General features: G+C 40.7%; 6 protein-coding genes across 6 annotated transcripts; 5 read left to right on the top strand and 1 right to left on the bottom strand.

The window, feature by feature from the left end:
- Positions 1 to 27,416: 27,416 nt before the first annotated feature.
- tmsb2 (thymosin beta 2) lies at positions 27,417 to 29,467 on the top strand. The gene is made up of 3 exons (XM_067598791.1): positions 27,417 to 27,572; positions 28,634 to 28,738; positions 29,000 to 29,467. Exons 2-3 carry the CDS (start codon positions 28,639 to 28,641, stop codon positions 29,035 to 29,037), a joined length of 138 nt encoding a protein of 45 aa, XP_067454892.1. The 5' UTR covers positions 27,417 to 27,572; positions 28,634 to 28,638; the 3' UTR covers positions 29,038 to 29,467.
- A 3,145-nt stretch (positions 29,468 to 32,612) lies between these two features.
- LOC137189118 (protein Wnt-8a-like) lies at positions 32,613 to 34,921 on the top strand. The gene is made up of 6 exons (XM_067598793.1): positions 32,613 to 33,026; positions 33,151 to 33,184; positions 33,317 to 33,455; positions 33,841 to 33,966; positions 34,074 to 34,216; positions 34,336 to 34,921. Exons 1-6 carry the CDS (start codon positions 32,956 to 32,958, stop codon positions 34,900 to 34,902), a joined length of 1,080 nt encoding a protein of 359 aa, XP_067454894.1. The 5' UTR covers positions 32,613 to 32,955; the 3' UTR covers positions 34,903 to 34,921.
- A 595-nt stretch (positions 34,922 to 35,516) lies between these two features.
- On the top strand, positions 35,517 to 37,700 carry LOC137189117 (protein Wnt-8-like). The gene is made up of 6 exons (XM_067598792.1): positions 35,517 to 35,578; positions 35,665 to 35,698; positions 35,803 to 35,932; positions 36,435 to 36,560; positions 36,737 to 36,879; positions 36,980 to 37,700. The coding sequence occupies exons 1-6, from the start codon at positions 35,517 to 35,519 to the stop codon at positions 37,535 to 37,537; spliced, it is 1,053 nt and encodes a 350-aa protein (XP_067454893.1). The 3' UTR covers positions 37,538 to 37,700.
- A 2,240-nt stretch (positions 37,701 to 39,940) lies between these two features.
- Positions 39,941 to 43,325, top strand: lcp2b (lymphocyte cytosolic protein 2b). The gene is made up of 12 exons (XM_067598794.1): positions 39,941 to 40,117; positions 40,343 to 40,405; positions 40,510 to 40,556; positions 40,720 to 40,840; positions 41,058 to 41,265; positions 41,368 to 41,469; positions 41,609 to 41,689; positions 41,795 to 41,879; positions 41,986 to 42,064; positions 42,404 to 42,478; positions 42,624 to 42,773; positions 42,954 to 43,325. Exons 1-12 carry the CDS (start codon positions 40,040 to 40,042, stop codon positions 43,077 to 43,079), a joined length of 1,215 nt encoding a protein of 404 aa, XP_067454895.1. The 5' UTR covers positions 39,941 to 40,039; the 3' UTR covers positions 43,080 to 43,325.
- A 1,598-nt stretch (positions 43,326 to 44,923) lies between these two features.
- syce3 (synaptonemal complex central element protein 3) lies at positions 44,924 to 46,129 on the bottom strand. Its single transcript, XM_067598796.1, has 3 exons — positions 46,032 to 46,129; positions 45,609 to 45,717; positions 44,924 to 45,445 (listed from the first exon to the last, which is right to left on the bottom strand). Exons 2-3 carry the CDS (start codon positions 45,715 to 45,717, stop codon positions 45,261 to 45,263), a joined length of 294 nt encoding a protein of 97 aa, XP_067454897.1. The 5' UTR covers positions 46,032 to 46,129; the 3' UTR covers positions 44,924 to 45,260.
- Positions 46,130 to 46,241: 112 nt separating this feature from the next.
- Positions 46,242 to 49,378, top strand: foxi3b (forkhead box I3b). The gene is made up of 2 exons (XM_067598795.1): positions 46,242 to 47,886; positions 48,063 to 49,378. Exons 1-2 carry the CDS (start codon positions 47,286 to 47,288, stop codon positions 48,638 to 48,640), a joined length of 1,179 nt encoding a protein of 392 aa, XP_067454896.1. The 5' UTR covers positions 46,242 to 47,285; the 3' UTR covers positions 48,641 to 49,378.
- The last annotated feature ends 11,379 nt before the right edge of the window (positions 49,379 to 60,757 follow it).

The following is a 60,757-nucleotide window of genomic DNA, read 5'->3' on the forward strand; positions in this document are numbered from 1 at the left end:
AAATGTAGGCAGAGGAGTCAGCAGTGAAAACAAACCTCTCACAGATGGCAGGGAACGAAGGAAGAAAAAATAGCTTTCAGGATGTTGCTGACAGAGCAGACATTAACACACGTTGTATCTTCTTTCTGTTCTCGTTTTTTTCCGCATACATTCAATCCATTGTGCAGCAGTGAATGATGGTATGTGCAAAGATCATTTTTCTTTGAACCCAGTGGTCAATTATTTTCAAACAATACAGCTTTCATTCCCAAAGAGAGGGAGGCCAGGCTTATTCGAGTTTCTATCTGTGTAATAGCTAAATTGCTATTTGGTTTGGTTTGTTTGTTGCTTAACAGAAACAAATAAGTTCCAAGAGCTCTTTGTTCAGTTTGTTTATATGATGAAGGCCACTGCATGGCTGCAACATGGTACTTTTAATATGTTCTTTTGAAACTGCAGTGGAATACAGACTTCTACATTTCTTTGCCTTAAGAGTGCCAAAGAATGCTGATAAGGCCAGGACATCCACTGGTGAATGAATGAATTAATAGAAAGGCCTTTATGTTTGTTCTGTTGCAAGGCATATATTTAAACTTGACAATGATGCGTACAGCTGTGGACTTACACGCGGAGAGCACGTTCACTTCTACATATTATCATTGATGGTCTAGTAAACAATATGGCAATCTCACAACAGCAAGAGGAAGAGCTCCTTTGTTTGTTGATTGGCTGAACAAAAAGAAAAAGTCAAAAAAGAACATGGCAAATGCTGTTTGTGTGTCTTTCTACTCCCTTAAAGACTAATTATAATTACATGTGGATAGCTTCGAAGCCTCTCTTGGAAACGAGCGTTTAGTTTGCTTGTGTAGCACATGCAGTCACAAGTTTTGGGTGGCACACAAACGTCCACATAGGGGTCCTTTTGCGGACATGGGCAGATGACAAAATGAACGTCACATGGACCCTCACAGCCATGTGGATGTGGCAGGCATGAATTGGGCTTAAGAGTCTCCAGCTGTTCTAGCAGCTCTGTGAGGCTGTAACTTAGGTACAGCAGCGCTTTGAGCTAAATACTAACATTAGCATCCTAACATGCTCACACTGACAATACTAACATGCTGATGTTAAGTGGTGGTTTTGGGTGGCCATCTTAGTTTAGTGTGTTAGCATGCTAACATTTGCTGATTAGCACAAACCATACAGATGGGGCTGATGGGAATGTCAATATTTAACTTTTCAGTCGTATATTGGACAAATGTTTGACCTCCTGGTGGTGCTAGATGAAAAGTCAGGGGATCACAAAGTCATTACAATTCATCCGGAGGGGGACTGGAGTGTCTGTACAAAATGTCATTGCAATCCAGTTGAGATTTCAGTCTAGACCAAAACAATGAACAGACAGAATAAAGGCTTTAAAGACCTGAGTATATATAATTATTTTATTATCAACTATTTTATCATTGAACATCTTCTGAATATAAATATGTTTTTCTACGCCAGAGAGAAAGCTAATTTGCATGCAACCTATCACACCACATTACTTTTTGATTGACATGCCACTCAAAACACTGACTGACATGACACAGCAAAATGACAGACATGACGCTGTGTAAGCATTACTGCGGTGTCAAGGATGCAGAGACAGGACTGATGCACAAATCAAATGGACCAAATGACAATCAAATCAAAACGCTGTGGTTAAGGCATGTGTCCACCACATATTCTAAGTGTGTTGTCATCAAAAAACTGTAGTTTCTGAACTTTCCGGTTTGCACCATCACTCTCACACCCCTCACTGCTTTTAATTCCCTGTTCACTCATTTAAAATGCACAAAACCCTGAGTTTTTATTACCCACAGAAGCTCACGCTTGCACATTTTCAGATTCTCTCGCTCCTTTCTGCTCCATCTCCGATCCCTCCGTCTGTTCCACCTCTGCTCTCTTACACTTTACCATCACTCCATCTACCCGCTTCCCCTCCCTCTATCTGTATGAAGCTGTTCCAGTGTGTGATCAAAGCACAGTGCACCAGAGTGCTTTCCTCCCTCTGTCAGAAGCAAAGAGACAAGGGAAACAAAGGCCCCACAGTAGTCTGCCACAAATAACCCCTTCACAGCACAACACTCGCACACAAACACGTACATACCCACTCAGCCTATGGCAGTGGTAAGAAAGTGAGTAAGGCAGATCTGTTTGAGAGCACCGAGTGTATGCTGCCACTTGTTGGGTCTCTATAGTGATCCCCAGTATAAAAGGATGCAGCCTCTAATTATCTCCTATTCATACCGAACCGACATGACACACAGAGAATGACTTGACTGATAGGGGAGTCGACTGCCTGCTTTGTGGTGCAGAACGGGAATTTAAAATGTGTCGCAGCTTAAATAATAGCATGAGCTGCAAGGAAGCAAAATCTGAATGCAAGGATATGCGTCTGTGTTCAGACTGGGAGGCTCGAAGTGAGGGGAGAGGAAGCAAACAATTATCATTGTCCTTGTCTTTTTTTTTTTTTTTTTTTTTTTTTCAAAAGTGCTACTGTCATTTGACCATCTATTCTGTGTTGCACACTTTTTTAGATAACCATTCAGGGTAAGTGTGAATTATATTCCAATTTCCTCCGGAGACAGGTCCCATAGAGCCTGTGGATAACGTCGTTGAAGCAGCTATGGTGCATGTCTACTGCGGTGTTAATGCAAATATTCCGGGAATATTTCTTTTCACACCCTGTTGTTCTGCACCCATTTTCTGCCTTTCCTCCCTCTGCACTCGCATCCATCTGCACTCCAGTTGCCCTCCAATGAAACTCTCCAAACTCCCCTTCACACTTCAGAATGCCTATATCCTACATTATGCAATGTTTTTGCATTAATCGGCAGCCAAATTCAGACTGACTGATGTTAGATCTGAACAGAGGGTAGGAGAGGAAGCGGCGGGTCTCACTTTGGTATCACTTGTTCCAATTTGGCTTCCAGGAGAGATGGAGCTTGATGAGGCCTATCTGTTGTTCTGTGTGGATGTTCATAGATGTAACGGTCAATAACGAGGGTTAGTTTGTTACCGCTGCAGATTTTTGGGAGGGTGATGCACGCACTCCACTAGTATGTGTAACTGCAGTTTCAAAAAGCTAATCTGTTACGACAATGAAAGTCCAAGTCAAGCGCTCAGAAGCAGACATATCATGAACTAGCAATTTACTCATGATGAAACACAGGTCACATCGGCAACAACTTCTTTTATGTTTTTTTTAATCCCCTGCTTTTGGTGGATTGTCTGGGATTGCGGTACTGTGGCTCTGTGGTTTCCAAGCCCCTGCTCGATGTCTGGTAGGCAGTGAGGAAAGTGTGTGGCTCATTATCCCCCATTAGGGTTTTTGGCTGAATCAGTGTGAAGGCAGCTCTGGGCCGTATAATGAGTGTGGCTGAAATCACAAAGGACAGGCTGAAGCTGACAGCCTCACAGAGCAGGTGCCGCTCAAACACAAACCACATTATTCTCTGTATCTGCAGCGTAAAGTTACACATATGCATATTTGCGCCCACTCATTCACATCTAGGTACGCACAAACTAATGCGCAGACAATAAAACGTAATGTTATGCTTGTGTATAAATCGATACAGTCATTCTAGGAAGAATAAAAGCAAAAAGACCTCCATCTGACAGTATTGAACAAAGCTGGGCACAATGTTATGAAGCTGATGCTACCTGACATATCCTGTGAGGACTGACTTTTTACGCTTTTCTCTTTTCTTTCAGGAAAAACACTGGCGCCACAAGGATCTCACTTACCCCCCCTAAACACTTGTGTCATATAATAAAGTTATCAAAAAGCTTTCTCTGCTATATAAAAGGACACCAGTTCATCTGTCTTGATTTCTGTCTCTTACTCTGTCTTGCTACACAGGCAGAGGTTGCACTGAGATTTTCCTTCAGGGGTACTCTGGTACGTCCATGCCAATTAGGTGATATTGATGTGCTTTTCATGCCTCCGGTTGATTTCTGTGTCACAAGGAAATAAATGTAAAAGCAGTTTTCTCACCGTCCTTCTCATTCTGCTTATTTCTCTCGACTCACAACAACAGATGGGCTTTTGTTTTGCCTCCAAATATACATTTTGCCAGAATGACAGTAGCTGTGAGTTCTGTCGCACATTATCGCACCTTCGACACTGGGGATTTAGCTCCATTAACCTTCTCAGATTTTTAAATGTTATCAGCAAATTGTTTCCATGCTGTGGATTAATCTCCTACTTTGTTCATAATTGGTGTCATCTCGCCCATATCTCTTTGAACAGCCATTTGGAAGCTACTGAGGATGTGCTGTGTACAGTGGTTGTTTGTTTGAATGAGACACTGCAGTTATAGTGTTTGAGGAACATAAAATTTTTAATTCTCTCGTCACAACAGGAAGAATGCCTTTTTCTTTCAGTCATTTAACAAAATGAACTAAGGTGTCAGTACGCAGGACTGAGCGCTTTACTGCCACAAGCACACGCCACGAGGCAGATATGTACAGTTCACATGATACGCAGAATATCTCATGACAAAGGATGCTACATCCTCTCGGCGACCAGTGGCCCAGCAGCCACCGACGCTCGTCGCCCCACAGCTCCTCCACTGTGGCAGAAAACCGATCATCCATTGCGATAACTCCCTCTCTTTGTTGCCTGCAGGCTTACAGACTGAGGCAGAGACTGAGGCACTCTGTGGAGGGCTTAGGCTGAGATCTGTTCACTAGCTCAGCCATCTAAGCGCTACAAATGACCCACAATATGCTAGAGTGCCCACAGGGGAAATAAAGCTTGCAGACATGAGACTCCATCACCACTGCGCTCAAGTGAGGGAAATGGAGGGGCAGAGAGCGTTTAACCATGCTTGCTTCACTGGCCTCCCGCGTCTTGTTAAAAGCCGATGGCCACTTATGACAGGAGGGATAGCTGAGATGATGAAATGTAATGGGCCAAGAGAAAAGGGGGCTTGGCTGAAGAGGTCTGAGGGGGAAGGGGGGAAGAGATACGAGAGCAGATGGGAGATTGGAATGGTCTTAATAGAAAGATGGGGAAAGTTATGCTGTGCCCACACGTAGCTTGTGTGTGTGTGGGTGTACGTGTGTGTGTGTGCGTAAAAAGTGCTGCTTGGAGCACTTTATGAGGACGAAAGAAAAGCGGCTTGTTTCAATCACAACACTTACTTTACCTGTTTTGCTGTTGTACAATATGTGATTCACCACTTAGATTGCTGCGGATAGTAAAGTACTTTCAACAACATTCACTTTCTACAAAAAAAAACTATTTGTTCACCAGCAACTTCCTCATATTCGTTGTTGCCTTTCTGTGAGTATGAAACCCTGCAAGGCAAGATTTAAAGAGAAAGTGCCTGTAGTAAAATGTATGTCCAAGATAATCACTTGTGCTTGGATGTACTTGTAAGTATGAGATAATATTTGTATGAAATAATAATTTACATATGAGATAAACTTTGCCTCATGAATTAATGCAAATACATTGTTTAGAGCTTGCTTTTCCAGAGTGCCAAATGCAATAGGTAATAGGTAGTACTAAAGATTTCGGTTAGCAGCAGTGACTCTACAGTTTACTTATCATTAAGATAAATCCCTGCAAAAAAAACCAAAGTAATGCTATAGGGCAGCAACTGATGATTACTTTAATTATTGATTAATCTGCTGATTATTTTCCTGGTTAAACATCTGTAAAATTGTCCACAGCCTAAGGTGATTTATTCAAATTGGTCGTTTTAGTTGACCAACAGTGTAAAACTCAAAGATATTCAGTTTGCTATCATATCAAAGAATATAATCAAATCTTCACATTTGAAAAGCTGGAATCAGGAAATGTTTGGTATTTTTGCTTGAATAATGTTTAATGATGAAACTATTATTAGACGAGTAGCCGATAATTTTTCTATTGATCGACTAATCGACTGATACTAGAATAGTTCAACATTTTGGGACATACGCTTGCTGCTTCCAAGAACAACATGAAAAGTTCAGTCCCACTCTCATGTCTGTGAATTAGTACGGAGCTGGAGCTGGGACATGGTTAGCCTAGCATAGCATAAGGCCTGCATGGAAGCAGGGGGGGAAACAACTAGCTTGGCTCTCTCTGAAGTGGAAGAACGCCCCTGAGAACACCTCTGAATCTCACCAAATAACACGTTATATCTCATTTGTTTAACTCCTACACCAACAAGAGATTTAAAATGTACTGTAACCATTTTTTTTCTCCTTAAAAGCGCTGCTAGTGAGCAAAAACTCATCAGGGTACCTTTAATGCGAAGAAATTAGGTGGATCTTCTTATCTCAGAAAAAAAGAAAGAAATTTTTGGACATTATTATCAAAAAACATGACTTTCATATTTTGTTTTGTTTTTTTAGGGTCTATAATGTCGCAAATATGTGCCCTGACATACCTCCTGTATGTGCAGAGCAAATATCACCGACCTTAAACAGAACTGGTTCCCATTGTGTTCCAAATGGGTTCCATGCAGATTGTCGTGTCTTGTCGGTCGCCACCCTGCTGTGAGAAGGTCAGCGCCCTGCTGTTCCAGAGAGCGCTGCAGCCTCCTCTGAAACTAGTCCCGCCCTTATCAACATGCCTGATAGATACAATTTGTGACAGGATGATTTGCCAATTGTGTCATGCTGGCCAATAAAATTTTGGCAGTGTGTGTCATTTGATATCTGAGTGTGTTCACTACCTGAGTGTTGCTTAGAGACTGAAGCGCTGCTAATCTTCATGAATAAGTAGTCATAATGAAGGATCAATTTAATGAATAAAGAATGAAGTTTTAGGTTTATGTTTAGTTTTGTTTCTCTCTTTCTCTTCACCCACAAGTTTCCTCACACTGCATCTCGTATTATTCTACTCCGTGTCCTCACTCATCCTCACTGTGACCACTGCTGTGGCATTAGAAAGAAAACTTACATTTAGGAATGGAAGACGTCCTCCGGTGAAACATCTCCTAGCCAGCCTTTGGCCTTTACTAGCCTTACAGGAGGAGATGAGACAGCCTTATCACTGTGTTTCTTCAGGGTAATGCTTGCAGGATATGTCCACAATTAGGAAGATAAAAAAATAGCCACTAGCTCCCATGTGACTTATTGCAGAGAAGGATATCTGTGACTAAAACTAGATTCAAGGCTTGAAGTTAATTCCACTATTCCTTTGATGAGATGTTCATTATTGTGAGAATAACAACAGACAGACAGATGGTTTCTTTGTCTCAGTCAATTAACTCTCAAGTCCTGCTGTAAGTTATCATGGAAATCTGTTCATTAAATATTGTATAATATTCAGCAGGTGCTGCACTGTAAAATTGGACATTTTATGTTCACATTTGATTGGTGACATATCAAAACTTTAGATATGATAAGTGATGGAGTGAAGGTTTCAATGAACAAGGCAACTTAAAACAGAATAATAAACCGAGTCCTTTATTTTTATAGATTAATATGGTTGAAAGGCGTATAACAGATCTGCATGATAAGCATGATAACTAAGTTACCCGTCCATCTCATTTTCTAGTCTGTTAAATCAAGTGTCACAACAAGCAGGTTTTTACTTTGCACAAATGTCCTCGAGGCCCTATGAGGACGCCATAAAATCCGTGTTTAGTGTATGATTTGCATAACGTGCTACAGGTGAAACGATGAATGTGTTTGTGTGTGTATGTGTGTATCTTTCTATGTGTCTTTAGGTCCTTACCTTGCCAGGCAGCTGGATTTGCGAGATCACGTCATCTTGAGATCACGCGAGAATCCATCTCATCAGGCTTCAAGTTATGAACTTGTGTCCGAACCACCGGTGGTTCAGACCAATCAGCGTCCTGTGAGGTTTCACGCGTGATCTCGCGAATCCAGCCGCCTCGCAAGGTAAGACGTTGAGAGACGGTGATACACAGATGCCTCATCCCGTCACCTGCCAAGTACTTTTTGAAAGTGCCTGCCCTTTTCCGAACAGTTTCCAAGGACGACTTCTCAAATGGTTCTGTTTCACAAACCATCTGGCACAGTTATTTGGGTCCCACCTGCCATCTGATTCTTACTCCTTTGTACTGTGTTTCTGTATTGTTGAAGAGTGTTGTATTTTTTGTACAGAGAAATTGTGCTATAGATTTTTTTTTTCATGGGACTGTGTTGACAACACTCAATGAAATAAGAAAATAAAGAAATATTGAAAATAAGCAGTGTTCTGGTAAATTCATTTTCTGTAGCCTGGTAAATTAAAGTGTGCAACAAAACAAAGTAATGCTTTAGGGCAGCAACTGATGATTACTTTCATTATTGATTTATCTGCTGATTATTTTCTTAGTTAAATGTCTGCAAAATTTTCCACAGCCTAAGGTGATTCAAAAAGCTTGTTTTACTTGACAGTCTAAAACTCAAAAAGATATTCAGTTTTCTATCATATATTACAAAGAAAATAATCAATTTCTCACATTTTAAAAGCTGGACTCAAGGAATATTTGGTATTTTTGCTTGAGTAATGCTAAATGATGAAACGATTATCAGAAGATGTGTTAAACTGATTAATCAACTAATTGTTGCAGCTCTAGAAAAGTTCAACATTTTGGGAAATCTGCTTATTCACTCTCTTTCCAAGAGCAACAAGAAAATGTCTTCTATTTTAAATGAAATCCACTGTTCTTTTGATGAGACGTTCATTATTGTGAGAATAGCAACAATCAGACAGAGACAAACCTTCACGCATACTGTGATCTTACATATATCAAAGTTAAAGTCTAACTGTCTGTTGTAAACATGTATTCAATTATGGAGACTACCTCTTAGATCACCACAGTCCTCTCACTTACCAAACCACATTTAGCTTTTAAAGCACATTTTAATTTGCCAGCCTTCAGAAAATGAATTTAGTGGAACACTCAACATTTCTTTACTATCTTATTTCATTGAGTGTACTTTCTGACAGTTCATTACAGATCAACAACTGCCCTTACCTATTATTTTAGATTCGCTAATGATTGTTAAATATATCATTGTGTCATGACTCTAACTGATTATAACAAAGCTGTACTGTATGGTTAGCTTAGAATCCACAGTAAGGTTTCATTACTGTGGGGGCTAGAGGTCTCTCGGTGACGTCAGTTTGCTGGAGGTGTTTGGAGGAGGCACAAGAGCGGTGAGAGGGGGTTCTGACCACATTCTGAGTAAGTGTTACTTGTGGCAGTGAAACAGAGGAACAGCAGGCGGGTATGATGTCAGCCCGCATAAAGAGATTCATTCTACTGTATTTCCACTGTATGCTCAGTGGCAGAGGGCTAGCAGTTCAATCAACACCTTTACGTTGTAATTACAATGCATTAATTCACAGCATTGGTTTACCCCAGCTGTTAAGAACCGGTCCATGATGGGCATTTATTCATATACTGTATGATTCATTGGTTGATTGAGTAGGTGCCTAATTTATTCCTGAGGTGTTAAACTTTATCACGAATAAGGCATTGATTCATACATTAAGTGTCACCAATTTATCTTTAGTGTTTCTTAAAATAAGAATTTGTGTTTGCTGTTGCCTGTACAGCTGTTACTTGTGCCAGTGCAACCTCCTCCTGTTACCCCTCAAGGGAATTTCAGACATCTTTCTGTTTGAGGAGAGAGCTCAGGGACTCATAATCTGTGTTCAGCTGTCAAAATGATTTATCCAAGCAGCTGAAAACATATGGGCGTGTGTGTGTGTGTGTGTGTGTTGTTGTTTGAACGTGAGTGTGTCCCATGTATGTGTGTGCAGTTATAAGTGTTGTGTGTTTGCCTGTAAGTGTGCATCAGCGCAAAAGGAGCAAGAAGAGTCTGGAGCCGGTGAATGCACTCATCCAAAATGTTTTCACTTCACATGAACATGATTGTAATTTCAAGCCTCTCGGGGAGTCATCATGTGGCGCATTGACTTGAGGGAGATAACTGGCCGAGGCGAAAACATACGTATCCCTACTCTATTCTATCTAGCCTTACAGCCCGCTGCTCCTATTTCTGTGTGTGTGTGTGTGTGTGTGTTGTGTTTGCATGTTCGGAGAGAACAAAACGGAGGCAAACATAAAAAGAAGAGCTTATTGCTGTGAATGTTTTATGCATTGCACATAATGACACGGTGTCATATCTCTCCCCCCCCTAGTGGATACCTGCTGTCACATCTTCAGTGAGTGTGCACACAGATATCTGCCATCCCCACAGCAAAGCCAGCTAAGCCAGGTGCCCTTGCTCCCAAAGATAAAAACCCTAAAGCTTGAATGACAGGTTGAGCACACACACACACACACACACTAATTTTTTCACTCTTTTTACTTGTCTTTTCACCCTCTCTCTCTCGCTCTTTCTATCTATTTATCTACCCATGACTCCCGTTTCTCTCACTTTGGGCTAAGCTGGGTCACTTTTGATTCCGTTAATACAACAGAAGCATAGATGTCACAGTGTCAAAGCATTTACATGCAGATTTTTTGCCATATTCATAACTAGCAGCTGGTATTTTCTCTGACATGTAAATGATTTAATAATCCTGAACAACAACAAAAAAAACCCCACAAATGCCGAAAAGTTTCCTTGTCAGAACTATTTAAACTTCTTTGTTTTGGCAGGACAGCGAGGATGTGAGATTGTCACTTGGTCTCTGAGGGGTGCGGTGAAATCGGAGGGAGCCGTGCTCAGAGTTAAGAAAACACACAGCTGACAGACTAGTGTGAGAGATACAGTAGCTGAGTAAATAGCAGCCAGGCTTGTGTTTGTTATCAGTGAGAGAGTTTAAATTGGGTTAAAAAAGGACACGAGCGTCTGGATGAATTCGGAAACATACAGTTATGTGTGGTTGAGTGATAGTATTGATCGCTGGATTTCATGTAACTGTTCTCTCTGCATCTTTTCTTGGATGAGCACCTGGGGGGGGAAGCAAAATTATGAAAACACTTCATGAAATGGGCCATCAGCTAGATACCATTTAGCAATTCTGAGCACATGCTACATACTGCATGTTATAGATCTTTGTTGTTAGATGATTTGGCTGATTTGTTACGTCTGTCATAAGCATTCACTCAAATATAAAAATGCTCTTTGGCAGATCTCTTTTATATCTCAACATAATCAAATCCACGATCAAAACAATTGTTTGGATGATGGAGCTATATGACCGCATATACCTGCAATGCTACAGACATTTTGCAGAATTATTACCATGATGCACTTCTGTGGGGTCAACAGTAAATGTTTGCCTTAACACCAATAGCAGACTGAGTTTAGAAGATCAACATTTGTCTCCCAGATGTAGAAAACTAAAGCAAACAGCAGTTGGTTGATGAGATGGGGACACAGCCTGTAGGAGTGAAAACAAAACTCCAAACAAGAGTATCTCCTATGTGATGCAGGAGCAACAAAACTAATGAGCATCACTTGCATCAACACGTGAATACAGTAACCTGGATATACTGTACGGATAAGCACGGCACGCCATAGATAAAATTAGAAATGCAATTGAAAAATGACATAATAAGGCTCTTCTGACATCTTTACCCTGGTGGTTTCACAACAATTCACACATCCAGTCATGTGAATCTGATGACTCTGTTACATGACTCCCATGTGACCTCAACGGCTCTCATGTGACACTGAGCAACAAATCACTCACATAGTTAAGATGATCAACCACCAATCAGTGGAACTGCCAGCCTCTTAATTGAGTGACACATCATCTCACTACTTAGCTTTCATAAGATATAAAGTATGTCTTAAAGGAAAGGCTCAAAATGTTTCAAGTCTGTCTTAAAATAACAGGTCAGGTATTAAAAGATCCCCTTCCAATGTGCTTTCAATGTAAGTGATGGAGACCAAAATCCACAGTGTGTCCACACAGTCATTTTGTGCAAAAATGCATTTAAATGTTGATCTGAAGCTCATATGAGGCTTCAGCAGTCTGAGTTAGTTATATCAAGAGGATATCTGACACATTTACAGTCTTTTTAGCATCAAATTCCCTCTTTGTGTTTCCTCAGACAGTGTTTCCCTGTTGAGCTGCGTATATAGTATAGTAACAAAAAGAGGAACTTTGGCACTAAAAAGACTGTAACATTGAAAGATATCTACTTGATTTGACTCATTTGGATGGCTGAAGCTTCATGTTAGTTTCAGATAAATTTAAATAAATTTTGCACATAAGGAGGCTTGTGGATTTTGTCCCCCATCAGTTAAATTGTAAGCGCATTTAAAGGAGATTTTCTAATGGCCAGTATGAACAGGAGGAATGATTACAGCAAGAAAAACCTATTTCAGTGTTCATTTGGGCACCTGACTATTGTTTTAAGACAGAGCTGAAAAACTGTGAACCCGTCATTTAATGTGTGACACTGCTCCAGATGTCATGCCACCTTGCCAATGTAATAAACGTGAATGCTCCTTCACTACGTAATGCAAAGTTTTGTAGTATTACTTGAATTAATTTGGAATGTAAAGCCTCCCTAGTTAGTATTGCACTCCTATAACATTGTCAGATTCGCAAGTTTTTGGGTTTTTTTTAAGGATACAAATCTATGCAGCAGAACCACAGTTTGACAGATATCGTCTTTGTTGTTCTTTGCATTCTTACTCCTAGTTAAAACCTAGCTGTATAACCACAATGCAACACTCGATTCACTCGACTGTACAGATTCCAGTGTCTTCATGCTAGTAATGGCTAATGTAGCCTCAAGCAGAAATGAGGAGCAGGCCTCAGAGGTCTGGTAGCCTCACTTCTCTCTAACTCAACCTCCCCAGAAAGTGTATTGAATGTGGATCTGTGACACCTTGGCCGATAACTGACTCGCTTAGTAAGATCAGCCAGTTGTAGAACAAGTATTGAGACCTTTTACTTAAAGGCATACTATGCAGGATTTGTCAGTTGGTGTTTGTAAACACAGAGCAGCGGTGGTCGAGTGACCTTGAGAGTGAAGCCCTCGGTCAAGCAGACACACAGACCTGCAGCTCTTTATACATCCATGACATGGAGAGAGACGGAGAGCAGAGCGGAGCAAAGGAGAGGGACAGAGACAGCGATGTAACCTGGTCGCTACATTATTATAGTGTCCCGACCTCACACCCTGCACACCGTTACTGGGTGGGGGCCACACACCCACTGCCAAAAGGCTGATACCCAGAGGCGTCCCGAACACAGCAAAATAATAAAAAATTAAGAAAATACCACACACTTCTAGTGGGTCATAAGTGATGTAGGATAATGAACTTAGCAATATAAGAGGAAAAGTTTAATTCTTTTAAAAACATTATGATTCCTTTTGGCCTAACAATCTGGGTGGGTGCAGGAGCACACACACATGGACCCATTGACCTCTGACCTAAAGGAATAAGGATGTCAAGGAAACATTGGACAGGACTAAAAACCCAGCCTTCTCACCACCAGTCATGAAGAGAAAATGAACAGTTTTGAAATGACTGATTTTGTTTTTCTTTTCAGATACAAACAGACCGCCCAACTCGGATGGACTATCCTCCCTTCTTCTGCTGAAAAGTGTCTGAATTGGTCATAAATGCCACTAAAAAATGTGTAAAATTATGTATCTAGACTTATCTAATCAATGTTAACTTTTGATGTGTTTAGAACAATTTAATTAAGTTTATTACAGGAATTCAAACTCTGCTTCAAAATGTTTTTTATTTTAAGTCACATATATCATTGCATTTTATTTATTCCATCTTGATATTATAAATAGGTTTAATTACAGATTGGGAAATTAAGGTTTATAGGTTTTAATCTGTATTTCATGTGGTTAATCAATATTACAATTTCTAAGTGCTCTCACTGTTTCATGATGTGTTGATGACATTGACAACAGAACGAATGAGTATTCAATTTGCAAGCGTGTCATTTTCAGTTATCTGATATGAATAAAATTATTCCCCTTTAAAGTTGGAGGCCAGTTTTCGCTCCACACAAAGGAATTAATTAGTTATCAGTGAAGTCCCTCAAAAGAAAAAGAGCACCAAGGATCCTCTTTCTCCAAAAAACGCCTCCTAGGTATAAGAAGTTTTACAACTCTTCGTCTCAGCTCGTCTTCTTCGCTCATGCCCTTTTGACTGCTTCCTCTGTGTTCCTCTCAGCCCTGCAGCCGGGATGGGTGGGAATTTCAGGCGTTGTTTTTTTTTTGTTTTTTTTTTAGGAATGAGCTGAGAGTTCTAGAAAGAGACTCACCTAAGAAGCAAAAGATTGCAAAAATGCCTAAAACACAGGTTAATCCGTGCTTTTTTACATTTGAATCATCTATTATTTTTGTTATCTCATATTTTTATCATGTAGTTAAACTTTTTAAAGACTTTCCCGAGGACTCTTCTGATGCGTCCGACTCTGCAGCCTGCCACTGAATGCACTGAGACTGAGACACCTCTCTGCTGTCTGTGTGTGCACTACGTGGCCTCAGCTAGTCTGAGACTGGATTCATCCTCCTGAGAAGCAGTGAACCAAAGCTGTTTCACTGAACCTACTGCAAGTGTTCTCATCTGGCTGTCACTCTGGTGACATGAGGATCACTGAGTCTGCTTCGCCTTGCTCGGCGCTTCCCGGGAAGTTCCTAATCATCAGCCCTTCATCACCAAAAAACAGTAGGAAAACCATCTCCCATGCTTCTGTCTCAGAGTTGATGGAAGAGCAATTCAAATATTGAATTTTTACTGGCTGTAATAGTCTTGACCTTCATTGCGTTTTTGACTCATTTTTGATAACATTCATTCATTCATTCTGTCAGCAATAATGTGTTAATATAATTTACCCATTCATTCATGCATCCATACATATTTTGATTTATAGCCAAGTCGTTGTATCTGTGTATTCATTTATATCAGTGATGGAGAACACTGTATTCAGAATTCATGACTTTCAGATTTTAGACTGATTAATTTAATTATTTTTCCTCCTAATTAATTAATGAATTAATTAATTAATCAATGGAGGTAGTGCCCGTACAATTTTACAAGGGCACAATATTAATTTCCAAGTGTAGCGTTATTCCTACAGTACAACAACAACGAAAAAAATCCCATTACAAGTAAAAGTACTGTGTTCAAAATCGTAGTTAAAGAAAGTGACATTTTGTACTTAATTTCTATAGTAAATGTGATGTCCTAAAACTTTATTATGATACCTAAGATCCCAGGAGTGAGCCAGTGTAGCAGAGGAGACAAGGGGATGTAGGAGACCTGAGGGGAAGGAGAGGTGACCCATGCTGTGGGTCAAGCATGGACTCACACCCTGTAGCATTAGCTAAAGAAAACACCGCTAATCTGATCAGAGTAGGTCAGGTCAACTATATGCGCACACTCTCAGGCAAGTACACACACACACACACACACACACACACACACACACACACACACACACACACACACACACACACACACACACAAGCCCACACACAGCTTACTCATAGGATTGGCAAAGGTGTACAGGCTGCTCACAGCATTGGCAAAATGACATATTTGAAGGCGTGAGAGAGAGGGAGAGCTGCGAGGAGGTTATCAACGGATCATTTGGAAACATCTGGGTCTACAATCAGCATCTCCCTCCCTCTAATTAAGTTCCCCTGCATCCTCATTTTTCCTCTCCATCCTGTCCTTTCCATCTTGCGTCTTTTCTGCCAGTAAATCTATCCTCATGGCGTCTCCATCCTCTTCTTCTCTTTCAATGCACCAAAGGGGCCCATATTTCTCTGCTTTGGCTCTAATTGAACTGCCTCAAATGCAGAGGCACACAAACACACAAAAAAACAAAAAAAAAACACAACAACAGGATGACACAAATAGACACACATGGTTTGATGTAAGGTTGGTTTCTAATGCCATCGTCATGGTAACACTCCCTCGCTCCTTTGCTCGCACAAACGAACAGAGCGCATATCCCAGGAATCTGTGTGGATTCTTATGTAACTACAGAACCCCACGCACGTATACAGAGACAGACTGACAGAAAGACAGACAGATAGATGGAGTGAGTCAGTGCTAGACCACATAGTGAGAGCATCTGTCATCAACGTTATACCTTTCACTGTGACAAGAACAGTATGTACCGCTGTGTTAGCCTACTTCAGCCTCATTATAAGACACATTTCCAGCACACACATGCCCCACGAGCACACGCGCATTCAGCGCTTCACTACATAGAAAGAGGTGGAAATAGCTGTTTAACTAGTTATGGCAACCACCACTGGCTCATGTATCAGCATACTAATTATTACTTTTCCTCCCTGAGGGTGCTGTACATGGAGATGGTGGTGGGTAAGTGGGGAGAGGAGGGCTGGAGGAATGAGAATGGGGTCAGTAGAGGCATCACTATAGATATAATGAAGTGACTGGTAATTTCTTGTGTCAGAGCAACACGGGAGGGAATCACGGAGGAAGCACAGGCAGAGATAACGACTTGTGCTGGCCTATTTATATGCAGGGTTTGAGTGTGAAGAAATGAGCAAAGTACAAGTGTGAAAGCGCACATGGCGGTACATTGCATCCTGAATCAGACGGTTGAGTCGAGCTGTTCCGGGACGCGGCCACTTGTTTACCTTAGCAGGCGTGGAGTATTTCATCTGTTGTTTTTCCATCGGCCTCAGCGCTGCATTGATACATTTGTATGTGTGGCTGAGTGATGCATTGTTCTCTCTGGTGCTTAATATACCAGCCACCCAGATGTCCAGTGTATGATTTATAGGTGGATCAAAACGTGAAGCGAAATGGGTGAACAGGTTTAGAAAGGTTTGATTCATGCCTCATGTTAATAAAGTAGGTGAATTTCTTTCCACTGGGTTGATCTAAAGGTCCGAGGTCACTTGTTTTTCTTTCAGCCAATTTTGAGGCACACAGTTTTACACCTCTTGGAGCTTGGTTGTTACTCATTCACACATTCACATTTGGTGGTCTGCAGATTCCCCACAAGGAGGAGCTGTTCAGTCAATTTCACACCACTTGTACACATGCCAGCCTGTGAGAGGAAACTAACAGTTATGTCAATAACCTTACCTACAGACAAGGAGTGCTACAGCTGTTGTTTTTCTTTGAGTGTGGTTGAGGTTTGTTAGCTTAAGTAAAACTGTAAGAATTGAACATCACTATGTTACACTATCCTCCTATCTAGCCTCCTTTTCATGCCTCCAGGCGGTATAGAACAGCAGGTCTGAAACGTCTCTGTGAATGGATGATACTGTCTGGGCCTTGGAAGCTTTGCATCGCTGAAACTGTGTCCTTATTACTGTAACACCCCAACTCCCACTGCCTCTTTTCTCCACTTGTTCATGTGACAGCTTGCCACTGTTTTGTTTTCTGAAACACATGCGACATAAGGAGCAGCAGTCTTGCTATGGTTTACAGTACAAGCTAAAACGCATAACCAAATTGTAATACACATGCAAACAGGCATGTGTGCACACATTCACAGCTGTGTCAAGGGATATTTACAGGAAAGGCACTAACATAACAGAAATTATAACTGTTAAAAGCTTTTGCTTTGCATTTTAAATCTTTTGCAGGTCAGTCAGTTTTTGTTAAAATTTTCATTCAAACACAGAAACTAATTAAATATTTGATCTATAATGATCTCAAAATCCCGTACACTGTCAATCACTTGTACTCACTATTTAAAGGGGACCTATTATGCTTTTTCTTACTTTCAGTCATATATATATATATATAAAGTTATAATGTTGGATGTTTTTATTAAACATGGCCAAAGTGTCAAATAACAAGGTAAACGTATGTAGTAATCCCTGTGAGCAAAAAGTACTGGCTTCAGACTGCTCTAAACGCTTAGTCTCCAATGTTTTTTCTACTTTCAGCTCGAGCCGCTGTCAGCTCATGACAAATTTGTTTATATGGTCATCTGCTCCACGCATAGCCCATGAGTTCAGTGCTCCACTCTGCTTACATTATGGCATTTTTCATGCTGAGCCATGACTCAAGTTGAGCTGGCACACTGTGAATGTTTTTCCATTACACAGCAGGGCAAAGTAAAATACGTTGTTTATCTGTTGGAGGTGTGCTGGTTGTCTGCAGCTCTTCATCAAACATCTCACAGTGGTTTTTTTCTTCTTGTACTATTCCTCCCAGGCATTGTTTTTAACTGATCCGCTGAACAAATATCTCAATATGTTGTTGCTTCAGAACAGAGTGAGCTCATCGAGGAGGGGGGCCTTAGAGAGACAGGACTGGACAGGACTCAACTGCAGGAAGCCCCACATCCTCTGTGCCATACTGCAAGAACTCCAGGTGGATCCCCACATGATCCTCTGGATACTGGACTTCCTACTCAAAAGGCAGTTTGTCAGGGTCAACAGCTCCACCTCTCCTGTCATGCTCACATCCACCGGCCCAACCCAGAGGACAGTGATTTCCCCCGTTTTTGCTATATACCAACGACTTGAGGGGCTCAGACAGCACGAGCATGGCCGTGAAGTTTCTAGATGACACTGCATTGGTCTCCAACCCTGTTTTGAGCCCATTTTGAGGAAGAAGCGAAGAAGCTGTACCAGTGGTGCAAGGAGCATGTCCTCCAGATAAACATGAGGAAGACAAAGGAGCCCCTCATAGACTTCCGGAGGAAGGCTGACCCTGTGCCACAGCTGACACTCAATGGAGAGGCCGTGGAGAGGGTTAGCAGCTACAAATACCTCGGGACTATCATCAACAGTGACCTGTTCTTCAACAACAACACACAAACCATCTTCAAAAAGTGCCAGCAGTGGATCTACCTTGTGCGGAGGCTGAGGCATCTTAACGCAGCCCCTCCCATCCTCCGCAGCTTTTACATCTGCCATATAGAGAGCCTCCTCACCCTTTCTTTTCTGGCTTGGTATGAGGGGCTCTCAGAGACCAACAAGTCCAATCTGCGGACCAACAAGTCCAAACTGCGGAGGGTGATCACCTTGGGGTCTAAGCCCAGCGGGGAGCAATCCTCAACCCTCCAGCAGCTCTATGACCGAAGGATGGTGAAGAAAGTAATTAAGATCACAAGGAACTCAACTCATAACCTCTACACCTGCTTTAAGATCCTGACCTCTGATAGGAGATAAGCTGCACCTGTATTCAAAACAAACAGGGGCAGCTTCAATCCCCCAGAATCCCCTTGCCCCCTCTGCCTGGAAGAACTGGACCTGTTGTGCTAACACCACCCATGCAGGCAAGCACGCACACACACCCACATTCCCAGAATGAGTAGAAGGCATTGCTTTTCTTTTAAAAATCCTTTCTTTTAGAATACTTCCTGTTTTGTAATGTGGTATCTATTTTACTTATTTATTATGAAGAACATCTATCCATCCATCTATCTATCCATCCATCCATCTATCTATCCATCTATCTATCTATCTAGGTAGAAAAATGGTGGATAATAAATTATAATAATACCTTACAGTAACATAACCACAACAACAAATCAGAAATCGCCTGCAAGTTTGTCAATCAAGTTGGAAAAGTTTCAGCACTAGTTACAGCCATGTCAATAATACACATTGTGGAGTTGTACAGAAACATACAAGTATTGTGTAAATGCCGAAAATATAAACTGGAGCAGTCCCTCCCACTATGATACTTGGTAAAACTGTTTCTGACAAGCAGTTCAATCCCTGAAGTTTTGTTTGAAGTAACTACAGCGAGGTGGGGTGAGGAGATATGGTAATCAGTGGCCAGTGGCTCACTCACAATTGGCTCCTCGAAATTGTCGTGCTTGTGAAAGCTTCCTGGAGAAGCCATGGGCCAATCATCACTTCTACTCCAAGACAGAGTATGACTGTTGGAGGCACAGCCTGTGGTGCATGAAATCTGACTGTCAGGGTCCGCTGACCCACCTGCCTGCAGACATGCACTGACGCACACACATAGGCAAACACACACACACACACACACACTGAGGCTGGTAATTGGGCTCATGAAGTCAAAGAACTAGAAGAGCAAAATCTCATTTCCTGTCTTTGTGTAGTGTGTAAGTGTGTGAGTTGAGTGCGCCAGTGGTTTTCTGTGTTTCAGTTCAAATGCCCTGGCATACTCTTGCCCTCCTAAAAACAGGCAATTTCCTGTGAAGCCATCAGAGTGTGACAGCAGAAGGTGCCTAATGGGTAAATCTTAGGAAACAGGGCATTACCAAAATCCAGCAAACTCAATTGTATTAATCCTCTGGATTAGCAGCTTTAATTCTCAACACGTTTCCAGTTTAAAAAGTCTTATTTCCTTACTGAAAATGGGAGCAACACGTGAGGTGAATTTTCAGCTATTTAAAGTATAGAAGAATAGTTTTCTTCCTTGCTTTAGTTGGTAAAAGCTTGTTTTAACTTTGGTGCATAATTACACAGTTTTGGTGTCGTCGGAAATTAGATTTAAGCATCCAAATAAAATAAAAAAAGAGACGTGTTAAAAACTATGACCAGAAGTCTGGGATTGTCAAACATGAAAAGCCTCTGTGTGTTTTCAACGTCTACTTTCATATCTGTGGTTTACCTGTCAGTTTCACGATTAGCAACGTTCTTGCTAATTAACCCTGTGATCAATCCCTTGCTGATACTAAAGACCCGCTATCTTAACCCCACTCTGCACGTTGCCCCCTAGACCACTGAAAACTGTCAGTTTTAATCTCCCTCACTGCAACCATCCTCCCGTCTCTCTTACACACACACATACACACACACACACACACACCAAGCTTTCAAATAAGGGATTTAGATTACAGTGAACAGTGCACGCTTCATGATGATGAAGAGTGTGTACTCTGAGGGTGAGCCTTATTGGAATTCATATGATGTTTGTTGACTCCCTTCATATAAACAGGTGGCTGTGTGGAGATAACGTATAGCATATTGTGCGGATGATGCACTCGCACAAGCATGCAGGCACACACACACACGCACACACACACAGTGTTGTGTGTGGGTTGTTTTTTTTTAAATCCTAAAGCAGTCAGAGGGACATTTATTAATCTCTCTATTTCAGAAGAAGAGTGCCAAAGCCTTTCAGGTGTATGAGCAGGGATTCCTGAACAGATGTCACCTCGTATCCACCCGGCGTGGAGCTGCAGCAACAAAACAAAACCTGCAGAAAGGTGCATAATAAAAGCCTCCACCTTTCTGTTCCCCATCCCCTGTATTCTCTGAGATATAGTTCCACTTTATTATCAGGGCTCAATTTCACCAATTTAGATGACTTTTAAGGTCGCATGATGTGCCTGACAGAAAGATGAATACTTTTCTTTTAAGAGTAGGGAATAGGGAGAGGTGGAACTGTGTGTATGTGGTGTGTATTTTTGGATGTATTTCATTTCAGAACAGACACATGCAAGCACGCACACACACACACATACGCACACAGTCGAATAAAGGATCTGTGTGTGTGTGTGAGTGTGTGTGTGTAGTCCCGTGTCTTGCTGTGTGAGTGCTCCTTTCTTTGATTCTAATAAAAAATGAGGGGGTTTTTTTTGTGTCTCCTCCGCTGATGTCTTGGCTGCCTTTACTACTGTATCACTACGTCTGCATGCTGACCTTGCCACTTCACATCCGGTAGCGAGCCAACCTCTGTATTGATCTCTCATTTCAAAGGCTCAGAAACACAAGCTGACAGGGCTGACAAAGCCATTACAATTTATCACAGCTGAATCATATAGATTTCAGAACGGGCTGGAATGATTTGGACCACTTGTTAAAGGTTCTCTAAATACGATTGGTTTCTCTCCCGTGAAAAATGAAAGGATATACTGCAGATTTCATACAGCTTTTACCAACTTTTTAAATGATTTATATCACTCACTGTTGTCGCCTCACCTACTTGCAGTTTTAACAAGTTAAAGATAGAAGACAGTGCTATAAGTGACTCTGCAGTGCTGCAGTAAGGTATTGTGTCATTAATGACAAGGTACTAACAGCTTAAAATACTTCCTCTGCGAGTGACTTCAAAGCGCAGGCTGAGTTACTGTCTGCGTCATCAAGCCAGTCCCTCTCAAAACTAATGAGCGATCTGATTGAGTTAGAAAACCAATCAGTGCTAGTCGCATGCTGGGTATCTGTTTTTGGAGATTGTGAGACTTGACTCACACTTGTCCCTCCGGAGACACGAGGCTTGACCTATAAAGTTTGAGCGCTGATTTGCTGCTGAGGCAACTACAGATGATGGCAACACATATTGGAGATTGGCGATTTATCAAATGTACACCAAACATTTTAGTCGCTGCTCAGTTAATGTCAATAGATGCCATCTTCTATTATATTTTATACATTTAACAATTAATTATTTTAGTCAGGCATTGACTTCTCATATAGATTCAAATTCAGTACATAACTGAATCAATATAATATAATTATATAACATTATATAATACTACATCCGAATACGTTACATTGTAGTCTTTGTAGAATATTTTGTAATAATTAATGTATGTATGTAATAATTCTTCTCTAATTGCAAGAACAGAACAAAATGTCTTTTATCTCTTCTTGGCTCTTGACAGTCGTAGCAATAAAGCTTTCTGAACTGAACAGTAATTGACTACTTGGGCCACAGTATTCTGAGGATGCAGCAAGAATGGCAACACCACAGTCTCTAACTGTCACAGCACTCACTTTCAAGCACTCAGAGTTCAGGAACACTGTACGCTTATGTTTCCAGTAAAATGTGTTCCTTTTTAACTGTCAAAACACTGATACTGTGAACTGTTCCATCGATTTTCAAGATTTTAGTCCTTTGTTGACATAAGAGTCAGAAATCCCTGGGATGCGCAGGTTTTTTAAAGCTGTGTTACTGAGACAACTTTTAGTAACTAATTGTTATTCTAATTGCCGCGGATGAACAACTTTGCAACAGACTCCGTTTTATATTCCTTAAGGCAAGAAATCATTCTTTCAATCGCCCTCCTGCTTTCACTTTTAACAAATGAGTAAATTTGTTTATGTTGTCGCTCATTTGTTCATTTAATTTACAGATGTGCGGATTTAAAGGATTGATCGTTTGCTAATCCGTTCAAGCCTTCAGTTGTGTGCATGCTTAATGTATTGCGTTTATCCCTGAGAGAAAGTAAGAAGTAACAGATGAGGGAGGGATGTTGATAAAGGGAAGATGCATGGAGGATATTTACTTTGATGCATTAAGCTTTGCAAACAAAGCTTAAGCTCGCCCTAAAAGTAAGGATATTTCAGGAAGGGTGATGTTATATGCAAACACCGCTAACAACACACACAGACTATTACGAGCAACAGATTCAAACATTGCCATTACTCTCTGATACCTGATAAGGTGCATTACAAACGTGTTTTGTGTTTATAGCGGCTCTCTAATCTTCCATCTATCTCTTTCACTCTCTCGCTTCCTCATCCCTCATCTCTGTCTCCATCTCCCTCTCTCTCTCCTCCCTCTCCGCTGTTTTCCTTCTTCTCTTTTCATCTCTGTCACTGTCCTCCAGCTGGCTAGGTGAGATAACTCCTCCACACTGAGATACTCTTAGCTCATTGGCCGGGTGATGGAACGAGGGGCGCCAATCACATGCTGCATCATTAGTTGTGGAGCTCATGAGCTGAGGCCGGGTCCTTATCTGGTCTCACTGATCCGAGCTGTCCTAAACCTTCCTGCACATCCAACAACTCCCCTCAAACACAGTCCGCTCTAGTTTGTCTGCACATTAGCCGCATTTTGTTTAACACCTCATTTCTCTTTGATCATGCAGTAATCAGATTTGTTTGAGAGATTAATCAGCACTCCTATATGCTGAGGGACAAAGTAGAAAGATTATTTTCATAAGGCCTCTGCATATTCTTCCATCCTCTTGGTTTAAAGCTGATAAAAGTGCAGGATTTAATTGGTGTAATTGTGGTTGGTAATTACACTTCAGCCAGAGTTTTACTTGTTCAATAACACCGTCTTTTGTTCCTGGGTGCAAATTACTCACTCTGTTGCCACTCTCATAAACTCATCTTCCATCAACTTGAAGGATGAAAAATAACTTAACCTGTGTGCAGGTGTGTGTATGTGTGGGTGAATATCTGATAACACTGAAAGCCTTTATCCACGCTCCAGAGAGCATGTGTGTGACTGGGCAACTCATGATATGGACCTCAAGGGAAAAAAAACGAGTAAAAGAAAATACTAGGAGAGTGATGGTAAAAAGAAAGGAGAGTAAGTCCCCCTCCACTCAAAAAACAAGTTTTTCTTCTTGTTCCTACAGTTTGGATGTTTGAGCTTCACTGTGCAGAATGATGTATGTGCAGAGTTTGAGTCTAGAAGGCTGTTTTCACATTCATCTGCTGATAATGGAAAGTTTCTCTGTGCTCATTTGGGGCGGGCCTGTGAGCATGATTTGTGATATTACAACTAGTTTGGGGCCATTCCTTAAACAAGTGTGATGTGGAAACTTGAAGCCTCCAGTGCACAAACACTGAGAATGGACTTTACAGTGAAGTAGGAGACATCTTACATCCAGCAGTTAAACTTCTGAAATCAAATATATTTGCATACTCACTGATTCTAATTATGTTTCTTTTGTGGAAAAGCCTCATCAGACACACATTACTGTTCCAAGCATTAGTATTTTTTATATATCTTAATACATGTATGGAGGGGATCTTTAAAGAAATAGTTTGACATTTGGTGAAGTACCCTCATTTGCTTTCTTGCTGACAGTTAGATGAGAAGATCGATACCGATGGGAGTGATATCAATCTTCTCATCTAACTCTCGGCATGAGAGCAATGAGTGTATTTCCCAAAATGTCAAACTATTCCTTTAAATATAAAACAAAAATCCTAAATGACATGTCTCTTTGCCTCCAAACTGGCTCAGTACAGTAAATACAGCTGTCCCTCACTGCATAAGCCCAGTGTAAACTCATTTAGTCACTCTTTTACATCGAGGAATAAATTAAATGTTTTGCTGTTTCCCAAAAATGAATTGTCATCCTTTTCTATTAAGTAACAAGCTTGGCTCAATGCAGAAACTAAAAAAAGTCTGCTGTAAAAGATAACATTCCAGCAAATCAATCAGGACTATAGTGCATAATTCACACTGCATGCTGACTGTATGTGTCGCATTCATGACAGTGAAAGTCGCTTACTGCTGAATTGCCAATAATTTCTAGAACCTCCTCTCCACTCGTCTGAATCATCTTCTGTTGTCTCTTAGTGTCATGCTAAACCACTGAGCTAACAGGCTTAAATCTCTAGTCACTATTAACACACAAGTATGGAAGAAACTGTGTATGGAAAAGTGTGAAGAGTCTTTTTTTTCCCCCCCTCACATTGGTGACATCAAGGATTCAAGCTGTTGCAAGCGGGTTATACTGACTGATGAGGTTGAAACTGTGTGAGTGCTCGGAGATGAGTGCACCCTGGTGGTCCATTATACACTGTTCACCTCAATGCAGCTTCCAGCCTGAAAATTTAAACAATCCTTTGCCGCCATCTTGTGTTTAATCCATATGTGGACATGATTTTTTACTGCACACTAACAAAGCTTTCATATATATTTTAAATATTGTTAAATAAAGTTGAATTAGATGTAATAAATACAATCGTTATCTATATATCTATTTATCTATACAACAAATTGTTTTGATTGGTTTTGACTATCCAGAAACATCTTCAACTACACGGTACTGCCGTCATCTGTTTGTGTTTGTCTCTGAAATGAACGTTCATCTTGACATTGTCAAACAACACGGAGACAGACTTGATCCCGGAAAAGGTTTACTGGTCTGTTATCATCCACCAACGAGCTGTGGGCGATCAGACTGTTGTGACAGGTCATTTGGCTGCTAAGTCTGACCTTTGTCAGTGTGGATCTCGTTTCCACGCTTCAAATATGATAACATTTCAAACTCAAAGGTTAATAAGAGGGCTGGGGAAAGTTTAGAGAAGGTCATAGATTGTTTCCTCCTCACGATATCACAATGAAACAAACAGCTCAATGGAAGCGTACTTCTGAAAGGCTGAATCACTGAGTGATCTGAAGAAATATAATTAGCTCCTCAGGGCTATCACATCGGTTAGATCGCTCTATTAGATATTGTGTGTAACATTCAGAGATGCATTATGTCAAGGGAAAGTAACAAGGCTGCATGTTTCAATTCATTTCACACAAGCCTGTATTAAGTTTGGTAAATGGGTCAGTTCCACACTTCAGCCAGCAGGTGGTGCTGCAGCCTCTGTACAGAGCCCTCAGAGGTATTCGTGACCTCATTATGACGTTTCCTGTAAAACCCAAAGTCATCCAGTAATATGATGTCATACGTTAGCACAGTGCTTACCCAGAGCCTATAAGTGCACCTGCTAGGGTTGGCTCACTATATCATTCAAAGGCTTGAAATCATGTTGACTCATCATCATCAGCTATTCTATTCTGAGAAGAGCTGCCTGATCCAAAATGTCCTCGATGGCTGGCATGAGCAGGCTGTAACTGTACCTCTGGGAAGATTTAAGAGGGAAGACCAGCAGGTTTCATGATGTCAGCAAAGGACAATGAGCTCTACACATCACTGCTTTATTAGAGTCTGATGTAATCAGGAGCTGCTTGATCAGCCGCAAAATAAAGGATGTGACAAATGATGTTAAAACCAAGGACTGTGATGTTTAACTACATCCAGCTAAAATATGCTGTATGTTGGTATTATTAAAATGCTGAAAATAGTGAATGAAAGTGTATATAAGAGTTATATGTACAGTTTATGCATGACTGCGTATAGGGCTGCATTGCTTTCATTACCAGTTAATCTGCCAGTTTTTTTCATGATTCACTGATTAATCATTTTGGCTATAAAATATCAGAGTATAGTAAAAAAAATGCCTATAATTTCTGAAATCCCAAGGTGACATCTTCATATTACCCATTTTGTCTGAAAAGCAGTGTACAATCCAAAGATATTCAGTAAGAGGACTAAGAAAACAAGCAAATAATCACAGTTGAGAAATTGCTTTAAAATATCACTGAAATGATTAATATTTGTGCTGTTTTGTATGCAATTCCTTTTGAGTTTTTAATCGTATAAAAGCCCATCTAGGGTTGGGCATCGGAAACTGGCTTGAGCTATAAATGCTGTGGTATGTGGCATTGGTCCATGCTATATACTTGTCCCTATAAAAGGGAGTTTTCTGCAGTGCTATGACATACTGGCGGACTCACTTTAACTCTATAAATACCCATAACGCTGATACATATCCAGCATGTAATGTACTATATATTATAGAGGTATAAAGTCTGGGCACAAACTCCTCTTCCCATCATCTCATATGATTTGTCCCAAACCTACTCAACGCATAATATTAGCTAAATTATTTATCATATTCAATCTCATCTGAGCTAAACAGCACAGCTGTTTCCTATCAGTGGTTGGTTTCCTCTAGTCTTTTCCCTGGAGAACATTAATATTGATGACAAGGAGGAAGGCTGACTAAGCTCTCAGTCACTCTCTCTCTCTCCCCTCTCTCTCTCCCCTCCCTCTTATACCCACACCCTGGATGCAGGCAGGCGTGCACACACCGGCAGATACACTCAGCTTCCGTATCGCTCTCCCTTCTCAATCTCTGTACCTCTATCCCTCCCTGCTCTCTCCGCTGGTGGATTTTAGCCCACTGCTGTGTGGAACACCGGTAAGAACCAATCCTCTCTCTTTCAGTGTATTCTTAATTTCTCTGTGTCTGTGTGTCTCTTTTTGATTCCTTTTTACTAGGAGTGAAACAAAGGGATTTGGGGTGTGGCTGGATCAGCAAAGGCTGACTGCTAATGGCAGCAATGAAATGATGTGAAAGAGGGATGGTGGTGCTGATGGTGATAAAGGAACAATAGTGCTAATGTTTGGATCATTAGTTTTACTGATCAACTGAAAAAGGTGTGCTTCTGACTTCTGTTGTTCATGTTAGCAGAGGTGGATACACAGTGGCTATCATTTGTAGCTGAAAAGATTCGGTGCGCCTCGTTTCAAGACACTGAAAATTTAAGAATTCTGGCCACGTGCCCAGCATGTCTATTTCTATGACAAAGCAATCCTACTAGGCCCCGTTCAAATTCATAATGAGAATAATTCTACAGTAGCATGGTTTGCAAATGACTGGCTTCAGGCTAGTGGGCTTGTCACATTTCCATACCAGTCTCCAACAGAGCAGTGGTTCAAACAGGCGTGACTGGGCCAGACTGTGCAAGACAGATTAGTCAGACCTGAGGCTAGGTCAGGAATATGACTGCAGTGGAGCCTGTGGAGCATTGCTGAGATCCACGAGGCTGCAGGGGTGGATGCAGAGAGAGAGAGAGAGTGAGAGAGAGAGTGTGTATGCGGAGGGGAGAGAACAAAGACCTCAGCCTCGGAGAGAGGGAAAAGCGGAGACAAAGAAGAGAACAGACAGCTGGGTAAAAATAGGCACATGTTAGCAACATAGGCATTTTGGAAATGAGCATATCAAGACAGAGCATGTGTGGGAGGCAGCCACCACTCACAGGCACCCATGTGGACGTATGTGAGCTGCGGCGTAGCCACTCCCTTTATGTGCTTTATGTGCCTTAAAGTATCATTCGGAGCCATCAGGATTTTTTGACAGTCCTTGTGATGACTTCATTTCTTTTACATTTAAGAATATACCTAATAAATGCATGTACATTATGTAAGCTGCATTATTAATATGACAGGAAAGGTCAAACCTGTGTTTTTCTTTCACAGCCAAAATGTCTGACAAGCCCGACATGACTGAGATTGCCCGTTTCGACAAGACAAAGCTGAAGAAGACAGAGACAAAAGAAAAAAACCCTCTGCCCACCAAAGAGAGTGAGTGTACCCTCGTGTGTTTCTCAACAGCGCTTTGTCAAACCTTCAAGTCTTTATCCCCTGAAACAATTTTCTTGTCAGCCCTTACTCATCACATCCAACTTGCTGTCCAAAGACCACATGCACTGAGCAGCAGATAGCAAACTGCTGCAACATCAGCACATCATTGATATACGGCAAATAAAAAAAAAAGCCCCATCCACTCACATGCTCACTACACGAGCCTGCTGACCGACACTACCTTCTTCTCTTCTTTTGCAGCCATCGAGCAGGAGAGGAAAGGCGATGCCACACCTTGACTTTTGAGCACATGAAGAAAAGAAGCTGAGATGCCACAGCAAAAAGCACTTTCTTTTGATTATCACAGTATTTGAATCTCTTGATTTGTCTTCAGAAAAGGGTGCTCTTGAGCTCCCTGGGGGTGCTATAAGGGTATATGGCATCCTCACATGGGGGCTCTCTTACCACATCGGGTGAAAAACGTTAGCCTGGGTGCCTGTCTTGCCCCGTTAGCCTATAGCTAACATTTCTCCAATATTGCCAAACTGGGGAGTGGTGTAGTGATGTAGCACTGAGAGATAGGCAGGCATCCAGGCTAGGGGTGGGGAAGGGTGGGGTGGGGGTGCCTACAGACAGGGGCGCAATCGGAGTCTAATCATGTGGGACGTTTTCTTAATAAACTTTTTACTTTTCTTTATGAAATAAATATGAAGATGTGGAACCAGTCAATGCTGTGCATTTTGCTGTTGCCTTTGTGTCTATTTGCAAATAAACACACTGTGGTCATGAGGCATGGACTGATCATGCACAGCCTTGAAACAAATACACCATAAAAAACCATGTTACTATAGTAACTACTATATGATACATGATTAGATGATACATCTCAAGGGGTTTCTCCTGATACAATATATTTGCACCATTTTGCCCGTACAGAATTTACAGTATTGTAGTATGAAATTTCATACCTCATTTATGATCCATATTAAAAATGTTGTTAATGACATTTCAGCAAACAAACATAACTTTAAGGTTTCACCAGATATATGTCCAGTGCACAAAGATGTAGTGTAGTGTACGTACTTTACTGAAAGAATAACAAGGTTGAAGTGTTCTTTTGTTTTAGACTAATATTAGCAACACACATTTTATTTAAAACATACCTTAATAATTATAATACTGTACTATTAGTAATATAGCCTACTATATTAGACACATTACCATATATACTGTATATACAGAAAAAAAACACATTCATCAATTAAGTTTTTGAAATAAATCAATAAATTATTCAAACTCAACTTATCATGATGAGAAGTTGTTTTATCCTTGTATTAATTCAGCAAGCCTAGTCCTGTAGCCAGCAAACATTAGCCTGTATTGCTTGGCTTGTGGATTTTTACTTGGCATTAGAGCTGAAATGATTAGTTAATGAATTAATCAGTCAATCAACAGAAAATCAATTAGCAACTATTTTGATAATCAATCACTTAAGTCATTTTTAAGAAAAACAATATTTGATGGTTTCTATGAGTGTGAGTTGACTACATTTAGGTTTTTAACTGTTGTTTGAACAAGTCAGTTGATGACATCGCCTTAGGCTCTCAGAAATTGTGTTGGGCTTTTCTTTTTTTCTCCAGTATTCTCAAACAATTAATCAAATAAATGACAATTAAGAGAATAATCATCAGATTAATAGATAATCAAAATTATCATTAATTGCAGCCCTGCTAGGGATCATTAAGTGAATATTAACAGTAACAGCAGTGTGGTGATTTCAAGGAATCCCATAGAAGAGACAAACCATGAAGAAAGCTACAAAGAAGCAGCAGTGGGTTTCACATTTGATGCTGTCTAGCTAACAGGAGCTAGCTTGCTAGGTGGCAGTTGCTGAGCTACGAGGCTGAGGGGCTGTGGAGAAATGTGATTGGCTGGAAAGGCGAGGGGGGCGGGGACTGGAGACAACAACACTGCCACAAGTCGTGATATTAAACTTTTTAAAGATACCACTATGAAATAAAAATAAACATTTGAAAAAAAATGGGCATTTGAAAGAGTATTTTTTTACTTTACTAATAGTATAACGTCTTTATGTCACCTATTATTTATTTATTACATGCTATTTCGGATTTCCATTACAGGTCATTTACAGCCCAAAATCTCCGCCTGACTGATGTCGCTGACTGGCGTCTTCAGTCCTGCCACCCCTCCTCGACCTGTCAAACCTGTCACCTCCTGAGCCTTTATTGCTCTGTTTCTCTCACCTTGCACTGCCATAAATCACCCATCAACGCACCCTGGACGGCCTAATGTGTCTGAAATGTCTGTTAGAATTTAATTAACGTGCATTTTTACCTCATGTTATTCTAAGCATAGTGTAGAATACACACCATCCAAACCTGTATACAGAAGCTGAAAAAAATAGGCCTACTCTATATTTATTTATTTATTTATTTATTTATTTTAGTGGTGGTAGTAGTACTATAACAATCGTTTGATCTAATTAATTATATTATATTATATTACATGATTATATATTTACCCTTGACAAATTAGTCAACATTTTTGATTCGTCCATTGCTTAAAAAAGTAATAACTACAACAACAACAACAAAAAAAAACTCATGCCAGCACTGCCCACGTGATTTGTCATTGAGAGTTTCGATGTTTATGGGACATCTAGCACTCAGGAGGCAGAAACACGCCCAGTTAGATCAACTATTGTTTGTGAGTTATTAACCCATTAAAATCGTTAAATGAGTCCTCAGTCAAGGACAAATTATGAAGCGTTCCGGGTTGATTTTTAATTGTTTTGTATTATTTCCCAACCAGGTGTTGAGAGGCTCTAGGTTTCAGTCATATTGCAGGATGAATGTGGGCGATATCTAATTAGTAGGGATTATCCTCACCTACACCTCTCCACTATTGTGTGGAGGTCTTCGCCCAGCCCTCCGCCCATTGTCCGCCGCGCTGAGTGAATTGTTGTTTTAAGGGATTTTGAGTGGCTTATTGGGGATTTGACAAGTGTAAGCAATTTAATTTAAAAAACTGTAATGATAATCATTAACTTGGGAACTTAACTTATCAAATCACACTGTGAGTATGAAATGACAGAAACTGACATGATGACTGTTGATGATCGAAGTGATTATTCGGGCTAAATAAAGGAAGATAATCAGTAGAAATAAATGTGAATGGAGTAAATAGCCTTCTGTATAATCCCAGATTTCTAAAATGATCAATATGACTATTTTTTTGTTTGGTGGGGAGTAGGTCCATCAAAATGTGTGGCAATATCCCAACTAATAATTTCAAGGTTTAAACATTAAAGCTCTCATTTATTTATACTCCTGTAAATTCCAGACTGTTTTCACACCAAGTTGTTTCCCAGGGAAACATCTATTATCCTATTATCACGACGATGTCAATGTCGCCGATGTGTGAGGCAGTATTTACATGACTATATACCGTCAGCCCCTGAAAGACTTTATGGCTTTGTAGTCACTGTGCGTCCCCCTGAGGCACTGGTGCCATTTCCCAAACGTTTCCAACTTCACACGATGCGTCACGACGATATTCAGTACTGTATTTCTGTAATTTAAATTTAATAATTATGAAAACTATTCAATTACTTTTGGAGTAAAGGCCAAAGTGCACCAGACAATCCCTCTACAAATTCCCATAAATCACTTTAATATTCCTATATCATAGGAGAAGGTTGTAGTGTGTTGAGTGGTGTACTCAGATTTGTCTCCTGGCACAATTTTCTATATTTTAATATGTTCTAAATTTTATTTATATCTTAACTATACCTTAAATCTATGATATGATTAATATAGGCCTTATGTTAATATGGAATGATATGCTGATTTTATTCTGCGGATATGCCTCACTTCGTGGGAAAAGTGTATAGGGATTAAAGCCTGGGAACGACAGGTGAATGAATGGGGGGCTGTTTAACTGTCTGCGTCACTTCTTTGAAGTGCACTTATGCACCGACGGCTCCTATTTGTCTATCGAACACGGCGATCAGTGTCGTCGTTGACGCGTTTTCACAGTGAAACGCTACCTGCGGGACAAATCTGTCAATCAAAGGGGTTAGACCATATAAATATCATCCGCGTGGAGTCTGGGCCACAACTTCAGTTGCTGCCTTCTCTCTTGGTATTCACATCTGGGATACGAGAAAACAGGCCTCCGTTTGGAATACAGCTGATATGGGACACCTGATTCTCCTCACAGCGATGGTTCTGTCCATGAGCTGTCATTTCCAGTCTGCATCGGCTTGGTATGTTTACTGGTATATTACTTTTGGAGGAATTCGTTTAAAAAAAAATACTGCAGTGTAATTTGTGTCTGCTGGTGGTTTAGTGACCTTGAATTAAAATTATTTTCCTGTTTTATTTCTACAGGACGGTGAATAATTTCCTCATGACTGGACCTAAGGTAACTACAGTTTAAAACCTCTTCTGTGCAACTTGTGGCTAATACATTAGTTAATTCTGTAACGAATAAATGCCTCTTGCATTTGGTTAGATGCAATAATCCATAACGATGCCCTTTGTTTTCTCTCCCAAGGCTTTTCTGACTTACGCCAGCAGTGTGCAAGTGGGCGCACAGAGTGGAATACAAGAGTGTAAACACCAGTTCGCGTGGGACAGATGGAACTGCCCAGAAAGCACACTTCAGTTATCCACACACAACGGTCTTCGAAGTGGTAAGAAAGCCATATTATGTTTTTCCCCGAATACCTGGCATGCAGGAGCAAGGGTTCAAGTCCGGCAACTGTCAACTGTGCTGAAGCGTTCTTGCGTAAAGATTGAATCACTCAGAGCAAAAAACGCACTTCTCTGTAGCTGACCCTGCGCTCTGGCCTCAACAGAGAGGGGACGCAAACAAAATCTGACATTCCTTGCTGAAATCACATTAAAATAACATTTGTTTGACAATATTTCCACCATATAAACCTCTACTAACACATTTACGCGCGGTTTACGCGCATTTTACGATCAGTATTTGAGTGCGGCCTTTGCGCATTTATGGTGCCAAATTTGATGGCAAACTATAACATCATGGTTTGCTTTCTTTGTCACTTATTTTAGCCACAAGGGAGACATCTTTTGTCCATGCTATCAGCGCGGCCGGAGTGATGTATACGCTCACTAAGAACTGCAGTATGGGAGACTTTGACAACTGCGGCTGTGATGACTCCAGAATTGGACAGACAGGTACGTTTCTCTTCCATGCGTCTTCTATTTACTATTGGGCTAAATTACGCGAGATAGAGATGTTACTCGTACAATGTAATAACAAAGTGCATTTTTTTAATTCCCAGGTGGCAGAGGATGGATCTGGGGAGGCTGCAGTGATAATGTGGCGTTTGGAGAGAAGATCTCCAAACAGTTTGTGGACGCACTGGAAGATGGGCATGACTCTCGCGCAGCAGTTAACCTGCATAACAACGAGGCAGGCAGACTGGTATGCTATTATTTTACGGCCACATCAGCATCTACGTATGGGTTCAACCCCCAGAATAAAGATAAAGTTGTGTAGCGTTGAATTTTCAGCTAACTCTCTCTCTCTCTCTCTTCTGTCAGGCAATCAAAGCTACCATGAGGAGAGCCTGTAAGTGTCACGGGGTATCCGGAAGCTGCAGCATCCAAACCTGTTGGATGCAGCTGGCCGACTTCAGAGAGGTGGGTAACTACTTGAAGATGAAGCACGAACATGCGAAGAAACTGGAGATGGACAAGAAGCCGGCGAGGGCTGGGAACAGCGCGGACAACAGAGGAGCAATTACGCACGCTTTTCGGAGCACCGCCCGCACCGAGCTCATTTACCTGGAGGACTCTCCGGATTACTGCGTCAAGAACCAGAGCCTGGGGTATCAGGGCACAGAGGGGCGGGAGTGTCTAAAGGGTGACAAGAACATGTCCCAGTGGGAGAGAAAGAGCTGCCGCAGGCTGTGCTACGAATGCGGCCTCAGAGTGGTGGAGAAGCGCATCGAAGTCGTCAGCAGCTGCAACTGCAAGTTTCACTGGTGCTGCACAGTTAAATGCGAAAAATGCACGCAAGTTGTTACTAAATATTACTGTGCACGTAAAGAAAATGGGAGGAAACCACATAATAAAACAAAGCGCAGGCATCGTGCGCGCCGGCACTGATTGTCATTTGTTGCATAGACTGTTGCTCATCACCATTCATCATCAATCATTATTATTATTCTGTATTACAAGAGTGTAGTTTGTATAACTTCAACTATCACATCACCTGAAGCCTTTTAATGCACTTTATGTTACTAATTTGATCAATCACATTGTGTTTTTAGGACCAAGTTCTCCACACATGCTCACCCTTTATCACCTCAGAGCGTGTGTTGTGTGGAATGTGTTGTGGGGATATTTGGCCGGATTTGTTCTGTGTTGTCTGCGAAATATTTTATGTGTATTTTTATTGAAAAAAAAAGACCTAATAAATATTTTTATAATATATATGACTCCGTCTGGTTTGTCAGAGGCAATAGTCTGATTCCGTTATTTGTATATTGGTGTCCTGGTGTCATGCAGCCTTGGGAAGAAAATAAACTACCACCTAATGCCACCCTTTGAAGTGCGCATAAAGGCGTTTCCTAAAGCCACCCAATCAGCTCTCTCTGACCTGGGGGGGACAAAGCACAAGAGCTCCATTTGTTCTCCATTCAAATAAAAGAGAAAGTTGCAGCACACCGGCTCAAAATAAGTAGGTCTCTTCTTTGCTGGCTATCCTTAGCTATATCAAAATGGTGCATTCATTATTGTGGCTCCTACCTCTCCTATACAAAATGACTCCGGGACATGCCTGGTAAGTGACTGTTTTCCTCTATATTTACTATATGTGTAGACGTAAGGTTGATTGATCTAATTCTTTAATGTTTATCTTCTTCTTAGGGTTGCAAGTAACTTTCTTATGACGGGACCCAAGGTAAAAAGAAAAGACTTGATTTCTTGAATTACTCAGACAAGTTGGGGATATCATTTCTGAACGTGATTCAGGCCAATAAACTGTCATTATTGCCTCTCCTGCAGGCCTATCTCACCTATGCAAGAAGCGTGCAGGTGGGCGCACAGAGTGGGATTGATGAGTGCAAACACCAGTTTACTTGGGATAGATGGAACTGTCCGGACAGCGCAGTCCAGCTCAGAGGACTACGACGCGGTAGGTTATGATTGTAAAGACAGTTCCTACCTGCGGTTATGGATGCGGGTCCACACATTTTAAAGAAATGTGATCTTAAGGATATTTTTCCTGTGCGTAAAAATGATTCTTTGCCGCGTAAAATGTATGTTTCCATGCATCCACAGGACATCAGGAACTTATATGGAAAACACTAAAATCTCACTATAAGGGATCAGATAAATATGGATAGGTGTATAGCTATCAGTTACATATTCATCTATTCATTTCCATGTTAGTTAGTCATGCCTACAACGAACTCAGTTGAAAAATGCTGAATTTTAAGGCATAATTGTACCTAAATGTATTTTATCACTATTTTGTAATGATTTTTATTAGCATTATTACAGGTAATTCTTTCATTTTCACTTACTTCCATTTTCATACAGCTTGGCATGACATAGCTATTTAGTGTGACATGTTTCTGCCCTAGAAGATGTTGATTACCCAATATTATATATTACATATTTCCTCTCGTTTACAGCCACCAGAGAGACGTCTTTCGTCCACGCCATCAGTGCAGCAGGGGTCATGTACACTCTGACCAGGAACTGCAGTCTGGGAGACCTCGACAACTGCGGCTGTGATGTCTCAAAGAACGGGAAAATTGGTGAGGCTCACTGAAAAAATATATATATTACCCTGAATGTTACTTTACAACCAGCTACTGTGTCCTATTGTGAACATTAAACTTATTTTAAATGTGTATGCATTTATGATACAATATGAATGTATGATATTCGAGGGTTAAAGTTGGTTTAATTTTAACTGATATTTCGTTTGCAGGCGGACGTGGCTGGTTATGGGGTGGCTGTAGCGATAACGTGGATTTCGGGGAAAGGATTTCCAAACAGTACGTGGATGCGCAGGAGACAGGTCAGGACTCCAGGGCTGCTGTCAACCTGCACAACAATGAGGCCGGACGTCTAGTAAGCATCTTCAAAAGCCTTTCTCTGACATTTAACAAAAATTTTTCTAATTGCAATTTAAATATTCGGCAGCAATTTAACTTTCCCTGGTTTCCAACAGGCTGTGAAGGCAACAATGAAGCGCATCTGCAGATGTCATGGCATGTCTGAGAGCTGCAGCGTCCAAACCTGTTGGACACAGCTGTCCGATTTCAGAGACATTGGCAACTATTTGAAAATTAAGCACAGCCAAGCCCAAAAACTGGACATCGACAAAAGGCGTATGAGGGCTGGCAACAGCGCGGACAACCGAGGTGCCATCGTGGACGCGTTCGGCAGTATCTCCCAGACGGAGCTCGTCTACCTGGAAGACTCTCCAGACTACTGCAGGAGGAACAGCAGCTCGGGGCTGTACGGCACCGAGGGCCGGGAGTGTGTGCAGCACGGAGAGGGTTTGACCCAGTGGGAGAGGAGGAGCTGCCGCAGGTTGTGTCATGAATGCGGCCTGAGGGTAGAGGAGAGGCGCACGGAGGTAGTGAGTAGCTGCAACTGCAAATTCCACTGGTGCTGCAAGGTGAACTGTGACGACTGCTCTCAGGTTATAGTCAAACACGTGTGCGCCAGGAGGGAAAGTGGTGATGGACATGGCTTTAGACGGAGATATCGTGGACCCAAATAATAAAGATTTTACAAGTTATCAGTCTTCATGAAAGTCTGTGAAATAAGGGCCAGATTTAGCTGAGATTAAATGTCTAATGTTTGCACTTTTGTTTTATTTTTCAGTGTTGTATGTCTATTTATGAATACTGTTTGTTTGATTGAAAATAAATGGTTGAACTGGGCTTGTTGAGTCTACATGAAATAAAGATTTCTTAATGTCAATTTAAGTCTTTTTTTCCAGGAAAAATCGCATTATTTTACTCCGGGGATTTTATGACAAGGCACACATACCAAAGTTACGTCCATTAGAATAAGAATGGACTGAATACACTTAACAGAGGATTACATGGATAACATGGTGCAGTTCACACCTAGCCGAGGTGTTGATCCACCGTTGATCCCGTATTACTTTGATGTCAACGTGTATTGATTTGATTCAAAGAGCTGTGAGGCTTTGAAAGACAAATTAGGGAAGTATTTCTACCACTACAAGTTAGGTATTTGGGACTGATAATCTGGGACACCGCTGCCTATCCGAGTCTTTGTCACATCCCACAGGCAATGCAAATGTTTCACAATACATCAAAGCATATGGGGGGGGGGGGGCGTTGACAGACTGCTACAGACTTTCTCAGCAAAATGGGTCACTCTAAGGTGCAGTTATTACAGCCAGAGAAGAGACAGTTATAAATAAGGGCGACTCACATTCCACTTTGAAAGCAAGATAATTTCTAATCTTATAATTTGCAAGTAATTAGGTCTAAGAGAGGCCCCGATCCCCACCCACCGGCCTGTCTGCCTCTAAGGAGCCATTCATTCACCCCCTTCTTTCCTCTACCCCCTGTATCTCCAGAAATCTTCCTCTCAGCTGGATGTGTCATAAATCTGCCACTGCCTCAGTTAAATGAGTGATGGCATGGATATTACCTTCATCAGGGGGTCCACGCCTGGGGGAGAGGGGGGTGGGAGTCTAACAGAAAAGAAGGCAGGTCACAAGGCTGTTTTACTGTCTTTACTGAGCAGTTACTATAGAAGCAAGTAAATAGCAAGATAAGAACAGCATGGATTATCATTATATTAGATCAACATGTGTTACTATATATCCCTAAGAAGTGTGGTTACGTTATAGAGTCTGGCACAGGCAGAAAAGAAAGAGAAACTGTGAAACTGTACGACTTCACCCAGAGTGAAATGAAATCTCAACTGTAGGGAGAACAAGTAAACACTCTCACAGACCAAAAAACACTCCCTCCAACCCTTCCCATGTGTCTGTTTGCTTCTGGGGATGTCCTGTATTTCCCATGCTGTCCTGCTGTGTGTTAATGAAGCTTTCGCCCCACTGGAGGCCCTCACCGATCCACCCCTTATCTCTAATCTCCATTGGGTACAAATATTGGTTCCATATTGGTCCCATCTGAGCATAGTCTGACCTGATGCTCACTGGTGCTCTAGAAGTGTAATGACCACATGTTCTTCCATTATTGTCTGTTGAAATGTTGAAAAAAAGAGATGAGAAGTTGTCTTTTGTGGCTTTTTCATTTTTATGAAATTAGTATTTTTAAACCATAAAAAAAAATCAACCTAATATTCTGAACATTATTTTACACTGATATAACACCTAGCTAAAATTGCTGCTATATAATTACACTGTATTTGGTGCCTCCTCTACAGTGGTAGTATCATGTCTTTCATGGGGGATATGTTTCCCAATCAGGAGAGCAGAGGAAAACAGTGGAGGGGGTGATATCCCATGAGGACCCCCCAGGAGGACTCCTGTATTCACCCAGACAGGCCTGGGGGTCTAGGGGGGGATCTGAGCGTGATTGATCATCCTTTCTCCCTGCAGCCCTCCTCTCTCACCTGGGTGTGAGATACCAAGAGGCCTGACTCAGGACAGGCTGCGGCTGGGATACAAGATCTGACACAGTCCTCGACATCAGTTTGCAAGCCGCGCTACGAATTTGAATAAAAAGCATGTGTGAGGTGAGAACATGGCTTACAACAAATACTTCTAAGCAGCTACATTAATATATGTATTGTATATGAATAAAACAATTTAGAAATGTTTATCCACATTTAGGCTTGAGCAACATTAACGTCTAGATCTAAAGAGATCTAAAATTAAGACATGTCTGTCTCACAAGCTACGGAAGAAGTCACAAATCAGACACACAAGTTGAAACATGATGAACCAATACGTAGGTAAATGCTGTTGGTGCGTGACAGGAAATCAGCTGCGCCTATGTTTAGAGACACATACTCTGCAGTGTGAACACACTTAAACATTTTAAGTCTTTATGACCACAAATGCATTCTATCTTAGCCCTTTACGCAATAGGTGGGTAAGAAGATGACACACCACAAGTATGGCTATTTAAAGGACTGAGAAGTCTGTGAACTCTTCATTTTGTAAGGTAGATTGAGTAAGATTTCATCACTTTTCAACACTGCCAAACAGAAAGGCCCTGCTTTGAAGTAAACCCTGTATTTTTTCAGTGGGTGATATTTACGGGAGGCGAGCATGAATTTAAATAATGTTCCTTCTAAATCGGAGGTGATGGGATGGAATCCCCAAACTCTAGCTGACTACATGAAGAGGGTGAGTAGCGACTTCACACTATAAAACTCTTTTATATCTTCTGTAATAGCCAAGCACTTTACCTGTAACTGTCGTCTGGCCTTATTCTTGTCTACGATCTAATGCAGTACATTTCGTAACACTAAATCTGACTGAGCTACTTGATTTTTTCAGACATTTATGTAATAACTGCAGTAAAAGTTTATTTCCCTTCTCTGAGTGTGTGACATCTTATTATCTTTTCAGCTTAACTTACCAGGCTGTGACAAAGTGGTGATGAAGGGAAGCATAAGTGGAGCACAGTTCATAGTAAGTGTGTGTAAACCTCTAGAGGTCTTTTACTATTCTGAAATACTCAGTCCTTGATTTTCTATTCTGTTTCATTACTGTATGTGCAACTCTACATCATCCAGCATATGACTGAGTGTGACCTCCAAGCGTTCCCCAGCGTTTACATTCCGTGAGTCCTTTTTTTTTTTTTCCACTGACACCAAACAGATTTACAACCAAAAGTATCGATACATGATCCGTAAGGCTGCAGTAGCGAGTGGTAGTTGTCGCCACAATTGAAAAGTTGCAGTATAATAATATCTTGGTAATGTTTTGGTCTCGTATCTTGGCAGAATAATCACTAAGATCCACAGTGAAGTCAGTAAGCGAGAGCAGAGGAGGTTTTTCGGTAATAAGTACGCAAACAGAGCAGTATTTGCACAAAGGGAAGAGAACTGGGACTCAGATGAGTCTGTAAGTAAAAACCGCAAGTTTTTTTGTTTGTTTGTTTGTTTGTTTGTTTGTTTGTTTTTTGGCCACTTTTAGTAGCACAAATGTCAGTGTCAAACTAAATGATTAAAATTAAATTACAATGTTATTTAATTTGCAGCATATTACAGAAGGAATAGTTCAAAAATCTGCCTTCTTTGATCTGTGTTGCACTTGTGTCACACATCTGGGCTGTGGTCAGGACAACGACAGCGATAATGTCTATGAGGGTCCGGATGAAGAGGAAGGGGAAGACAACTACATCTGTGCTCTGACTGAGCCACCGACAGCTGAGGAACAAGACAGTGACGAGTCGTCCGAAAGTGACTTTGAGCTGCCTTCCTCTCCGCACACATCAAAGCCACCTCTACACCCGAGACCGGCAACACCTCGGAAATGTCAGTCCAGAGGTAACAGAAAGCAACTACAATAACAGTGCTATGAACGAAGCAATGTAACCACATGCTAAAACATACCAGTATAACAGCAGAATTTCATGTATGTGTGTGTAGATCCTGTGCGTTATCCCACCCCTGCTGAACGGACCTCAAAACCTCTACTTCCTCCCCTACCGAGAACGAACCACTCCGCTCAGCCACCTTTGAGAGCACCAGGTCACTGTACATTTAATGACTCCACAATCACCTGCCTTATTGATGATGATGATGGTGATTTTTGTTGGCAGAAAAATAATGTGTCAGACGCTGATAAATCATCCTCATCTAAAAATTATTTTCTCATCCTGAACAGCAGCTGGCCAACCCAGTCCACATATCGACAGGAGCAGTAAGCCTGGACAATCCAGCCCGCTGCTGAAAGACCTTCCAAAATCAAGTATGAGCTGCTTATTGTGTAGTGTTTGAGGTGGTTGTAACTGTTGTTACAGGTTGTCACAATATTATACATTTCTATTTCAAACTATCATATCATGTCCACAAGAGGGCAGCGCTGTCAAGGCTCCTGGCTCATCCAGCAGCAAGTACCGTCCACCGAAGGCCCCTAAGCCAACAGATGTTTTCATCAAGTAAGCCAACCTAAACAATCTATGAGTCTAGCAAGCTCTTCACTTCTGGGTGATGCAATTATTTAAATTCTTCCAATCTTGTTCTATTTTATCTCTCCCTTCCCAGAGCGACTAAACTCACTCCGGCTCCTCCAGTGCCAACACAACGTACTATAATTAGCCATTCAAAACCAGGACCAAGAGAGGTGAGATTGAAAAGTGCAATCACAATTGAGCCACCATTTCCTTAGAATGTATACTGTGCAAGTTGGAGAACGTACATGATGTTAAGGGTGAGCTTTTCTGTGCAATTACGCACCTTGAGCACTTTCAGAAGGGAAACAGCAGATGGTGATGTTGTAAAAAGAACACAACAACAGGGAGCTTTATGTCTGCTATGAGAACTTGTTCACTAAATTGGCCATATACTATTATTTGTGTTACATTTATTTACCCAAAATACTCAGTCATTGCAACAGAAAAACTAATAGAACGAGTTAGTTTGTTTAGTCCTTACTATGAGTGTTTTATTATGGTTCATCCAGGATTTGGATCCCAGCTGGTATGGAGGAAAGGTGACCAGACGTCAAGCTGAAGCTATTCTCAGGGAGGTGAACAAGGTCCGGTGGTGCCTCTCACATCTCTCACCCTCCTGTCTCTGGAGCAGAATAACAAACATACACATATAAACAAACATGTAGTTGAAATTTTACAGGATTTTGTTGTTGCAATATAATGTTAATATAACATGTGCATGTTTTTAAGGACGGGACATTTGTGGTGAGAGACAGCACGAAAGGCTCTGCTGAGCATCCCTACACCCTGATGTTGCTAAAAGATGACAAAGTTTACAACATTAAGATCCGTTACCAAGGCAACGCCTACTCCCTTGGCACTGGCCTCAAGAACTCCAAGGTAAACTGAAAATGATGACACCATTAACTGGAATGTTAAAATGAGAGGAAAAAGTGTGCACACTCTGAGTAGACTGAAAAGTTCACATCTAGCGACACACCTCAGGGAATGTTTGATGCTGACTTGTGCTGCGCTGCGTCATTAGGTCCCTCATTTTTTTTGTGTGCTGTTGTGCTGTAGATTTTCCCTGGGGTGACGGAGATGATTACCCATCACACACTCAACCCGCTGCTGCTCATTGATGCCACAGACCCGAGCTCTGAAGCGCACAACCAAAGCTGTCTGCTGTACCCTGCAGGACTCTGACCAGAACCAACACCAAGCTTAATGTGGGTGTGTACGCGTCTGTCTCTGCTGTTTCAGTGTGCAAATTTGTGCACACATATGTGGGTTTGTTCTCAAACCTTTTAAAAAACACCTGGACAAATGTTACAATTTTCAAAATCGCAATGGTCACTGTCTTGTAATTCCTTTGTTGGTACCTTGACTTTTGTTTGCAGATTTTTACATGAGTGGCTGTTTGTAGATTTTATTAAACTATGTTTTCCAGATATGCAGCATTACCTCTGTTCTTCACGCATCAGAATCAGGTCAAGCTTGCCATGGCTGCTTTGGCGCCTCCTGGACTTTCAGGAACGCCAGCTTGTCAGGGTGGCCAACACAAATGATCAGATCACACTGTCTGAGCTGGGTTTGCACTGCAGGCAGAAAACAAATATCCTGTTTCACATCTGCCTCAGGTCAACACAGTCCTGAAATGTCCAAAAGCAACATCTCAGAATATATGAGTTTCCACACCAGCGATCAGACTTAACGGCAAACAGCCTGATTTGTAAACTCAAAAGTATACATTCCTTTCTACTTCCCCTGCTTTTTTAAAGCCATACTGGTATTTCACTGTATAACTGACACAAAGATCCCAAATACCAAAAATGATGTTTGTGACCACTGAGGAGTGAGAAGCACAAAAAAACTAAATGATAGATCACTTATACTATTTTTAATTGTCTGATTTTACTGCTAATTTGTAGAACTTAAAATGTTTTAACCATGTAAAGCATTTTGTAACTGTTTTGAAAAGTGCTCTATAAATAAAGTTTATTATTACTATTATTATCATTATTATTATTATTAGCATTATTAGTAGTAGTAGTATTAAACCTTTGGGAAAATACTTTTCTTTTTCTTAATAGGTCATCATATTTGAAACACGTTTGTTAATGCACGTCTTTTATCATTTCTTGTTAGTATCAAATAGTAGAGTAGGTTCATTTCTTGTTTACTGCCTGCAAAAACAGTAAAGAGGGGACACATCACTAAGTGTCACAGCTCCTCCCATCTATAAAATAACAAACAAACTTCTGATATTTTCCTAAATTCAAGGCTTTGAGCTATTAACATGAGTAGATAGGTATACAGAAGTAAGACAACACTGTAAACGGATTACATTGATTGCTGTTTTGCCCGTAACTGTCCCCCCTGGCAGAGATGTTGCAACATCTTACCTCTCATCAAATGGCCTGATGGATAGCCATGTTTTTGAAATCCTTCAGTTACTCCTATCTGTCCATCAGCAGAGTGCAAACTGACAGACATCATGTGGCATAAAGTAACTGCACCACTGACATCTTCAAGCAAAGCTAACTTGCATAGCAGTTGGTGTACAATAATCCACTCTTGGCTATCACATTGCAGATCTAGGGTAACAGTTACATCATGCGCTTTGCATATTTGCAAATCGATCATCAAGGTCATCTTACTGGCATAATTGATGCTTACTGACATTTGGGAGGTGTGAAGGGTGGGAAAGGAGATAAACAGTTATACGTACAAGCCAGTTGATCCATGCAATTAGACAAGGAGTCCAGCCCTTTCAGTATGTTTTCCAGATCAATGCAGGCGGTGGAGGTAGCTTGTTCGTTGCTCTTCTCTGTGTTTTCCATCTGGAAAAAAGAATAATATGACAACAAAAACAGGCTATGTCAACTGATGATACATATCATGAGCAGTCCCCCAACAAAAACCTAAACAGTTCTAAATGCTGATACAATATTACATATAAAAGTAAAGATAAAATAGAATTAGTCTAATTACACACTTCAGTGAAGGAGATAAATGTCAGTCTATAAAAAAAAAAACACCTGAACACATTCTTGTTTAAAATTGTCTTTATTTATTGCATTTAACAAACCACTTTAGTAACTACGTAACACACAATATCTGCAGGCCACTTTACAAACAACTTATTACAATCATACTGTGGGACTGCAGTTTACATTACTGAATGAAAAATCCTGTTTTAATGCAAACAGAAGGCAGATGCAGATCCCTCCAAACTCCTGCTTCTCCATAGCAAAATAAAAATGAACATAGTGTTTTAGCATTTACTTGAACACAATAAAATGTAATGTAAAACTGCTTTAACAACCATTGACATAAACCAATCCCTTAATCTAAGTCCGTATAAACTGAAATCTAATAACGACATCACATTTGATTTAGTGTTGTAGCAGCAGGCTCAGGACATGTGTCACTTTCTGGCTTCTGGTCTCGGTCTCCGCTGACAACAACTCTGCACCTGTGATACTCTTCTTCCAGTCTCCGCATAGAGGCCCCCAGCTCGGGACTGGTCCGCAGTGCCACCATGTCATAAGCCATCCAAGTCAGCTGCACTACAGGTGTACAGGAGGAGGAGGAGGGTGAAAATGCAGTTAACAGACATTTATGTTGGCTTTTAGCAACTACAGCAGCTCACTAAAAATGAATCCCAATGTAACTGATGTTTGTTTGTCTGAAACCGAGCTACAATTAACGCTAAGTTCAAATAAAACATACCTGATATACTTTCAACGTTCTCAATCATTCTCTCCAAATCCTTGTTCAGCTCCAACACGTCGTCGCCGCTGTCCTGCGGCGGCTCAGCTGGTGAGGATGAATCGGCCATCTACATTGCAAACCGGCATATTTCTCTTATCAGCTGTGGTCACAGTAACCGCACACAAAACCAACGTCAACTCTCGTCAGTTAACACCTGAAAGCCATGTCTGAATCAGGACAGCCAAGGTAGACGTTAGCTTACGACGCTGTGTTCTCATACCGGCGAAAGTTAGCATGTTGACTTCTTCCAAAACTAATATTTTGACTGATATACTGTTAATAAAGAGGAACAACCATGTTTATATATGTTACACGGGATGTCAATTAGCGTGTTATGGGGATAACAAGCTATAATTAAATCTAAAAGTGTGTAAAACTTACGATAAGAGGCGTTTCTTCACAAAATTAGATGTTTAGAGGAGAAAGTTCTCGCGCTAATTTAAGAAAATGACGTGTTGCGTATTCTCAACGTACAGAGGGATGACGTAGTTAACGTCACGCTTTTAAATCTTTGCTTAACAAACTTTTCCCATAAACCTGTTGTATCCATAGGTCGTGTCATCACCTGCTACTATTTGGAAGTAAGATACACTGTGATATGACAAGAATTAAGAACATTATTGTTAAAATTATCATTTATAGGTATCCGACTATTGGAAAACATGAGAACCTCTAAAAAGATGTTAGCTTAATGCTATGTATTAAAGGGAAATAGGTTAAGAGTAAATAATATAAAAATGTATGCCAAACTATATAGGCTGCTGTCACTGCAATGCTGCTAGCTATTAACCTATTGTTCCTACTACCACAATAGGCTGTTCGTACTTTTGTGATATTTCTACCGCTAAACCTGGTTTAAAGAAGCCGAATAGAAAGAAAGAGAATAATGCTCTAATTAACTCTCTGTTCATTTATATCTCAAACTAAGTGTGGCCCAATATTTACAGAAAATATCAATGTAATGTAATATTAATTAGTACAAAGAGCATATACTGAATAAATAAGAAAACATTTGCCAAGAGCTCTTTCTCAGTACTTTTAGAGAAGGTTGTCCGTCTTCATGATGACTAAGCTGTCCGTGATTGCAAGAGAAGCATACAGAAGAAAGAAAAAAATAAAATGTCTAATCTGAAAAGGCCAAGTTATATTATTTCAGTCTGTATAAATTTGCATCATAATCATCAAAAAATTACAGATGACTGAACTCAATTAATGTTGCAGTAACAGCTTGAGTGGAAAATTATTTAATTGAGGGTGAACAAAACCCCTGGAGGAACTGAACTAGCTGACAGAAGGAAAAAAACAGATAAAAGCAGGAACAGACTACTCACCTGAGAAAACAACCAATCAAACGAGACTGGGGGCGTTACCAGGGAAACAGATAAAGCAGGTATGACAGGTGACATCTTGACATAAACCAAGGGCAAACAGACAAGAAAGGAGAAGAAAAGAGTAGCTTAAAAGCTCAGAGACCTTCATTTGGATCAGCTCACCAACTGCACTGAATACCTGTGACGGACTGAGCAAGCAAAGGACTTTCACTGGCTGAAAGAAGTCGCTGCAAAAAGATTTTGACACAGAAAGGAAGGACAACCAAAGGCAAAGGTAGAGGTGAGAAGAAACTCTGCCTTGACAATGTCGTCATTTGAGGCCCAGGGCCAGTCTCCTCCTCGGTGTGGCCCGCAGTTCCCTAGCCTCGGCCAGGAGCCCCCTGAACTCAGCATGTACAGTGACTGTTACTACCCTCCTCCCTCGCTGCCGAGCCCTCAGCGCACCACACCGACCTCCTACGACCTGAGCGACTACACCACCTCCTCCCCAAACCCCTACCTCTGGTTCAACGGCTCCGGGATCAACACACCACCATACCTGGCTACCACCGGCCCGCCTGGGAACCCCGGCCCTCCCTTTGTCCCTCAGCACTACGGCATGCAGAGGCCTTACCTGGGTCCGGCTGGTGCTGGAGGTCCAGGAGGGGAGCTGAGCTGGTTCTCCCTACCCTCACAAGAAGACTTGATGAAGCTTGTCAGGCCACCTTATTCCTATTCCGCTCTCATCGCCATGGCTATCCACGGAGCACCAGACAGGAGACTGACACTGAGTCAGATTTACCAGTATGTTGCCGACAATTTCCCTTTCTACAATAAAAGTAAAGCAGGCTGGCAGAATTCCATCAGACACAACCTGTCACTCAATGACTGCTTCAAAAAAGTACCAAGAGACGAGGATGATCCAGGTAACACTTAAAATATTTTTTGTGTGTTTTGTTTCTCTCTAACAAGCAAATGTTTACAGTATATGATTAATAAATTTACATTTACATTTACAGTTTGATTGTGTTGCATACATAAGCTATTTTACCCTTTTTTAAACATAAATTAAATCTTATTAACTCTCATTCTGATATTACAGGCAAAGGCAACTACTGGACACTTGACCCAAACTGTGAAAAGATGTTCGACAATGGAAACTTCCGCCGCAAAAGGAAGAGGAAGTCCGATTCCCTCTCCGGTGGTGAGGGCGGCTCAGGAGCCCCTGAGTCAGGTGACAGCGAGAGGGGCAGCCCTAAACACTCTGGCAACCCGGCCCTTAACATCTCTCCCACGCCGGACAGGATTCCCTCTCCTTCATCGTCAGGTCCCGCACCTTGTCTGAGCAGCTTCTTATCAGAGATGTCTGGGGTGACCACTGGAGCAGCTAATGAGGTGGGAGGCGATGGGTTAAACAGGCCACTGCCGATCAACCTTCCTATAGATGGGCCTCATAGGCACGCACAGCCTGGAAGCTTTAGTAGCTACTCCCCCAACTCAGCCGGCCCAGAGTGGGTACCACAAGTTCCAGCTCCCACCGTGCTCTCCTCTTCACCCACCCACTCCTCCCTAGCGTACACCAGCCCCATCCTCAGCCAGTACAGCGGGTCCAGTGGGCATTTCTATCCTCCACTGGGTTCGACAGGAATCATCTACCATCGCGAGGGCACAGAGGTTTAATAAGACATTAAGAAGGGAAAATGGGTGGTTCAACAAGACTCTTTACAGGAAAATTTTTACCTGTCTGATGACTTTTGTGTTAGAGAGCTTCTGTTGTTGTTGTGAAAGGCAATACACACACAAACACACACACACAAAGTATGTTTGCGCTGACTGAGACAGTTGAGATCACTATAGCGTGTGACAGTGGAGTAAAAAGGCTTTGATTCCCACAGGAACAGCTGAGTCAGCAGCAAAACTACGAGTGTCACTCCCTGAAACCGCTGCCGGCCTCACTATCAGATCCACAGTCAGCTTTTATTCTAACCGGAGCTAGTCTCTATCAGATCTGACTCATTATTAACAGATCCCAGATCTGATCTGCTGACATCAGGTCATTCCACACTGCTATCAGTGATTCTTTCATGGTATCACCCATGCAATGCTCAGACAGCACATTTAGAAGAGTAGTTAAATTACACCATTGTCTACAAACTGTGTTGGTGCTGCCTTTATAGAATCAACAAAAGGTTAAAGGCAGATTTTTTGTCATGTTTTTTTTCTGTAGTGCTAAAACTAAACAATCTGATGAACTTACAGTCTTGGAGTGATGCACATTTTACTTTGTAAATATGTCTGTGTTGTGTAATGTTAGACATTTATATTGTTGGTTTGTTGGTACAACTGTTATTGTATAAAATAGATTCATAATGTAATGTTTATGTTGTGTTTTTGATATGAATAAAATGTTTTAGAGTCCTCCAGTTTCAGTTTTCAGTTTTTTTTATGAAGAATAATGAATGATTATTACCTAGGAGCACTTGGCTATACTCCCCTCCCCCCCAAAAAAAGAAAGCAGACAAACATAAAGACAGAAAACAGTCCTGTCAGGAAAGCGATGACCAGCAGAGTAAAACCTGCATGTCGGTGAAACCTGATCTTTGTGTGATGGATAGTGATGGATAGTTAACTGATTCTCCTAAACGGTGAAAAGCCACATTCCCATGCTGTCCCTCTTCCTTACCCTAAACACTGAAATCTCTCTCTGTCACATCATTTATACACAGATGCTGCTGACTGGATGCAAGCGGCTTTATCAGGGGAGAGGGACCAACTGTAAAAAGCTATAAAGATGCTGAAGCGTGAAAGAACTGTTAAATAAACACAGTCACTCAGCACAGTTCACACATCATCTGTTGATTCATAATTGCCCTTCAAGCAGAATGTTAGGATGAATGTCACCACTATTATAAGTAGTTATTGAACATTGTTAGCTACCCAACATCAAAACTGATAAACAAGAACATTCTGTACAAGCAATCGAGTCAAAGTCAAAAGTTAAAGTTTAAAGCTTTATTGGATTATGAACAGAGAAACAACTTTTGCTGCCGCTTGTGCCATTCATAAAAAATACTTAAAAGTTTAAAAAAAACAATAATATGTAGAACACATAGACACTAGCAAAGATGATAATGTAATAATGAAGGATATTAAATGATCTAAAGTAAAGTAAAAATAAAGATATTGGAAATATAAAGAAACAAAACTTGACAGCAGTGTTAATTTGTTTAGTCAGATGTCCAACAGTAATACAAATGTGTACAATAAGACAGATGCACTGCAGTAACTAGAAACTGTACAGTTGATTCTGATGTGCAAATTTAACAGTAAAGCGGTAATATGTTGCTGTCTGTCTTGATACATGCTTTTCAGTGGCAGAAAGTATAGTCCATGGTGCATATAACACCACATATAACATTTCATTTTCCAACACTTGGGAGCACCTTTTGATTATTTACACATCACAGTCCACGTTTCCCCTGCCAAACTATAAATTTGGACTTCATCATCAACTAAATGAACCAATGTTGTTCTACATTCATTAATTTGAAAACTGAGATTCATACAAATTGACAATCATTTCACCTGTACCGGTAATATTCCATTCTGTTTTATTCTTTAGGTGTCCTGCTCACGTGTTATTGAAATAAATATAAATCCTTTGATCGGTGTGAGCCTTAGGCCTTTATTTACCCTGAAACACAGGCAGCATGACATCCATTTACACTAAACACAGAAAGAAAGAAAGAAAGACAGAAAAAAGAAAGAACGAACGAAAGAAAGAAAGAAAAACACGACACCCAGATCAAGTGGAATTTAACATCTTGGCACAAATGACAAAGTGTATTAGTAACTGGGGTTAAGGGGGTCAACCTGTCAAAATTTGCATAACTGATTTCTAAACAAGTGATGAGGTTGCATTTAGATGGATCATAAAGTCCTGCTTTATTACGTTTGTCAGACTTACAAGCATATCTGATTTAACTGTGTCTGCGCTATAAACCTCATTTCATCAGTCATGATTCAGGAGAATTATGACTGTGCCAAATTCATATGCAAATAGAGTATCTTCTCCTGCAGATATTAGGCTTATAGAGTGGATTAGAAGCATTTGTAAAAAGAGAGAGAGAGAGAGAGAGAGAGAGAGAGAGAGAGGGAGGGGGGGGGGGATAGCAGGAGATAAGCAGAGTAGAGAAGAGACAAAGGAGAATAGTACAGTACATATCATAAGTATTACTGTCCCAACATGTCACACTTCCATCCCAAATTGTCTTGGCACTTTCAATAGTTTGTGCAACCGATTAGTTTGTTTGTTTTTCTCCATATCTTGTTCAGACTTTGCACTGGCAGGTGAAAGATGTGACATCAAGAATAGGGGTTACCTTGTCTATCCAGCATAAGCTCTTTTCAAGTGTGTCTGCCAACAGAAACATTATAGGGCTTTTGTCTCAGAGATTTCATTAACAGAAGACATCACCTCCCACTGTCTTATTCAGACAGTTTCAAATTGATGCAAATTTGTAACTGTTAATCATGCCATGGATGGGAATGACAACGTCAGGGGGAGAATGTAGTGTTCCAGATGGAGCTTTCCAGATAAGAAACGGTAAAACCTGAGGGATTTACCTCACCGACTCCCTGAAACCAGGGTCAATTTACTGTTATTGAAACTCATAACACAATACACATTCCGATATTTTGGAACTTCCCTTCTCTGTTTGTTTTTCATTATTTGAACTGAATATATTCTTTATTTGGATAGCTACCTCATCCATGGATTTCACACTTGTCTAACTTGATATAGCATCCAGTTATTATACTTTCCCCCTCCTGGCATTTCTTCTGCTCTGCTTTTATCTTTTTTTTCCCCAGTGGACTTGCGCTCTGTTTATATGAAAACTCATCAACTGTTTGATTTTCTGCTACCTGCAATTACTGAAGCACAAGCCGGTCTGCATATATATTGTGAAAAAACACTAGTTTCGCTATGATTCAAGGATACCCAGCACAGCATCCATCAATCACATGTACTGTAGCTGTGGACCTTCCTTCCCTCAGGCAGTAGAATTATTGCTCAAGAGTGATACGATTAAAATCTATAAATCTTCATCTCCACCTGCCGCCTGGCTCGTGGCAGTCTTCCACACACCTGTCGAACTAACGGAACGCGCCCACACACACACACACACACACACACACACACACACATATATCGTTTATGTGTGTGCTTGTGTGTACGCGTCTGTGCAGTGCAAGATACAAGTGTGTGGTGTTTACATTATAAACTCAGACAGAGAACGATTATACCAGAGCCGCTGTGCATGAGGGATTTGTGTTTACCGTATAAGAAGAGTCCTGATTATAGCGGTGTTAAAAATGATTTCACACCTCACTGTGTGGTTGTTAAAGAGTTTGAAAAGTCTGACAGGTAGTGAATCTGTTGAAGTTTATTCCTCTAATGTGAGGTGATGTATTACCTCACTTTGGAGAACTGCTACCTGAACAGAAAGCTAACTGTCCTGATACCAAATCAACCCAAAACACACACAAGGACACACACACACACATGCGCGCGCCTTCTGTATTTACTAAAACAGTCATGTCCTATCAAGGCTGTTTAGTAAACGGTAGCAGAGAACGTCAAGCCTGGAGACATGTCATCATGCCCAGTGCTCCAGCGAGGATTGGGCTCATGCATTACCAGCTTGCTGTTATGTGTAAACACCCACACACACTCCAGACACACGCATACAGGTGATGAAAGGAATGAAATACCTTGCCCTTAGTCTGGAAGTCATTGAACAACCTTTCAGTTTTTTTGTGCTCTTTAGAGGTCAACCGAAAACACTAAAATTCATATTGTCTCCTGTATCCAAGTCCTGTCTGCAGACGTTTGATGCCAATGAAATGCTCTTTCTTGGAAAATGTTCCCATTTTTGATGTGATGACTGATCCTACTAACATTGCTTGACAATATAACTCTTGATAATGCCTAAATCCTTAGACACATCACACCAAAGTTGCCATCACCAATGTCCAACTGTCTTAGTCCGTAGATAATGTCCCAGTTAGGCCAAATTCCATTCAAGTTTTCCATGTAAAGGTATAAAAAATGCAGCATGTCCTTTGTAAAATAGTGTAGTATCCCATCCCGCTCAGACTCCAGACAATAAGGTAATGAGTGATCTCCCCTTCCTAAACATGGCTTATATACACGATTTGGGGAAAAGTGAAGTTTAAAGACAAACACAGAGCACAGTGAGAGTGTGTGTATATATGAATCATTGCTATTTCACCTTAAAATATTTTCCATGTCAACATGCAGTAAACATGGCGATATGAACAGGGCTTTGCAGAGAGGGAGGGAGAAGGAAGAAGGGGGGAATAAAGTGTATACGTCTTACTGGACATCTGCTGAACTGAGTGTGGGATTTCAGATATTGGAAGTAATGACCCTCTTTCCTTTTGTTTTTTCATTTTAACATTTATCAACTGATTACACCTTGAGGACTGTCATTCATCTTATTTATACTTCCTCACAGGAGTTAATAGGAGACGTGCAGTGCTGCAATAAGTCAGTGAAAATGTCTGTGAAGATGTTATTGATTAAGTTAAAAGATAACAAGAAACCAACTTTTCCCCATCACATAAAGTGACTAAAAGTGACTTAAACAGTAGAAAAGTTCAAGTAATCACAACTCATCTCTGGACATTAAAAGTATCTGTAGGCGAAGAGGAAATATGATCTAACAAGTTGGGTTATTATTGTTCACAGGGAGTTTTGCCTAATATTACTCCTGAATGCAGCAACATGAAAGCTGGGCTTGAATAACAAGCTAAGTGCCAGCTGAATCACACAGACTTTGTGATGCTGTGTTTTAGCATGTGGGGTGAGGACTGTTTTAGAGGGCAGTGTGCATTAATGCACTCCATGTGGCAAAAGAGACTCACATTTATTCCCATTAACCAGGTCTGAAACTCGGGCAGACAGCATGAGTGAGCCAAACTGTGTCCATTTAGAAGATAAATTGCTTGACAAAAATACAAACCAGAAAAAAAAGAATGAAAAACAAACAAAAATGGTTCAAATTCCAGTCGGAAAATGTGGACATTAACCTTCAGACACAGACTGTCATCCAGCATTTTTTCCTCAGGCAGACACAACAGAATTAGAACCATAATAGCAGGTGATTTCTAGAAAGTTGTTTTTCTAAAAATGTCATATTGTATCACATTTTAAGTGATAATGTAATAACTTGCAGAGCTGAGGTGTAACTATGTAACCCATACAATACCTCACTGTTTTTAATATTCTGAGGGGAGGCTTTGGTAACTTTTTTTTTGTTTTTAAGTTAAGGATGATGTCCATAAAAGTGAGGAGAAAGTAAGGCTCTCTGTCTTCTTCCTCCTCCTCTCTTTGTACAAGCATTCAGACACAGAGAAAAGCATTCAGCAATGCACTACAGCATGTGTTACAACTAACCAGGTTATCTAACTACTCAAAGAACAGCTTTGTCAAGTTGAATCTTGAATCTGAATTGAAGTTTTATTCTGTTTGAAAGCAATCTACAGGCTTTACATTTTGTCACTGATCACTGCTACAGCTGTAAATGCTGTACACACGTATGCTGAACATTTATTGGCACAAACTGGAGTTGCAGCATTGGCCACACTCTCACGAATCGAAGGATTTACCAGAGTGTGTAGGCTCAATAGATCATTGCAACCAACTACTGACACTCCATTATGTTGTAAACAAGCTGAAAAGCTGTTACTGCAGCAGCTTTAAGCTCTGCACCTCAGATTTCTTTCACTTTGAGGCTTCATATAGCCTTCTATATTGGGAAAGAGGAAGATAAATCATGTTGTTTGGTGGCTGCACATCGAGCATGACTAAGCACACCCAAAGTTGTCTAAAGTCCTACTATAGTTGAAAGTATAACATGAATAGCATAGCATCATTTCACACCTACTGCAGGAATAAGAGGAAATATGAATAATAAATAAACTTTATTTATACAGCACTTTTACAAAGTGTTTTACATGGCTTAAACATTTAAGTACTATAATTTAGACAGAGATGTTCTGAGGAAACTGTTGATCCTGCATGCTTGAAAACATCCGACAAGTACGTCCTCCAAACCCCCATATCCTGATTGTTATGACAAACAGCTCCAAATCCCACGACAATAACAAGGTTCCTGGCACCACTGGTTAGTTAGGTCCTGTCAGGGATTTTCCTATCTACGTATAAAGAATCATTTAAGGAAATACGTCTCTGATACTGAAATAGTCAGTTACATAATAAGTTACTGAACTTTATGTACAGTTGCACAAACTAGAACCAAATTCAAATCTTGTTAACCACACATGTGAAATAATGTGAATGTTTTTGTGTGTGTGTGTGTGTGTGTGTGTGTGTGTGTGTGTGTGTGTTTAGAGGAATATTTTTTTTGTCACAGTGACTTTCTTAAAGTCCAGCCACTGTGAGGTTGCTAGGTGACCAGCAGAGACTCCAGGAATATACTGTTTATTTCTATATTTCATTTAAGAAACTGTGCTAAGGGGTCCCATATTTCTTACCCTTGTTTATTTCACAATGTATATATCTTTTTTTTCTGATACCATACATATTACCATTCATACCACAGAATCATACTTGTTCTGATATGCACATAGCCATTGACAGACTGTATGGTCAAACTGTTTGAGACTTGCAGTGGTTTGTTTTAGTTGGATGCTTTTCTTTTAAGACAATGATATAACAAATCCTTGCTACTTGTTTTTCCAGGTGATACATGTGCAGGAACAGGTGTCTAAAGAGGAAAGAGCCCATCTAGTGGTCATTGAAAGAACTGCTCTGTTAAAAATAAAACATGACATTCAGACTTATGTCAGCGTATTAATGTGGTGTATACACATCCAATATTGCATATAAGTGTGTTTTTTCATCTAAGATGACCTCTGGCATTATGAAATGTTACTGTGCATCAAACAGATATTACAATGGGTCTCTTAATGAAGACATTTTTTTTTTTTACGGGTCTGTCAACTTTTTCATTACTTTGCACATCTCTGGAGGTCAAAGTGGGAATCAATGACAAATTAATTGCCTGTTGTGTCCTGGTCAAGTGGGAATTTCACACATGGCTGATCTTGATTGATAATCAATCCACTGAAAGTCTGCAGTTGTATTCACAAAACATTCTAAAGGTTCTGTCACATTAATTACTTTATGTACTTATATACATAGATGTCTGCTAGTATGTGCAATCTTATCTTTTGTCTTTTTTTATCTCTCTCACTTTCCCAATCTTTTAATATTTGTTCTCTTTTTCTAATGGATTAAGGTATGCGTTGGAGAATGCCCTGATCAAGCCCCTCTGAGGGTTTTTTGCACCTCTCCATCACATTTTCTATTGTTTATGTAAATATCAATTTGTATCTTTTGCATATGTCTAACCAAATAAAAGTCAAAAAAAGAACATTACAACATATATGGGCTATAGGCTCTGAAGGTTTGGGAGCAAAAGATGAGGGAATTAGGTAAAACAAAGTAGAGGCTTGAGGAATAACAAGTGTGGGCAGAGGAAAGAAAATGATTCATGAATGTCCAATAGGATTAAACTAAGAAAGAGGGAATGGGGACAAATGAAAAAAAAGACAAAGAAGAAAAGGAGAGAATTTGTATTGATAAAGCCACTTAAGTTTGTCCACACTCAGAAAACACCAAGGAGCCCAAGAAGCTCCCAAAGCAGGAATAAATGAATTTATTTTCCACATGACAATCATTAAAACAGAATATATTTTCCCAGGACACTCGACCACCAAGGACTTCAGGGAACACCTGAGTAGACTGTCAGTGGATATACTGTTTAAACAGCACATTGTTATCCAAAAGCAGTACTCACCAAGCCCACAAATCCCCATCAGTCAACATATGCAGTATATATTCACTTATATTGTATATTAATTTGGGATTATTCAAATCTAACAAATCCAATCTCCTATCATATTGGACAGGAAGTTACATGTAAATACTACCGATGACCCAAAAAAATGTTTTTTTAAAATCTTTTTTCTTTCCCACCAAATGTTTTGAAAATGACTTCCTCTAACTTTGTCCAGTGAGAAATTGGTCTGACATGACAGTAAGTGAAACTGTGTGGAGTATATGTTTCTCATTTGTAGGGTTGAAATTGAGTTTCCTGGAGGAAAAATCTTGTGACAGTAAATTGAACATTTGCTGAGCAGCTACAGAAACGTTTCAAAAACTCATTCAAACCACGCACATGCATGGCTGTAAATGACACAATATTATCTGTCTCATATAATTCCTGAAAAGCTAGCGTTGTTCATATAGAGAGGATAATGCATTACCCGTATGACATAAAATTTACATATTCAGCACATTGATGTGGGAGAGCCAGCAAGGGGAAATTAATTTGTTCATGTATTCAGGCCTGCATCCATTCAACATATGGAAAGCAGATTGTGGCTACAAAGAGCAAGAGAGCCTTGACAGTAACTATGTAAGTTCTAATGCCTATAACCCAATAATTGGCTATTCAGCTGTAATTCCCCCAGAAGTCATTACACATCCAATAAACAACTATGTCCCTAATTATTCTTACTGCAGTTCAGCTTTAATGTTTGCCCAGTCTAGGCGCACAACCTTGGCCCTCTAAACCTTCATCTTCCCATTGGGCTTTTTGCCAATTCCTGAGTAAATCAACTGGTGCATACTAATTGGTGTATCTTTATCCCTGTGGCAACAGGAGGAACAGTGTGAGTGTGCATGCATGCATGTGTGCACGTGTGTAAATGTGTACGTGTGTGTGTTTGTACGTGTGTGTGTGTGTGTGTGTGAGTATGGGTGGGTGGGCGTAGGAGTCTTAACTGGACCATGCAGATGAGTTGAGTCCTGCAATTGCTGCAGGAAAAATCCTTCCTTCGACAGCTCACATCAGTACAGTAGATCTATTTAGACACTGTCCCCTCGTGCACATACACACACTCAGATGATTATATGAATACACTTATTTTAGTTTTGGCCTGTCCATTCATGTTATCCATGATAAAAATCGACAAAAACACCTTTGGCAAATACACTCCAGAGTGCAGATGCATTTCTAAATGGCAGATGGAAAAAAATTTGTGAACGGATGCATCATTTTCTTGTCACTGACGTTTCCCAGACATAGCTGGTGATCTTGTGCTTGCCAGCAGTTCTAAGAAGCCAAATCTGAGTTGCTTCCAACTATATCTTTCATCACTTAGGTTTAAAGGCAATAACAATATGCAGGTGTTGTCATAGACTTTTTTTTTTTTTTTTATATAAAATAATGATTTGACGTCAATTCTGTTAGATGCAGGAATTGCCATGAACTGTTGGTTGGAGGTAGCATTTATGATCCTAAATCAAGATATTATTAGTGACAACAGCTGTACTGTACAGTGGTCCTGAGGTGCAAAATGCAACAACAGTGGACAAAATAAAACAAAAAAACAGAAAACACAAAATTTCACAAAACGGAAAAGGTAGGGACAACAATTCTTATTTGTAACTGGACCAAACCCAAGTCAATTTAGAGTTCAGTCAAATCTGGTCAATGATACTATCAGTCTTCATTATATTAACTCTGAATTGACCTCGGTTTAGTCCGTCCACAAACAAGAATTACTGCCCCTACCTTTTCCATTTTGTGAAATGTTGTTCCCCCTGTTTCCAGTCTTTGTGCTAAGTTAAGATAACTGCTGGTTTATATCTGACAGTCAAATATAATAGTGGTATCAATCTAATCATCTAACTCTTGGCAAGATAGCAAATAAGCATATTTCCCAAAATGTCAAATTACTGCTTTAAGTATGGAGCTGGAGCTGGAAGCTGATTAGCATAGCATCAAGACTTGAAGCAGGGGGAAGCTCTGTCCAAATTTAAAAAAAAAAGCCTAACCTCAGAAGAGGTCTACACAAATCTCTATGTTTAGTCCATAGAAACAGAAATGTAAAAATAGCAATTTGTTGTTTTAAGAGAGGTTACATGCTACATTTCTTTGCAAAGCCTCCAGCGTCAATCACACAGACATGAGAGTGGTATCACTCAAGAATTTAATTCTTAGCAGACAGCAAACAAGCGTGTTACAACTGTTAATCAGTGGAGACCATAAGGCATTTCCCTCCGTTTCCAGTCTTTATAATAAGCTAAGCCAACTGACTGCAGTTGGTAGTGTCATGTTTACCACACAGAGTAAGCATGAGAGTGGTATTGATCCTCTCATCTAATCCTCAGAAAGAAAGCTAACAAGCCTATTTCCCAGTATGACGAATTATTCCATTAAACCAAAATGTAATCAAATAAACACGTCATGTCATTGCAGCCACAACTGTCTTATAAGACTGTATGAAATCCTTCAGTAACAACAACACTTTCATCTTTCTTGACAATGACCAGCTTTATTTTCTGTCACCAAATTCACAATAAAACAAGCAAACTCTCAGCCATTAACAGTGACAGGGAACAACACAGTTAGCTCACAAGAGCTAAAAATGAAATCACAAAAATAGACTTCCCACATACATAAACACACAACACACAGACATGGAGTATGGGTACCCTTATAGGCATTATTTCCTTCTTCTCACTTACATTGGTCCATCAGAGCAGGCAGGATGAAGGTGACAGGAGAACGTATTCCTCTTTCACCTCTCCTCCATCCTGTGGAATTAAATGAGATGCCACCCAGGTCCAGACGATAACCACTCCTGACACTCCACTCATCTGAATTTCTAGTAGAATAGCAAAAGAGACAGGACTAGCTCCAGGGAGAAGGGGTAATTTTGGAAGGAGAGTCTATGGGTCAGTAAACTGATTCAATAAAGGTAAGGGGTGCCATGATAAAGAGAATACAGCCACGAAATTACATAGGAGAGAGGTCAGCGAAGGTAATGCTATGAATAGACAAAGGTGTGGGTCTAGGTAAAAGGCAATGAATGGAGAGAAAATGAGATGTAATCTAATAGAATATATAAGGACAAATAAACAGGCTCATCACGGCTCTCCCAGTTCTTAGTGACTCAGAACTGAATGTGTTCACACATACTCACACCCTTGACCCATCCTTTTTTCCCAGTCGTTGCCAGGGTTATGGCTGATTAGTTGACCTGAACCAGCCTGAGATCCCATGGGATCCACCAGGCCGGTTGATGGGTTCACACTTCAGTTGCTCGATAAAAACAGACCGGAGCACTCAGACCAAGGGAGCAGGGGACAAAACATTTCACTTGAGTGGCAAAGCGAGGACTGACCGACATAAAGATGGCACGTAAGAAGTTGAAAAAGTGAGCAGAGGAAGTTGAGAAAGATATGGAGGTGGAGAGTAATAGTTTGACAGAAATACGCTTATTTGCTTTCTTGCCTAGAGTTAGATGATAAGATCGATTCCTCTCATGTCTGTTAATTAAATATGAAGCTACAGCCAACAGCCCATCAGCATACAGCACAAAGCCTGCTCTGAACGCTTCATTTGCAATGTTACCTCTACTTCCTCCTTATGATGATGTCAGATTACTCACACATGCCCATTCCATAGTCTTTGTTGTTGTTGCATTGTCGGATTTGGGCGTGAACATGTATTTGGATGTATTTGAGAAGTTTATTTTATTAATTTCTAAACAAAGAAAATATAACATGGAAATTATAGTGAGCTTTAACAGTGATGGTAGGTCGACCATACTGACCACACAGACATGAGGTGTACCGACCATCTCGTCTAACTCTCTGTAAGAAAGCAAATA

The sequence above is a fragment of the Thunnus thynnus genome, chromosome 9 (assembly GCF_963924715.1).
Source record: "Thunnus thynnus chromosome 9, fThuThy2.1, whole genome shotgun sequence".
Taxonomy (NCBI): domain Eukaryota; kingdom Metazoa; phylum Chordata; class Actinopteri; order Scombriformes; family Scombridae; genus Thunnus; species Thunnus thynnus.

Excerpts from the sequence above, each read along its gene's own strand:
- syce3 (XM_067598796.1), bottom strand. The coding sequence starts at position 45,717 with ATGGCCGATTCATCCTCACCAGCTGAGCCGCCGCAGGACAGCGGCGAC. Across the intron at positions 45,446-45,608 it reads GAACGTTGAAAGTATATCAG|TGCAGCTGACTTGGATGGCT; the intron begins GTATGTTTTATT and ends GTACACCTGTAG.
- lcp2b (XM_067598794.1), top strand. The coding sequence starts at position 40,040 with ATGAATTTAAATAATGTTCCTTCTAAATCGGAGGTGATGGGATGGAAT. Across the intron at positions 40,118-40,342 it reads TAGCTGACTACATGAAGAGG|CTTAACTTACCAGGCTGTGA; the intron begins GTGAGTAGCGAC and ends TTATCTTTTCAG. Across the intron at positions 42,479-42,623 it reads TTCTCAGGGAGGTGAACAAG|GACGGGACATTTGTGGTGAG; the intron begins GTCCGGTGGTGC and ends CATGTTTTTAAG.
- LOC137189117 (XM_067598792.1), top strand. The coding sequence starts at position 35,517 with ATGGTGCATTCATTATTGTGGCTCCTACCTCTCCTATACAAAATGACT. Across the intron at positions 35,699-35,802 it reads TTCTTATGACGGGACCCAAG|GCCTATCTCACCTATGCAAG; the intron begins GTAAAAAGAAAA and ends CCTCTCCTGCAG. Across the intron at positions 35,933-36,434 it reads GCTCAGAGGACTACGACGCG|CCACCAGAGAGACGTCTTTC; the intron begins GTAGGTTATGAT and ends TCTCGTTTACAG.
- tmsb2 (XM_067598791.1), top strand. The coding sequence starts at position 28,639 with ATGTCTGACAAGCCCGACATGACTGAGATTGCCCGTTTCGACAAGACA. Across the intron at positions 28,739-28,999 it reads CCCTCTGCCCACCAAAGAGA|CCATCGAGCAGGAGAGGAAA; the intron begins GTGAGTGTACCC and ends CTTCTTTTGCAG.
- foxi3b (XM_067598795.1), top strand. The coding sequence starts at position 47,286 with ATGTCGTCATTTGAGGCCCAGGGCCAGTCTCCTCCTCGGTGTGGCCCG. Across the intron at positions 47,887-48,062 it reads AAGAGACGAGGATGATCCAG|GCAAAGGCAACTACTGGACA; the intron begins GTAACACTTAAA and ends CTGATATTACAG.
- LOC137189118 (XM_067598793.1), top strand. The coding sequence starts at position 32,956 with ATGGGACACCTGATTCTCCTCACAGCGATGGTTCTGTCCATGAGCTGT. Across the intron at positions 33,185-33,316 it reads TCCTCATGACTGGACCTAAG|GCTTTTCTGACTTACGCCAG; the intron begins GTAACTACAGTT and ends TTCTCTCCCAAG. Across the intron at positions 33,967-34,073 it reads CTCCAGAATTGGACAGACAG|GTGGCAGAGGATGGATCTGG; the intron begins GTACGTTTCTCT and ends TTTAATTCCCAG.